Source organism: Pseudophryne corroboree, chromosome 5 (assembly GCF_028390025.1).
Source record: "Pseudophryne corroboree isolate aPseCor3 chromosome 5, aPseCor3.hap2, whole genome shotgun sequence".
Taxonomy (NCBI): Eukaryota; Metazoa; Chordata; class Amphibia; order Anura; family Myobatrachidae; genus Pseudophryne; species Pseudophryne corroboree.
Genome location: NC_086448.1, coordinates 290171746 through 290243834, shown reverse-complemented (window position 1 = coordinate 290243834; position 72089 = coordinate 290171746). Strand labels below are relative to the sequence as shown.

Genomic DNA, 72089 nt, shown 5'->3' with positions numbered 1-72089 from the left:
TACTTGTCCTGTATTGTCGTCAACTGTAAGTTGCTGTTTTCTTGTTTGATTATTTGTTTATGTACTCTGTAATTGGGCGCTGCGGAACCCTTGTGGCGCCATATAAATAAAGGATAATAATAATAATAATAAATTATTATAGAATCTAGATTGCATACTCCTTAACAGAGTTTGTTTTGGGACACAGTGTAGTGTGCACTGCAGACCCTTTATTTGCACTGGTCTGCAAGCTGCAGCACAGACAGAGACAGCAGCTGGGACAGACCTCACATTCCTACAGCTAAAAGAGAACTTCAAAGTTGTGCCCCACAGGGCTGAGACTGCGAGTAGGAAGGATGTGGATCTAGCATATGAGATCTGCAGGGTATATTCCTCCCCCTGTGAGTGAGCAGCCAGGGCGTGGTCACATTACTCACCCAGTTCCTTTCCTCTCAGTTTATTATTGTGCTGGCTGAAACTTCCAGTCAGAGAAACCCTTTCTGTGACGTAACAGTGACTGCAGGGAAGGGTACTGCTCCTATTACAGTGCTTTGATAAGGATATCACAGTTGCAGCTTTGGAATAAACAAATCTTTGGGTGATATTCAATTGTTTGAAAAGTCAGTTGGGTGTGTTTTTTCCTATCTTATAGACAGAAAAAAACAGACACCCAACTGACTTTTCAAACATTTGAATTCCCCCCTATACGTCCGTAAAAGTTGGCTATAAAACTGCAGCTATGTAATTCTAACAGAGACAGGCTGTTATCACAGCTCAGTAGAGCATGATTGTCTCTTATTGCCCTTCAGTACAATAGATTATGATAGATTATCACCCATCCTGCAAATCCATTTTGTCATGATTTGATGGGATGCTAAAGAATTGTGTGCAACATTGCCAGTGTGGGTGAATTGTCAGTCAGAGATACTAGCAGGGTCCTCAAAACGGGAGGCGATCAAGATCCCGCCGGACGGAATCCCGGCGGTCAGAATCCCGACCGGCACAATCCCGACATATTCTCCCTCTGTGGGTGTCCACGATACCCATAGAGGGAGAATATAATAGTGTGCTGAGCGTAGCGAGGCACCGTGCCCGCAGCGTGGCGAGCGAAGCGAGCCTGCAAGGGGCTGCGTTCCGCTCTCCACCCCTGTCGGGATTGTGTGGTCGGGATTCCGGCGTCGGGATTTCGACCGCCGGGATCCCGTCCAGCAGGATTTAGTACTGATCCCCTCAAAACACAGTTTTCAACGTGTGTATATACATTAGTGAAAAAGCATCTACGGAGGTAATTTTAAGATGCACTTTTCACCACATTTTGTTAAAATATATATATATATATAACCCCCACCTTCTCTCTCTCTCTCGCAGGAGGAAGGGGGTAAGATGGCACAGAGAGAGGAGAAAGGCTCTGTGTAACACCTCCCTTACCTCTGCTTGCTGCTGTGGTTTTCTCACGCTACCAAACACACAGTCACACACGTACATACTGTACATATACACCTGTTTCCCTCCACTCCTGCTTAAAGTACCTCACAAGCAGAAGAGTACTTAATTATGTCCCTCACTCTGGCAGCCTGAGAATCTGCACTCAGCCGCTGCACCAGTTCTTCTGTCAAGAAGTCCAGTCAGTCCCATGTAGCTTGGCTCCCCTACTCAGATGCCACACTCCTTCTCCGGGTTAAAAAAGGGCCAGCTTTTCAGATGTTGCGGGATAAGTCAGCCTGCTGTGCCACCCCCCAGAAAGTGGTGCCCGTAGGCACGTGCCTAGTGGGAAATCCGCCACTGTCTATATGTCAGAGGCAGAACTCTGGGAGGCAATGGAGTCAACTGCCGCAGGGCTCCTGCTTTGAAGGGGGCACTTCTCCTCCGGTTTTGTGTGTTCAGCAACATTAATCAATTAAGTTAATTGACAGCAGCCGGTATCTCTTCCGTGGCCAACTTCCCCACTAGTAACTACACCTTACAAATCACACCCTCTTTATTATAGATACACTGGAAGCAGACACCTTACTGATTTAAGCTATTTGCTCCTATAAAGAAAGCATGGGAATTCTATCTATATGAAGTTATTTCTCTGACAATTACACGTAACTTCAATAGTTAGAATTCTCATACTTCCTATGCAAGAGCAAATATCTCCATCAGTAAGGTGCTTGCTTCCAGTGTAGTAGGATGTGGGTTCTAATCCTGGACATGACACTTGCAAATTAATTGTCAGAGAAATAATCAGCATTGTGAGTGACTGAGCAGATCTATGTAGTGTGTGGCTGGACCCCAACAAAGATCTGTCTAGTTGCAACGGTTTTGTAATAGCTTCATATAGTTAGCATCTACAGGCTTGCTATGCAGAAGCAAATAAATATATATATATATATATATATACACACATGATTGACAGGTAGAGGCGATTGCATTTTCTGCGGCCCCCCGCAGAAAGTGCGGGCGCATGTGCAGTATGGGTGCTGAGACCACCGCAAAATTTCCGGTTGGATCGCGATTTGCGATAACTTGGTATCCAGTTAGCTCCAAAAAGTTATCAGCAAAAGTCTCCATAGGGTTTATCACAAATTTCTCTTCGCCATCTCTGAGCAGGTGATAAGTAGATAGGAATATGAATATCCTTACAAAGAACTAAGGTTCAAAAAGGGTTAAGATTACCTAAAGGATAAAAAAGGGGCAGAGTAGATGGGGCAAGTGGTTCTTATCTGCCATCAAATTCTATGTTTCTATGTGCAAAATCCTTATATTAGGGTAAAAATATTGGGATTGTCACGATCCGGACTACTGGACATTATTTTTTACCCTTCAGGTGTCTTCTGAGGCTGGCTCAGTGTTCCGGGCCTTGGTCTCAGTCATGATGTTATGTCCTTACTTCATATTCCCTTCCTGTTAGCTTGCAGGTGCTGTCATAAAGAAACTCTTAAATGGAATGGCATTTCTAGTTCATCGCGGCCTCCGCCGCCATTACTGGACTTTCAGCTTGTGAACTGCTCTGCATTACATACCCTGACAGTTGCGGCCTCCGCCGCCTTTACTGCGCTTCCAGCGTGTGGATGGATCCGTGTGACGTCTCCTGTCAGCCGCGGCCAGTTGCCGCGATTACTATGTTAAAGCACTATGGGGCTGTGCAGCGCCTCTCACCCGCTGTAGCCTCTGTTGCTGGCGCAGGAGGATTGCTGTGCAGTGTTGTCATTCTCTGGGTCCTGTGGCCGCTGCCGTCATTGCTGGGAAAGTTCCACATAGAATAACAAGCCAGGTTTCCCTCCAAGAATCAGTATGCGCGCAGCCATGTTGGTTCTGATCATGTAATACTGTTTCTACCAATCCACAGTCCTGCTGAGCTCAACCTGATTAATGATCCAATCCCTGCACTGCTGAGGGTATAAAGGGACTGATCTCAGACCAGGAAATCGTCAGTGCTTTGGTTGTCATCACTATATGTATCCTGTCTCTGCTCTCTGTGACTCTAACTGCGTTCCAGGTATTCCAGCTCCTGAAGTCTCCAGTTCTACAGAGACCAGCGCCAATCATCATCCTGCGGCGCTTGCCTGACTTCCTTGTATTATCGGTGTTCTCTGTGAGTGGAAGTGATTCGGCGAACACCAGCTTCCAGCATTGGGCTTCCAGAGGTGTTCAGCTACCTACCCTCATTGGTGCTTCATCATCAGTGTTCCTGATATTTCCAGTACCAAGTCATGTGTGTTTCTATTCATTGATCTCTAGTATCATTAGTTTGATTCAGCTTCATTCTCCATTCCATCCAGATTTGCACTCCATTCACAGTTCTTCAGTTTCCGTTTCATCCAGCAAAACCAGCAGTCTACAAATACCAATCTTTCTACAGTACGCTCAGCCTCCGTATTCCATCTGCTGACCAGTTCCAGCTATCATCTATTCTACAGCACCTAGGTGTTGGTAAGGACCAGGGGCGTCAGAACGTTTTTAGGTTGGGGGGGCAAGATATAATCTGAGTTTGGCGCCCCTAGCACAGTGGGTGACATGAAAGGCATATGTGTCGAGGCATCATTATGATTATTAGCATTACCAGTAACATGGTAAGCATGGGATCTGGTTTGGATCCCGGCAGTCGAAATATCTACAGGCCATGGTCCAGAGTAATGTGGTTTGTTAAAAAAAAATCACAATAAAAACACACAATCAGAAGCTGCTCTATTCATTTTCATACACCTCTTGAGGTCCGGTGATATCGAAGTACTTTAGCGTTTCGGATGCCATACATCTGCAGCCGGTATTTGTGGAAGCAGCACCTTTAACACTTACCTTTTTTTTTTTTTGTCCTGAGACTTGCATGGAGAGTTTGTGTTTTTATTGTGACTTTTAATAAAACCACATTACTCTGGACCATGGCCTGTTTAATCTGCTTACCTTAAATTTGACCAAAAGCAGGAGAAAGATACCTTTATGAGAACTCGTGACAGAATATTAGAGATGTGCACCGGAAATTTTTCGGGTTTTGGTTTTGGATTCGGTTCCGCGGCCGTGTTCTGGATTCGGACGCATTTTGGCAAAACCTCCCTGAAAATTTTTTGTCGGATTCGGGTGTGTTTTGGATTCGGGTGTTTTTTTTCCAAAAACCCCTCAAAAACAGCTTAAATCATAGAATTAGAGGGTCATTTTGATCCTATAGTATTATTAACCTCAGTAACCACAATTTCCACTCATTTCCAGTCTATTCTGAACACCTCACACCTCACAATACTATTTTTAGTCCTAAAATTTGCACCGAGGTCGCTGGATGACTAAGCAAAGCGACCCAAGAGGGCGGCACAAACACCTGTCCCATCTAGGAGTCGCACTGCAGTGTCAGACAGGATGGCACTTCAAAAAATTGGCCCCAAACAGCACATGATGCAAAGAAAAGAGAAAAAGAGGTGCACTGTGGTCGCTGGACGGCAAAGCTAAGCGACACAAACACCTCAATATCACAGGAATTATTCGTTCTAATTAGAGATGAGCGGATTCAGTTTTACTCGGTTCTCAAAACGGCATCTAATTGGCTCACGGATGTCACGTGTTTTGGATAGCCAATAAGGTTCTGTTTTGAGAACCGAGTAAAACCGAGTAAAACCGAATCCGCTCATCTCTAGTTCTAATCAATGGTATTATTGGTCCAAATCACTGGAAGAAAATGACAAAATCACTGGAATTATTTGTTCTAATCAATGGTATTATTGGTCCAAATCACTGGAAGAAAATGACAAAATCACTGGAATTATTCGTTCTAATCAATAGTATTATTGGTCCAAATCACTGGAAGAAAATGGAATGGATGGATACTTGCAGTGACACAGAGCTGCAAGATACAGCAATGGCCTACTGTACACAACTATATACTGTTGGGTCACCAAAATGCTGCACTGTAATACTATATATACTGCTCACAAAAATGCAGCACAGATATGGAATGGATACTTGCAGTGACACAGAGCTGCAAGATACAGCAATGGCCTACTGTACTGTACTACTATAAGTATAATTATATACTGGTGGTCCCCAGTCCCACAATAAAGCACACTGAGCACAGATATTTGCAGCACACTGAGCACAGATATGGAGCGTTTTCAGGCAGAGAACGTAGATATTTTCAGCACACTGAGCACAGATATTTGCAGCACACTGAGCACAGATTACGGAGCTTTTCAGGGAGAGAACGCAGCCACGTCCTCTCCGTTCAATCTCCAATGCACGAGTGAAAATAGCGGCGTCGCGCGGCTCTTTATATAGAATACGAATCTCGCGAGAATCTGACAGTGGGATGATGACGTTCGGGTTAATCGAGCAAGGTGGGAAGATCCGAGGCTGCCTCGAAACCGTGTAAAAGAGGTGATGTTCGGGGGGGTTCGGATCTCTGAGAACCGAACCCGCTCATCTCTACAGAATATTAATGTAAGTGTCCCATCAAAAGGGTATATATGGCTGAAATATTCACCTGTTAAAAAGATACTTTGATGTGCATGTGGGGCAGAACCAACCTGTTATGGGCCCTACATATTGCGCGATTCGCTGCCGAGTTGCCAGGCGGCGGATACGGCCAACCCGGCAGCGGAGGGGCAGTGATGGGGGGAGTGAAGTTTCTTCACTCCCCCCCGTCATCCGGCTCCATAGCAGTGCAGGCAAATATGGACAAGATTATCCATATTGGCCTGCATGCACAAGCGACGGGGGACCAGCGATGAACGAGCGCGGGGCTGTGCATCGTTCATCGCTGGTGCCTCCACACTGGAAGATATGAACGGTATCTCGTTCATTAATGAACAAGATCGTTCATATCTTTCAGTATTATCTCCCAGTGTGTAGGGCCCATAAGTGTCTGTCTCAAAGTGTTTCCTAGACTGTAGTGGATTCTCTGTTCGGGGGGATTAGGTGACAATGCTGCTGGGCTGTGTAGCATGCAGGACATTCTGCACGAGAGCTGTAACTAGACATTTTGGTGCCCTTTGGCAGAAAGTGAATTGGAGCTCCACCTCCCAGACTCTAAACTGTAGGCGGTGCACGCCGTACGCGTGTCACAAAAATTTAGGGGCATGGCTTCATGGCGAAGGGGCGTGACCACATAATAGTGCCAATTCACATTACACCACACTGTAGTGCCGCTTATACACATTGCACCAGGTAGAACCTCCAATACACATTGCGCCAGGTAGAGCACGTTATACACACTGCGCCAGGTAGAGCACGTTATACACACTGCGCCAGGTAGAGCACGTTATACACACTGCGCCAGGTAGAGCACGTAATTCACACTGCGCCAGGTAGAGCACGTTACACACTGCGCCAGGTAGAGCACGTTATACACACTGTGCCAGGTAGAGCACGTTATACACACTGCACCAGGTAGAGCACGTTATACACACTGCACCAGGTAGAGCACGTTATACACACTGCACCAGGTAAAGCACGTTATACACACTGCGCCAGGTAGAGCACGTTATACACACTGTGCCAGGTAGAGCACGTTATACACACTGCGCCAGGTAGAGCATGTTATACACACTGCGCCACGTAGAGCACGTTATACACATTGCACCAGGTAGAGCATGTTATACACACTGCGCCAGGTAGAGCACGTTATACACATTGCACCAGTTAGAGCACGCTGTTCTACACATTGCACCAGGTAGGGCACGCCGTTATACACATTGCACCAGGTAGGGCACGCCGTTATACACATTGCACCAGGTAGAGCATGTTATACACACTGCGCCACGTAGAGCACGTTATACACATTGCACCAGGTAGAGCATGTTATACACACTGCGCCAGGTAGAGCACGTTATACACATTGCACCAGGTAGAGCACGCTGTTCTACACATTGCACCAGGTAGGGCACGCCGTTATACACATTGCACCAGGTAGGGCACGCCGTTATACACATTGCACCAGGTAGGGCACGCCGTTATACACATTGCACCAGGTAGGGCACGTTATACACAATGCGCCAGGTAGAGCACCTTATACACACTGCGCCAGGTAGAGCACGTTATACACATTGCACCAGGTAGAGCACGCTGTTCTACACATTGCACCAGGTAGGGCACGCCGTTATACACATTGCACCAGGTAGGGCACGCCGTTATACACATTGCACCAGGTAGAGCACGTTATACACAATGCGCCAGGTAGAGCACACCGTTCTACACACTGCACCAGGTAGAGCACGTTATACACACTGCGCCAGGTAGAGCACGCCGTTATACACATTGCACCAGGTAGAGCACGCCGTTATACGCATTGCACCAGGTAGAGCACGCCGTTATACACATTGCACCAGGTAGAGTACGCCGTTATACACATTGCACCAGGTAGAGCACGCCGTTATACACATTGCACCAGGTAGAGCACGCCGTTATACACATTGCACCAGGTAGGGCACGCCGTTATACACATTGCACCAGGTAGAGCACGTTATACACAATGCGCCAGGTAGAGCACCTTATACACACTGCGCCAGGTAGAGCACGTTATACACATTGCACCAGGTAGAGCACGCTGTTCTACACATTGCACCAGGTAGGGCACGCCGTTATACACATTGCACCAGGTAGGGCACGCCGTTATACACATTGCACCAGGTAGAGCACGTTATACACAATGCGCCAGGTAGAGCACACCGTTCTACACACTGCACCAGGTAGAGCACGTTATACACACTGCGCCAGGTAGAGCACGCCGTTATACACATTGCACCAGGTAGAGCACGCCGTTATACGCATTGCACCAGGTAGAGCACGCCGTTATACACATTGCACCAGGTAGAGCACGCCGTTATACACATTGCACCAGGTAGAGCACGCCGTTATACACATTGCACCAGGTAGAGCACGCCGTTATACACATTGCACCAGGTAGAGCACGCCGCAGCACAGTAAAGAAGACCATATACCTGAATGCTATATATACTAAAGACTCTGTACATGGGGCACACTTACTACAAAGCTACTGTAGAGAGTACAGATTACTCCAGGTGATCAACTCAGTGACATACCCATGGACATGGAAGCTAGGACTCTGTGCCGCTACCATGCATGCACCTTACTCCCTCTCTGCCGCCTGCTATATGGGAACACACCTTCCGCACCAGGCGCTGTGCTGTCACCGCTGCTTCCATCAGGTAAAAGAAGTGAGAAGAAGTTTGAGTGGGGGGGGGGGGTACCCATTGCGGCCTGTCACAGGCCCGCTTACTGGGCGCCCCTAGCAGCCGGGACACCTGATGGTAATGGTGCAGCCCGCTCTTCTCCACGACACCAGCTGGAGGTGAGGTTCCTGGCCGGTCACTGCCGATCTCCTTCACACAGATCGCGGAGAGCACACTGGAGGCAGCCGAGAGGGAGGCAGATATCGGGTTGGGAGGGAGCTGCAGTTCACGGTCTTGGTGAGTCACCTCCCGCCCGCAGCACAGCGTACAGCAGCCGAAGAGCCATCTTCTCTCTCTACCCGGCCCCCGTGTGAGGCCGCTGCACGTGACCAGGAGGGGGAGGGCGCACCGCCAGACTGGCAGTGGTAAGGCTCCACCTCCGCTCTTTACAGGCAGGAAATGCCATCAGTTTACAACAAGGAGTTGGCTGCAGCGGAGCGATTCCCCGGGGACCCTCACATTTTTTTAAAGTGAGTCCCTGCCCTCAGATCCGGGTAAAATACGCGCTATAGCGAACACTGGTGTAGAGTAGTAATCCAAATTATCTATACCAACTCTACACTGGGAGCGAGCTTGTATGAGCCTATATATATATATATATATATATAGATATATATATATAGATATATATATAGATATATATATAGATAGATAGATAGTATGGCACTGCAGTAAGTATAAATAGTACAATCCTATATATAAAAAATATATATATATATATATCGCTAATTGACGGCTCTCCACTCAAAGAAATAGTAGGTGCAGTACCTGGTGCCCTCCAAGGCTCTATAATAAATGGCAGTGTAACGGGTGACACACCAAGGCGGTTATTCAAATAGTTGAATACCCCCTAAGAGTTTGCCATAGAAACGCTTACCTTTTTATATGCAAACATCAAGCAATCCCGGACGGCTCACTGGGGAGGGAGGGGGGGTGATGCTGCAATTGGTTGGGGGGCTTATAATGGAGGTGAGAGACTGTCACTGAAAATGATAGCGGAGCATGAGCTGAGGGATGAGCATGGGAAACAGGAATGTGGTAGGATGTCAGACTAGCTAAGGACTGTGCTAGTCAAAAGGGAGGAGTGGTGGGCGTAATAAGTAGCCAGTCGGATGCGGAGCAGGGCGCAAGGGGAACTGGGAAGCACAGCAGGCACTGGAGTCACACAGTGCGTGTGTATGACTCCGTAGGCTCAGTAACTGCAGAAGGGGAGGGGCCGGCAGCAGTGTGTCAGCGGAGGAGGTCGGAGGGGATGGAAGGAAACGGAAACCACCAGACTGCCTCCTTCCTCTTTGGGTCCCTGTGCAGTAGTTCCGCCGCTGCGCGGCGGGTGTTCACCAGCAGCGCTCCCGGCGCCAGCGTGACGGGGGCAGAGGCGCTAGTACACAGGCGCATCAGCGGTGTTTCACCGCCGCTCCTCTGCCCCAGTGTTGGCGCCTCTCTCATGTTTGGGGGGAGCGAAATGCCCCCTTACCCCCCCCCCCATTCCGACGCCCCTGGTAAGGACTGACCATCTCCTTAAACTCCCAAGCTAGTCTTGTGCGGATACCACACCTAAGGAAACATTGCCGCTGTTATTGTTCACGGAACTATGTACTGTTTTTAATCATCATTTATCTCATCTTGTGCAAACTGCCAGTGTACCACCAGAACTGTGTTTAATAAACCAACATTTATTTTATCTTTGTTGTTGTGGTCACATCTTCGGGCATTGGTGGTCGAAGTTCTCTATGTCCAGGAGTCCTATTCAGCCACCTAGATTCACCTATACACCAGCTCCTACAACTGAGGTAGCCTCACACCAACACCAGCCCTCAGTTGTGACAGGGATTTGGTTCAGAAACCTGGGACACTCCCTTGATTGACTAATTGGGCACTTAGAAGTTTTTAATTATTTTTAATTAGCCAATAAAGATGTGCACTTTTTGGAGTCAAAAAATGCAAAGTGATGGAAGTTGAGGTATGGATAGGTATATTGGGGTGCTTTATGAATGGGGCAAGTGTTTTTAGACTTGCCGGTGGGAGTAATCTGTCTGTTTCCACTTTTTTTTTTTTTTTACTTTTTTTTTTTTTGAGTCCACTAAAATTACCTAAGTATATATAGTTATACCAATGTTTATGTACCCCAAATTTAATGAGAGCAATTATTTTGTTGAAAAAAATACTTTCTATCATTTTTTCACATTTTTAAACAAAGGCATATAACAGCAATTTGACCCATTTTAATTACAGCAAATACATTTATTATGGCCACTAATAGGCTTCTATAATGTTCTCCTATATTAGTCTGTTTTTTGGGGTGGCACAGGCAGATTTCCTCATTTTCTCCTACACTTATGTCTGGTTTTGCCAGCTAGAATTATTGCATAAATCCCTTTATCGCCATTTTAGAATAGGATAGGTGCAAAAACCGGGAGCGCGTAGTCTGCGATAAGTTGATTCTTTTGGGGATAGGTCCGTGATCATGAAAATGTCTACAGAAATATTTCCCTGCAGCAAATAGTTAGCTTGGTTCAACTAAGAGGGATTTACAGTAATTGATTTGCCACTTGGTATTATAGGAAAAAGTGCCTCCTTTAGGAAGGGACAGCCAGCAATCAGCAACTATAATGTGTTACAAGTTCATTAAATAACATTTTAACTTAATTTAGTGATAATTATGCTTAACCGTGTCATTTAGAATTGATAAAAAGACCAATATGTTTCTATTCTGTGAATTATATTCTGTGTAAATAATTAATAAAGCAGTATGCTTTATGATTGTTTGAGCTGCATTTATATTTTAGAGGATCTCTTCGATGGAAGCACAACAGTGATTTGATTCTGTTTGTTTTTAAGAAAAATAAATACTCCCTGCATTGGTTGTGTTTGAAAACACTCTTTCTGTGTTGTGGGGTATGTTTCTTTAAACAAAGTCAGGAATAGGCTATTGTAGAGAGAAAGGAAGTTGTCAGTTCTGGCACAAAGTACTGCCCTCGTTTCCATTAATATGTTGAACTGAGAGCGAAATCAGTCTCTTCTCCTTCCTGTGTATAACAACATAGCAGGAAGTGGCTGCAGCCAGATGTCTACAGTGACACAGTGCTGGCGTAGAATAATAGAGAGAGATTTCTGTCATGTTGAACGCATATGTACATGCACAATCGTGCCCTTAAAATTAATTAATTATTGTCCTCTAACCAGAGCCTTAATGGCAGCTGCTGCATGATCCTGTCATTAGCATTATTACATTTTTATTGATAAGGTGCCACAAGTGGTCCACAGTTCACGTTGCAGTTTACACAGCAGGTTAATGATGTGACTACTGGTGTTAGTTTAACGTATTATAAATAACAGACAAAAAATGGGTTTTCCTCAGTGTCTTTGTTACATATGTATCCAAGAAACTCTGGAGAGCTGGGTATTTATCAAAGCTTGGAGAGAGGTTAAATTGTGAGAAAGTACCAGCCAATCAGCTTCTATCTTACAATTTACAGGCTGTTTGAAAAATGTGGCAGGAGCTGACTGGTTGGTAGTTTATCTCTCTCCAAGCTTTGGACCCTGAGACGCACAGCGTCTATTCCTGGGATGCAGAGGGACCCTGTGAGCTGCTGGCTGTGCCCCCACTGTGACTAAAATGGGAGGCATGGCCCGCAATTGCGGCATCCCCACAAAGCCATGCCCCCTTTCTCGCAGGCAACACCCCCTTTTCTTCACCGTGCAGATTGTCCCTCTTTACCTCCTTTAAATGTTGGGAAGTATGTAATAAGTGTGCATTGTGTTATTTATTTTACGCTGACTTGCTTACTTGGTGGTATTGTGCTGTGGCCTATTCATTTATATTCAGCATACTGGTAAATATGACATTCCGTGCTTTTATTAGTAAATGCAAATATGCACAAAGCGTACTTGTGGCTTTCTTTGCCTCTTCATAAATTGATGCTCTATATAATAAATCTAGTACCATATAATAGTGTATTTTGTTTGTAGAATTGTCAAGCTCTAATGGCATCTTATTAGATAAGTGTAGGGTCTGCTCTGCTATGATATAGCATGGGATGCAGTTAAAATGGTGGCTGTCGGGATCCCGGTGTTCAGGATACCTACGCCGGAATCCTGACAGCCGGCATTTTACCACCACCAAACGAGTGGGAATAGAATCTGTGGCGAGCTTTGGACCAAAGCGCAGCAAGCACGCAAGGGATTCCGGCTGACAGGATGCCACTGTCGTTATACTGACAGCGGGCATCCTGTCATACAGGATCCAATAGCATTGCTTCACAAAGCCTGAAATAGGGGATTTTATGCTCATTTAAGGCACTGCAAACCACTCCTTTATGTATACCCTTTCACCAACTGTATACATCCAAAACTGCTGTCTAATAGCGCTGTGCTGAGCAGAGGGGAGAGATGTGTGCTGTGCGGTCACTGATAGATCGCTCAGCACACATCTCTTTAGTGTGTACCCCCCTATACAGCCAGAAAGGTCAAGCTAAATATTGGACTGATCTAAGCCTTCCATGTGCCCAGTTTTCCTAAACAGTTCTTTTTCTCTTGTTGAAAAACTCCAATTCACACTCCAGATTCGCCCTGGTTTACAGAATAGGACTAGTTTCCTATAGCTGCACACCTCCCAACATCTGGAGGCTGAAGATCAGGACTCTCTGTGCGGCGTAGCCGCACGGTGCCGAGAAAGGGGCATGGCCTAATGGAAAGGGGCGTGGCTTTTTGTGAACGATGTAACCGCGAGCCACGCCTCCCATTTCTGTCACAGTGGGGGCATGGCCAGCACTCTGTGAGCTGCTGGCCATGCCCCCAGTTCCTCTCCTAGTACAATCACAAAATAAATGATATGGCAAATGTATAGCTTTAATATTGTGCTGGCTATTGAGGTTTTTACAATGTATACTAGAGCAGGTCACAGTCACACAAGTAAACTATTTCATGTTAACACTGCTCTGTTTTGACTTTAAAAACATGGCAATAGATAAATAGAGGTCTATGTCTCAAGATTTTTTTTTTCTTAAAATTTTGTAGAAACTGAAGTTTCTGCATAATTTTATGGTTTGAGACTATGTACTAATAGCATAATGCAGATTTCACAGAAATCTCCTGCAGAATGTTAATTAGCACTACAGATTGCATTCCCCATTATACTCAATGGGGAATACAATCTGACCCTATGTACTAAATCCTGTAAAGCAGGGGTGGGGAACCTTTTTTCTACCAAGGGCCATTTGGATATTTATAAAATCCTTCGGGGGCCATACAAAAATTATCAACTTAAAAATAAGCCTGACCCCAGTCAGTTGTTATGCCCCAGTAGATATACCCCCAGTCACTTGTCATACCCCATTAGATATGCCCTCGGTCAGTTGTTATGCCCCAGCAGATATATCCCCAGTCACTTGTTATACCCCATTAGATATGCCCCCAGTCAGTTCTTATGCCCCCTAGTAGCGCAGCTTACACACACACACACACATTAAAAAAAACACAATACTCACCATCCCCGCTCCTGTTTCCGGACCGCTGCCCTCCGCCTGGCCACCCGGTCCTCAGAACTATGGGGGTAATTCCAAATTGATCGCAGCAGGATTTTTTTTTTAGCAATTGGGCAAAACCATGTTCACTGCAGGGGAGGCAGATATAACATGTGCAGAAAGAGTTAGATTTGGGTGCGTTATTTTGTTTCTGTGCATGGTAAATACTGGCTGCTTTATTTTTACACTGCAAATTAGATTGCAGATTGAACACACCCCACCCAAATCTAACTCTCTCTGCACATGTTAAATCTGCCTCTCCTGCAGTGCACATGGTTTTGCCCAATTGCTAACAAAAATCCTGCTGCGATCAACTTGGAATTACCCCCTATGGGAGACACATAATGACATCTCTCCCACAGCCCCGCACAGCCACACATGTACACTGCCTGAGCTGGAAGCCGGAGTTCAGGAGTGAGCTCCTGCCTCCGGCTGCTGCTGAGAAGGAGCCAGGCGCCCACTGGTAACAAAATATCAATGGGCGTCCGGCATCAAGTGAGCCGGACGCTCGGTTAGGTGAGCCTGGCCGGGCCTGATCAAGTGGCTTTGCTGGCCTTATACGGCCCAAGGGCCTGAGGTTTCCCACCCCTGCTGTAAAGCAAAGCTTTTCAGAGTTTGGTCACATTAGTTTACACCATCTTCAGATGATGTAAACTGCTTTAAGCCTGTGGAGGCATGATAGTAGGAGAGAGATCTTTCAATCTCCCTCCTGCAGCCTCCATCAGTGACAGATTCCACCTGAGTTTTTCACCTAAAACTCTTCCAAAATGCCAGGGAAGTCACGGTCATTAGGTCGACATGGAAAAAGTCGACATGAGGGTTTTTTTGTATTTTTTTTGGGTGCCGTTTTCTTAGTAAACTGACTGGGAACCCCAATTAGTGGACCGTGTCCCCTCGCATCACATCGCTCCGCTCCGAGCCGCTGCACTCTGCACAGGTTACTATTCCCAATCATTGTCCACGTGGATCATTAAGTATGAAAGTTCAATTTAAAAACAAAACAAAACTCATGTCGACCATTCCATGTGTTGACATTTGCCATGTCGACATGGTGACCATGTTGAACCTAATAACCATGTTGACCTAAGTGCTGTCGACTTAAAGACCGGATACCGTGTATAATGGCCATGTGAACCCTTTGGCTCATATATTGTGCGTAAAGGGGGCTACACACGGAGCGATGGTCAGCTAATTTCTAAGAAATCTGACTAGATTGCTTAGAAAGTAGCTGAACATCGCTCCGTGTGTAGGGATGCTGGCGACAGCGATGCGCGGTCCAGCGCATCGCAACCGCCGGTGCTAGATTGGCCTGCATGCAGGCACAATCTAGCAGGTCGCTCATTTCACCACTGGGTGAAATGAGAGACCCCCATTACCCCCCCCCCTGCACCTCGCTCAGCACATTGCGCTGTGCTGAGTGGGGGGAGAGATGTGTGCTGAGCGGTCTGTGCTAGACTGCTCAGCACACTTCTCTGGGGAAATCTCCCCGTCAGTACGGCCCGTTAACCTGGCTCTGGTACTAGTCAGTGCCTCCTGAGTCATTTACCTCACCGCACATCCCTGTCCCTATGTACATAATGGGGATATTTCCATTAAAAATGAAAATATCCGCCACGATACATTGTTAATAATCCCGTCACTTTTGTGATTTAATATATACGCCCCATAGAGTCAGATTTGCATTAAGTAAAGTGTACCATACATATCCACACACACATATGTAGAGTGATGCATTTTACCCAGTACATTTCAGTGACTCATTTGCAATTGTATGAGCCCATGCTGATGTTACCAGCCTGAAAGTGAGCTGCTAGTTATGGCCTTTTGGTCAGACAAATGTGCACAGAGACAGAAAAAGAAAAACACAGATTGTGAAACTGAAAACCGCAATGTATAAGTCACTAGCACTAAGCAGGAAGAGTCACTGATTACAGCTCACATGATTTAGTCTGCCTTGTAGGAGAGAATAAACAGTGTTCATTACAAATGTATCATTTCTGGCCTGTAGACATGTCAGAGATGTGGATCTTTAGAGGAAGTTATATTTAAACAAAGATGCAAGTTACCATCTGTAAAGTCAGATGTAATGGTGTGTAGTTTAGCATCAGTCCCAAAATAGTACATAGTATTAAATAGTTGTAGCAAGCAAAACGTCCCTACATTTGCATTATCAATATATACGTGTGTGTGCACCCTTGAGGCACAAGGGGGGGGGGGGGGGGGGGGGTCATTCCGAGTTGATCGCTCGCTATAAACTTTTTGCTGTGCTGCGATCAGATAGTTGCCGCCTATGGGGGAGTGTTTTTCGCTTTGCAAGTGTGCGAACGCTTTTGCAGCCGACGGCACAAAAACGTTTTTTTTACAGTTTCTGAGTAGTTCTGGACCTACTCAGCCGCTGCAATCACTTCAGTCTTTTTAGTCCCGGAATTGACGCCAGACACCCGCCCTGCAAACGCTTGGACACGCCTGCGTTTTTCCAAACACTCCCAGAAAACGGTCAGTTGACACCCACAAACGCCTTCTTCCGTGAATCTTTTTACGATCGGCTGTGCGAATGGATTCTTCATTAAATCCATCGCCCAGCACCGATCCTCTTTGTACCCGTACGACGCGCCTGCGCATTGCGGTGCATACGCATGCGCAGTTTTGTCGAGATTTAACCTGATCGCAGTGCTGCAAAAAGTTGCTAGCGAGCGACCAACTCGGAGTGACCCCCAATGTACCCTGTGCTATTAAGTTACTACTGCGCTAAAGCGTATGTGGGTGCTATACACCGATCTGCACTGAGAGAGAATGTTGCAGTAAAAAGCATAGCATTACTAAACGTGCTTCTTTCCTTACTGTATGCCTGTGTGCTAGTGTACCATATAATATTGTAAGAATGTCTTTCCCTACCTCCATGTTAGTACAATATAATAGTGTATGATGCCTGAGTTCAACTTAAAATACCTGGATTTTAAGGACGTGAAAAGTAGTAGGTAGAGAAAAAGTTTGCCCGGTAAGTGACGGGTTAATGCTCTCCCCACCCCCTCCTGCTTTGTCTCTGGCTCTGCCTTCCTCTATCTAGCTCCACATTCCAACCCCGGGGAAAAGGTGCGTGGGCCGCATCACAAGTCTAGGATCACTCCGCGGTACCCAGTCTCAAACCACTTTGCACAATGAGGCTGCAGCCTCCTCATCCGCCCCTTACCTGGTGGGAGCGCAGGCAGCAGCAGCAGCTGGGGAACACGGGGTATATCATGCTAGCTGCTGCGTGGTGCGCTTAGCCGCAGCCGTCTTATCAGCCGCCTTAATGCCTGTGTACTATTTGCAACGAACGATGTACGTGTGTGACTGTGAAACTGTCTTATTTGCTGCATTAACGTATTCTTTCCCTGGTCTCCTGGTTACAGCGCTGAGCTGTCGCACTCACAACTAAGGCTGCATGTAGACTGTGCTTACTGAGAGGGAAGGGCAGAGCCTGCCAGCTCGGAGCTGCTGTATAATGAGCATTCTCTGCCCTTCCTTCATCACCACCAGTGTGAGTGTGCATAGCTCCCCGCCGTGTCGTACAGCAGCAGAGAAGGATAGGCGGGACTATTTTTGTACCACTCCGCCCACCTTCCCCTGTGTTATGTCTCTCCCCCTCCCGATGCGCGCAGTGGATGGCGGAAGGATACACCACGGCCAGGAGAAGAGTCCTACTATAAAACCACAGTGTGCGGCGCCATTTTAAGCCTGTGTGTCGCCGCGCTGTGTGGAGGGTGAGGTGGAGCAGTGGCCGAGGACGGACAAACAAACACTGGGATTAACCAAAAAACACAAACTAAACCGTGATTACCTGCCCGGCACCGCACCGCCCGTGGCGTGACTCCGGAAGGCGGGACGGGGATTACGGATAACGGGGGTTGGTGGAGGAGGAGGAGGCCAACACCGTACGGCATTGTGACCCGGGCACGCCGCCTCGCACACGGTACGTATCGCCCGGTCTGTGCCGTACCCCCGGCATGCTATAGGGTGTGGGTGGCGTCGCGTTTCTGGCATGTAATGGCGGGGCTCCTGTCCCAGAGACCCACACCAGGGGGCACGGTGGTGGGTATTGGGTCACCGTGCCTGGCACTCGGGCTGGCATTGCTGTAGAGCAGACACCCCATGTGCCAGCTGTCCCCAGTATGCCCGGCACAGTGTAATACCGCTGCCTGCATGCACTACCGCTTGCCGACTATTAGATGCTACGGTGCTGTTGTGCCCTCTCCCTCCCTGCCCAGTAGCCCTCTCTGCCGTGCTATGTGTGTGTTCTGGGGTAGTGCTGTGTGTCTGTTGGGGCAGTGCAGCCTCTGCTGGACAGAGCTATGCAGGGGCACTACAGATGTCTCTGCCCCTCATACAGGGCATGGCAGCTACTGTAACTACCCTGCCTGAGACTGACTGCTCCTGCCTATTGTCTGCTGAAGTACATTGGAAACCTGATCTTGATCCCTCATGAAACTCCTGTAGTTCTCTTGTAAAATGGCTTTATCTAGGGCGGAGGTGCAGACAAGTCGGGATTTCCCCTCCCCCTTCCCTTATACAGAGTCCCCTCTCCCTCTGCTACAGAGGTAGATACACAAGTTTGTTTCTGAAAACCTGCATGTATCATCCCTGATCTATCCACAACCATCGGGTTCGGTAGGTGAGAAATTGTTTATGTAGACTACAGCCTTAACATAAAGTAGACCTGGTGTAGTATGCTGGCTCTGTACCATGTATGTCTAACCAGCGGTTCCAGCCATACAGAAGTATCTCATCGTATTATCTAGAGTGATTTATTTGTTGTGGGGTAAAAGTTGTATCAGTGGTACACCATTACTAAATTCATGTAGCTAAAACTTTTTCCTTGTTTCTAAATTAGGTTAATGTTTTGTTGGTTACTTCTAGGAATAGTAATACATTTTTCGTGTTCTGGTCAGGTTTACAGATGCACAATAAACTGTCGTCGTTCCCAGTTAAGAAGAACTGCTAGGTCTACTGCAGATGCGTAACACTTAACATAAAACCTAGTACAGTGTAACCTTTAAATAAAAACTGTAGCTGTTGAATATGAAGGGTGGTCTTGCTTGCATTCATTTTCCTCTCCCTCCCAGAAGTATGTAGGCGCTGATTGGGTAAATACTGAGCTGGAATGTGACAGTCACAGGGAGGAAATGGGGTTTGCGCTGAAGGAACAGTAGGCTTGTGTATCTCTTGCATATGTTCAGCCAGTTTTTCAGTAACCTATAATAAACATAAGCGTCTGGCAGGGAAACCAGAACCTAGCATTTTACTGCTGACCCCACCCCCAAGTAATATAGCAGCAGGACTCATGGAGCTGACTGTGTTACTTATGCTTTCCAAGTTTCTTAATAAAGTGGTTGTTTTGTTCAGACCTTTCAATTTACTGATGCATAGTTCATACACTGTCTTGTTTGATGGAATGTAACTTGTTGCCCAAAGACTTGGCCACATGCTTCGAAGTAGGTCTCTTGTTTGAACAGTTATTGTTCAAACTGTGAGTGCTCCTAGCAATGCAGATACCATGTTTATTTTGATGGAATTAACTTGCAAGCGTTAATCGCTTGATGGGGTTTGAGACTCAAATACAATCTACATTCATGTTACCTTCTGCACTGTTCAAAAAGTGCTTGGGTTTCTGTATTCTAACTGCTAGTTGTAGATTAGATTCTGTCAGCATGCACAGGTCTTGGCAGACATTACTTGCGTATTGTGGTTTTCATATATATGGATCTTGCCAAATCCTTAAACTTGGTAAACATAAATGTGCATACACACGGTGAGATTTTGTCTCTTCAATTTTGACTATGCGATATGGACTATATGATTTTTAACTACTTTAGTACTAGACTGTCAAAATAGACTTACCTGCACAGTATCTAACCTTACGATACCGAGCCTGCGGGACTGTGCGTCAGTATCGCAAGGTGGCTAACAACACCTTGCGATTTTGCACTAACTTTACTTGCGATTTTGACTATAGTCAAAATCACAAGGTAATATCGCACTATGTACACACCTTAAGGTATGGTATTTACAGCATGTTAAAGTAATGTAAACAAACACTGTACCTTAAATGAACGTCACTTAACCTGCCTTTTATTTACTACATTGGCTACTGCTGGGTGCTGGAAATAATGTAATTTGAGGACTTTTTTTATACTATATATTGTTTGACCAGTTTAAAGAATCATGATACTGGGGCAAAAACTCCCTAATTTTTAGTTGATATTTAGACGCTATGTGCCAGCATATTTCAGAGCTTTACCAAATGTGGTCCTTAAGGCACCCCAACGGTCCAGGTTTTAAGTTTATCATGCTTGGCCATAGGTGCCTTAATTAGCACTTCAGTCCTATTTGATTTAACCATCCGTGCTGAGCCATGGATATACCTAAAACCGGAACCGTTGGGGTGCTTTGAGGACCGTGTTTGAGAACCTCTGCTGTAACTAATCAAGACTGGGTATATTACCTGACAGAGGTAGATGCCCCTGCTTGCATGCTTATCTGCTCATATATTTAGAGTTTCTTGACTTAAGATTCAGCATTCATAATTTGGTTTATGCAACTTACATAACCAGACCTTAATTAGTAACATTTTTACACGTCTTCTGGTTTTCATTAATCGTGTAGTATCTTCTGGGGGAGAGTTTATAGCTGGCTGCAGTTAAGTTAAACAGTCAAACATTTTTACTTGGTTTGCCATGTCTGTTAAATGACCTTTTTAGTGGTGTTTGATGCTCTTGTGCTCTTGTTCTTAAACATAGCCATTTTAAATGGGTATCATTGGTCTTGAGGACTAGTGTAAGATTTAATCTATTAGTGCTGTGGGTGTCGGTGTTGTGAGGCTCATGAGATAGATGTTCACGCCTGCTGGCACTGTGCCTGATGGTTAAATCCACAGCAATTTTGGAACTTTACATCCATTGTAAGGTTACTTGTACAGCTGTTTGGATAAGCAGCAGTGCATTCAGGCCAGTTAACATCTATTGCCTTTTTGTTTGTTGACAGGAGTAGATTGGTCTTGGCCTTGAAACCCTCATAGTTCCATTAGTTGCCAGGGTATTAACCTTTTTTGATTGCATTTCTTAACTACTATCTCTTATGTAGGGAAGGAAAAGTATGTATTGCATGGACTTGAATATCCTGAAAGTGGTTTTAGAAGCTTTGCTTTTGAACAGACCTTGGTGATGGGCTGGTACTTTTAAAAATAAAGTCATGATCAGTTGTTAAATGATACTTAAGCAATGTTTTTGGTAATGAGCTTTGGTTTGAGTATTTTCAGGGCTGTGTGAAGCTGTAAATCTTAAAATAAGGTGTAGATAATGTACTTCGTCGGGTGATGTCATCTCTGCATAACCAGCTGCCAAAGTTCTCAGAAATCCTCTTCTAAAACTATTAGGTAAATGTATGAAGCAGTGATGAAAGTGGAGAAGTTGCCCATGGCAACCAATCAGCATTGAAGTAACATCTATAACTTGCATACTATAAATTATACAGAGCAGCTGACTGGTTGCCATGTGCAACTTCTCCACTGGCTCACTTCTTCTCCACTCTTATCACTGCTTCATACTGTAGATTCACCCCTATAGTTTTGATTTCACCCTGGTGTGTGAGCTTGGGGTTAGTAACTACACTGAATTTATTATATGGGGAGTTTCATAAATGTCATACATTTAGAACATTATTACATCAGATATTAAATTCTCACAAAATAGTACAATAAGTGAAGGTAAAATATGAACAAACTCCTGGCAATAAGTGGTCAGATGATCAATAGAGTAACTCACTGGTGGTTCAACACGGAAGGGGTTGTGTTTCATCTATTTGTTTACACCAAAAAGACCTTCACTATCAAAAGGTGTTCTATATGGGTATTATTCAAGCAAAACTTTACCAAGATGCTTGTTGATTGCTGTACAATGTTAAAAACACTGGGGCTTGTGCACATGACCCACCCTCAACTTTGTCAAAGATTTACTGCTTAGCCCCTGTACAAGGATGAAGATCTGTACTTTTTCCATGTTGTAGCCTATATTCAGATTGGGGAGTTTGGTAGATCAGAGCTTATACCCCTTGGCTTTTTTTGTAGTTGGAATTAATGCACTTTATATGGTACTAGAACATTATAGAAAGCTTGGATAGTGCATTAACTTTTAAACTGTATTATGTAGTATTGAAACTGTCTTGTACCACAAAAAGTAATGTGGTAAATATTTAGTAATTGTTATGATTGAAGTATATAAACACTTTTTTATTTTTTATTTAGGGAGAGATTAATTTCACTGCAATATTTGGCTGTGTATCGCTGTAGCATATGGTAGTCCAACATCTATAATATTCTTACTTGCTTCTAGGTGGTGCAAGGGGAATATTTGTTATTCCACCCAACTGTTCTGGAGGCTCTCTGTGGCCATTGTGCTGAATTGAATTAACCCCTAAAGGTTCCACCTTCCACTGTGAACCAATATTCACAAGAATAAAATCTGAATTTGTACTACATAAAGAGCTTCAGTATAGTCTCTGGTGTCCAGTAAATCTATATAATGTGTTTTGAGTATTGATTTAAGCCTACAGAATGGTTACCTACACTATTTGGAAGGTGGTCTTTATTCCTGTAGTGACTAATCTTGGTGGACTGAAATGCGGCTGTGCTTGATTAGCGGTTTGTACTGTATTTGTGCACATTTTGTAATGACTTAGACTCCTCCTATTAGAATAGGCAATCAGATGCCTGGCATATGACTTTCTTGGGTGTACATTTTAAAGGGTACTACACTTGAAAGCTACAATATGCTTCCACTATACGAAAACATAGCAAGGAAATAACCTACTTTAAAGTAGCATCCCACTGCTTTGGTCACCTCTTGTAACTGTGTATGTCCTATAATTAAGGAGGCAATTCAAATATAGTGTACATTCAATTGATACTTTTTATGCACTTCATGGGCCGGTTTCAGATGTTGTTGCGGGTCCTGACACCTGTTGGTGCCTGCCGTCAGCTCTTCAAATGCTACCAACTGGCGTGAAGTTAATTTCAGCTCACTACCCCTGGAGGTAGCGAGCTGAAATGCGCGTAAAGAGATTTACGCTTGCGCCTATTTTAGTCTTTGTTTAGGTGCCTGAAAATGTGGCAAAAGTAACGACTGTGAGGGTACCATATATGGTTGGGGTATACACAGTCTACATCGGTGTTTGGTTTATGATGCTGAATTGATTTGAGCATCAACACTTCAGTGTCGTTTAGGCTGGGGAAACGGCAAACTATATTTACATACTACATTCTCATTGAGTCGGAGCGTTTATTTAAAATGAACATTTGTTAAACACATGTAGTTCTGTCACATCCCTAGCCAACAAGTTTTTTTATTTTGAACCATTTAAGTGGTTCATAAGTAAATCATTTTAACAGTATAAAATATTTGTGTAATGTGTAGCCACAACCTCAATGGAATAACTTGCTCATCTGCTATTTAAGTATGGCTAGCAGCTATTGAAAAAGCATTCCTTTAGTAGATTTGTGAAGTTATTGGCTGGTGTAAGATTCAGTGGGGGGGATTAAATTGTTCTTAAATCTGCAATAATGAGTGCCCATTGTTGCAATTCAGATGTTTTGTGGGCTCTAATTATCGCGCCCAATTGGACGAAATGAATGAGCGTCACAGGGAGAGTGCCATTTTAAAAAAGTCTGTTTGCAGCACACTTCAGCTTGCCATCCCTTGGAACTGCAAGTTGAAATGTGTCTGCAGTAGCTAATCCTTGACTTGATCGGTGTAACAATTGAATTACTCCGATAGATGACCACTAAAACAGTTTAATTTCCTCAAGAGTTGAATAGCTCCTGAGGGGTGTGAGCAGAAATCTGATAAGTGAAAGCGCAGTGCTGAAAGTTGGAGAATGCCGGTTCTCCTGACAAATCACCCTGTTTAGTCCGGGAGAACAGGCATTCTCCGTCTTGCCACTGCGCTGTATTGTTAGCGGCAGGAGCTAATTCCTGGCCCTGTTCAACTCTCTTCGAATTGAATTGTGCCCATTGTACAGCAGTGTCATGGGATTGATTTCCACTAGGGCGCTGCATGTGTATACGTTCTCCCTACTTTTTGCATGGGTTTTCTCACACTGTCCAGATGCTTACTTAAGATTATTGGCTTCTGAGTGAATTAACTGTAGTTTTTATGTATGTGGCTGTGGTATGAAATGGCTCATAAGCTGAATTTCGGCAGTCGCTGAGTGATTATATATTCCCTGTAAAGTGCTGCATAATAAATGTTCTTAAATAAAAGTGTACCAATAACAAATATTTCCTTGTGAGCTGGTGGTTTCTCTGCCTAGTCTGGGTATTAATGACTAGTTTCCCTCCATGCATGCTGGCTCTTTCTCTTCAAAGTGGGAGTGTATTGCAAATGGCCATCGAAAGGTGCACAAAGATTCTTCCCTTTAACAAAAACTTAAGTTTATTCATGTTGTATGTAAATATTGTGTTTTTACCCAGATTAAATTTGGATTACTACTGGTCCGGCTTCATGGCATGTATTCCTTGGTTGTATTTTTCCACTATACTACAAAATGTTTATTCTTGTCTGTTTTTTTTTTTTTTTTTATAGTCTATGTTATCTCAAACTATAGATATATCATTTTTATTTTTACATAAATGAGCAATTTTTTTATTTTTTTACCGAGACCTATATAAAGTTGTTCTCTTCAGATTGTGGGGCAGATGTGTTCAACCTGGAGAAGGCATAAGGAGATTATTATAAACCAGTGATAAGTACAAGGTGATAAATGCACCAGCCAATTTAGCTCCAATATGTAAATTAAGTTAGGAGCTGATTGGCTGGTGTTTGTCACCTTCCACTTATCATTGGTTTATCACTTCCTTATGCTGTCTCCAGGCTTAATACATCAGCCCCTATGTGTTAAACCTACATACTGTATTCACATTGGTCTCTGCCCAAGTGTTTCTTATAATGTATAGCCCCACCCCCCCAAGACCAGCTGACATGCATGCATGCATGCATGCATGCATGCATGCATGTTCATGGCTTGTCTTTTGTCCTGGTGCTCTGGTTTCTATCTGTATGTTATCAAATGTGAATTGCATACATACCAACTGTACACAGTGCATTAACGGTCTTCACTAATAACTGATGTTTACTGCTTGGCTGCTTAAGTTTGGGCTTCAGAGAGGACATAGCTGCAAGTGAAATAAATATCATAGTAATCGGAGACTAATGTAACACATTGGCTCAGGTTACCACTAGAAAATGTTTACTTCACTTGTCACTGCTATCCAATTGACTACATAGGGTACAGCATAAAAAATTAATCTCCCTACGCTATTGTTACCTCGTGTGCATTACCTTTGCTTTATTTCTGACTAGATTTTTTTTTTTTTTTGTGTATTTATTTGGATTTTTATTTCTTGTAGACTTGTAAAGCACAGACTATTTCTTGGAAGACAAACATGGCAACTCAAGGTAAGCAAACGTTTATAAAACGGTTGTCCATACCTGTATAACATAGCCTTCAGTTTATAAAATCTTCAGGTAGGTTACTACTTCCTAGGCTTATGAACAGGACAACATGTTAACTTCAGCAGGTATGCAATACTTCACTTTGTTTTAAGACGGTCTGTGCTCTTCAACTCTACTGCGTGGACATTTTAATAACTAATAAATGAAATGGCTACATTACTTGCATTGGTAGTATATGCCAGGAATTCATTCATTAACATTGTAATGAGAACTTTTCAGTGTCTTAATAATAGAATCTTGTGCAATATTCTTCCTCCGGTATGTCCTACAGCTTTTCATTGTTTCTTACAGCGGATTTAATGGAGCTGGACATGGCTATGGAACCAGACCGGAAAGCGGCAGTCAGCCACTGGCAGCAACAGTCTTACCTGGATTCTGGTATTCATTCTGGAGCCACCACAACTGCCCCATCTTTGAGTGGCAAAGGAAATCCAGATGACGAAGACGTGGATACATCGCAAGTATTGTATGAATGGGAGCAAGGCTTCTCTCAGCCTTTCACTCAAGATCAAGTAGCAGGTACAGAGCCATCGGAGTAGCATGCACTTTCAAACCTAATTTTACTATGGGTTAGCGATTCTAACGGACATATTTTTTATTTATTTTTTTGTAGACATTGATGGGCAATTTGCAATGACCAGAGCACAGAGAGTGCGTGCGGCCATGTTTCCTGAAACGCTAGACGAAGGCATGCAAATCCCATCAACACAGTTTGACTCTGCTCATCCCACAAATGTGCAGCGCTTGGCTGAACCGTCTCAGATGCTAAAACATGCTGTGGTCAACTTGATAAATTACCAAGATGATGCTGAACTGGCTACTCGGGCTATCCCTGAGCTGACCAAGCTACTCAATGATGAGGACCAGGTATGTTGCAACCTCCTATAAAGGCGTTTAGTCCCTTATAAATTAGGAGCTTATTAATGGTATATTAGCTTTGCGCTGTAATATCTAGTAAGCCTAAATTCTATATGCTCTGGTTGGTGGAAATAGTTTCAGACGTTCTTAGGAACAATTTTAATCAAGCTTTTTTACTGGAGTTTGCTATTTTAAGTAGTGCTCTTGATTTAAAATTTTTCGTTCTAGGTTGTGGTCAACAAAGCTGCCGTCATGGTTCATCAGCTGTCTAAGAAGGAAGCATCCCGCCATGCCATCATGCGTTCTCCACAGATGGTGTCTGCAATTGTTCGCACAATGCAGAACACAAATGATGTTGAAACTGCACGTTGCACTGCTGGAACTCTTCACAACCTCTCACACCACCGTGAGGGCTTACTGGCTATCTTTAAATCTGGAGGCATTCCTGCTTTGGTTAAAATGCTCGGGTAAGTGTTCCTTTATTTGTCAGGCTCCTCACCATGAGTGACCTTCAGAAAGCAACTGAAAGAAATGGATGTGTAGCAGAATCTAGTATGCGTCTTTATGAATGTACAGATGTGTTCGGTTTCCTGCTTAACACACTTCGATTTTCGCGTTGAGGGGCAAGCACTATTTGAATACTCTATTGATTAGTGTGCAGTAGACATCTCATGCTTGCAGATCAGTGATGTCATTTGTGTCCGTTCTCAACTATTGAACGTCTCTCCCCGGTCCAATACTAATACACTGTTTCAAGAGCATTTCATTGCAACAGATTTGGATGTGGGTACTTTTGGCACATTCGCTGTTAATCATATTTTCTTTCAGGTCGCCTGTGGACTCTGTGCTGTTTTATGCAATCACAACACTACACAATCTTCTCTTGCATCAAGAAGGAGCAAAAATGGCTGTTCGATTGGCTGGTGGTTTGCAGAAAATGGTGGCCTTGTTGAATAAAACGAATGTCAAATTTCTAGCTATCACTACTGACTGTCTCCAAATATTGGCCTATGGAAACCAAGAAAGCAAGGTATTAAGCCTCACTATCTTGTAAGCATATCATAAGATTGTAGGCAAAACTTTAACAGATTATCGAGTTGTGAGAAATGGAGAAGTTGCCCATAGCAACCAGTCAGCATTTACTTATAAATAAAATGTACTTGATGCCGATTGGCTGCAGTGCGCAACTTCTCCCCACTTTTTTTTTTTTTTGGTCACTGCTTGATAGCTCAACCTCATAGTTTGTGCAGGCAAAGCCAGTCAAAATGTTGTAATCTGCATAACACTATATACACTCCCCTTTTTAGATGTGAAAGCCAAAAATTATTAATCCACGAATTAAAAAAATAAATAAAAATTATTTACCACTTCATTGCACGGTGTCTGACATTGCTGGTTTTGTAGACCTGCAGTGAATTAAAGTGTTTGTTACATTTTGGCTTTATTTCTCTGGAGATTTGCACAGGTATTGTCCCATGACTGATGGTGGAGATTAAGGACGGTATCCTACTGGCCCAGATGCCTCGTAGGTCGTATATTGCAATGTATGACCAATGGTCACTGTTGTGGTACCCAATTAGAGGCCATTTTGATCAGCTGAAATTGTTCCTGCAAACACATGGGATTGAGAAGTCCCCTGATCCCATGTGTTACCATGGCTACGGCACCCTTTCATCGTGAATTATGCTTCGGGTGCCGGAGTCATCTGAAGCATAATCTCTGGTAAATGCTGGCATCAGGGCTAATAGGACCACTGCTAATAGACCGTCCTAAGAATGGTCATTGTGTTTCAGGTGGCGTGAAAATAAAAATTGCCCCTTACATTGTAAGGTTTCCTGTAATTACAAATGTCCCCCCCCCCCCCCCCCCCCTTCATTATTATGCTTTTTTTAAATTTAATTTGCTGTGCACCTATGTGCCTCACATGTGTAGAACTGTACAGATTTTGATGTTTGTCCAAGATAATCTGAGCTCATACACACAGGGGTGAGACGTTTAAGTTTGGTTCTCAGCAGGTGATTATATTTTTTTATTTTTCCTCCTGCTCTTAGTTGATTATCCTTGCAAGTGGTGGACCTCAGGCATTGGTGACCATAATGAGGACTTATAGTTATGAGAAACTTCTGTGGACAACAAGCCGTGTGCTGAAGGTGCTGTCAGTCTGTTCCAGTAATAAGCCTGCTATTGTCGAAGCTGGTAAGTTTGTGTGTGTGGAACGTGTGCACAACCCTATGATGGATAGGTATATTTAAAGGTACATAATTGACAGCCTAATTAGAGGTTTTATTAGACTAATATGTACACACTAACAAGTTTGGTGTGTTCCAAAGTATGCACCACTCTGTCTACCTAGAGAAATAAACATAATGTACAATACTGTTGCGATAAAGTTGGTGTTTTTGTTTCAACTGTTAAATTGATCATGGTCCCTCTAACGTCGGTGTTTTGCAAATAGAATGTTGCGTTGACTAGATTTAAACTGAACTGTGCTTTTATACTTGCTCTATGGGCCTACATTTTGTTATGTACGGTCACAATGTGGCAACTGCCAGGGATGCTGTACACTACTTTTATCTTCCTACCCTCAACTATAGGGAAGTCTTTCCATACACACTTAAGCTACTTTACTTGAGCCCTTTTTAAAATACATTCAACAGATGTGTTAAGAGTTTCTCTTGATGGTCATGAAATAGTTATTAAAACTTTTTTTTAATCTCTAGGTGGAATGCAAGCTCTGGGGTTGCATCTCACTGACCAGAGCCAGCGTCTGGTTCAGAATTGTCTCTGGACTTTAAGGAATCTTTCAGATGCTGCAACAAAGCAGGTAAACTAGTTTAAGTTTATGGCGTGGAGTTAGTAATTTTCCATTGCTTTGTACTATATTTTTATTTGTTACTTTACAGGAGGGAATGGAGGGTCTTCTGGGAACCCTGGTTCAGCTTCTTGGCTCAGATGATATTAATGTGGTAACTTGTGCCGCTGGTATACTGTCCAATCTCACATGCAACAACTACAAAAACAAGATGATGGTGTGTCAGGTTGGTGGTATTGAGGCGCTGGTGCGCACGGTTCTACGTGCTGGTGATAGAGAGGACATCACTGAGCCCGCTATATGTGCACTTCGTCACCTTACCAGCAGGCACCAGGAAGCAGAGATGGCCCAGAATGCAGTGCGACTCCACTATGGGCTACCTGTGGTGGTGAAGCTGTTGCACCCACCATCTCATTGGCCACTTATTAAGGTACGTATGGTGCCTGAATATTTGTTTGAAAGGGTAGAACACTGTCCTGTGATGCTGGTGGGAGGGTGCTTGCGTTGGACTGTTACAATGTGTTATCAAAGGTGTCTTGCATGGTAAAGCCATATTTGTTACCCCAATCTTGCACTTCATAGTGTGAAATGTACTGCATTTTTAAACTTAAACAACCTATTTTTATTTCAGGCAACTGTGGGTTTGATTCGTAATCTTGCTTTATGTCCAGCCAATCATGCACCATTGCGTGAGCAGGGTGCTATTCCAAGGCTTGTTCAACTTCTGGTTCGTGCACACCAAGATACACAGCGGCGCACATCCATGGGGGGAACACAGCAGCAGTTTGTGGTATGTAATACTTTGTGGCTGTTAATATTGGTTGCTCGCTTAACACCAACAAGATGGAAGCTACCAGTTTGTTTAAACTTTTAGTATTGCTTTAGTTGAAGACTTAATTATTGCTGTTCAAGCTACTGCATCACCATTTACACTTGGGGGTGATTCAGTTGTTTGCGACGCTCCTCACTGGCCTTCTAAAGTAATGTGTACCGATGGAGCAACTCAGTTGTTGATCCGTTCAGGTGCCCATTAACTGCGCAAGACATTTCTTCTTGTAGCCTTAGCAGGTGCGTGAAGAAATGTGTCCGAAGTCTGGTTTGGGCGACCTATGCATTGTTGGCAGCTTTGCATGGCTAAACCCGATGCATTTGGGCACGTCAATACTAATGAGCATTCGAACGGCATAACAGTTGAATTGCTCTGGGTGCCTTTTTTTAGATGCCCTGCAGGGGGTGGGCAAAACAACTGATTTTCCCCCTCATAGCTTGTATGGGAGAAAACTTCACTTCTACATTACAGTAAGACAAAATTTTGTTTGCTGTGGCTTTGTCTTCAGGAAGGTGTACGTATGGAAGAAATCGTTGAAGGCTGCACAGGAGCCTTGCACATTCTGGCTCGTGATGTTCACAACAGGATCGTTATACGGGGTCTAAATACCATTCCACTTTTTGTACAGGTAAGTGTTGGGCCATTAGTTTGAGCCTTTGACTATTCCAATCGTTCCCAAACTCTGTTCTGTTGCACCCTGGGGTGCCTCTGGGCATTTGCAGGGGTTCCTTGCATTGGTGGTCCAGGGCCAATTCATATTAGTTATGGTTAGTGTAACAGGCAAAACCAGTGCTTGTGGCTGCCAATCGCAAAATGTGGTCCATGACGAGCAAGTTTTGTCCAACATCTAAGTGAACCTATGGACGACATGTAAACACAAATAACTTATTTTAATTTTTTTTTCCCCTAAATCTCAACATTTGGCCTAGGGTTGCCATGAAAAAAAAAATTCTGATGCTTCAGAGCACCCTAATTCAAAAGTTTAACTGCCAGACTATTCTAATTCTGGGTACACACTAGACTTGTGCCTTGCAATGGCGGTGACGTGACCTCTGGGGTGTTGACGTTGGCAAATACACACTTGGTAATGAGGCGAGATGCTGGGCCTTGCTGCGTTGGGCAGCATTGCTTGCGACAACCAGATTGAGCTGCATGTAAAGCCAACTGGCAATGGTATAAGCAACCCACGGGAGCATGCTTCGATGACCATATACTGGGTACACAATAGACGATATCATGAATGATGTGTCTGAATCAGGCACACCATCCACTATATAGTTTAGTGCAGTGCTTCTCAAACTGTGCCGTGGCACTTTGGGGTGCCTCATAGCACTTGCAGGGGTGCTCTGGATTGGCAGTCCAGGACCAATTCAAATTTATGTTAAATGTAATGGACAAAACCAGTGCTGGTGGCTGCCAATCCTAAAATATGTGGACAAACAGAAATCTATACCCTCACCACACATAATTGAACCTCAGGATGGAGAAAGATATATATTCATTCATATTTAATATAGTGTTTTTTTCTTAATTTCTCTAAAACGTTTGGCCTAATAGCATGAACATTTTTTAATACTCTAGTGTGCCATGATTCAAAAAGTTTGGGAACCACTAGTCTAGTTTGTACCCAGCTGTAGGGTTTCATCCAGTGACCACAATGCTCATAAGAACTCCGTTGCAAGAACAAATTACATTTTGCACAAACTGTAGTCAATGTTGTAGAGTTTTTGCAGGAATAGAGCTCTCCCCTCTGCAAGTTTCTGGCTAAGGGGTATAGGGGTATATGCAATAGCGGGCGAATTCGCGGCAATTATCGCCGTTTTTTCAATTCGACCAAATTCGCCAGGTGAATTCCGGAAGGTGGCTTCCGGAATTCACCATATGCAATGAAAAACGGATTCGCCAGAGTCGCGGGCGAAAATCGGCCGATTTGGCGGATTTTGCCGCGATTTTAAAAAACGGGGAAAAACCCGAAAAAAAAATGGCGTGGGGTCCCCCCTCCAAAGCATAACCAGCCTCGGGCTCATCGAGCTGGTCCTGGTTCTAAAAATGCAGGGGAAAAATCGGCCAGGGATCCCCCGTATTTTTAAAACCAGCACCGGGCTCTGCGCCTGATGCTGGTGCCAAAAATACGGGGGACAAAAAGAGTAGGGGTCCCCCGTATTTTTAACACCAGCATCGGGCTCCACTAGCTGGACAGATAATGCCACAGCCGGGGGTCACTTTTATGCCGTGCCCTGCGGCCGTGGCATCAAATATCCAACTAGTCACCCCTGGCCGGGGTACCCTGGGGGAGTGGGGACCCCTTCAATCAAGGGGTCCCCCCCAGCCACCCAAGGGCCAGGGGTGAAGCCCGAGGCTGTGTCCCCCCCCATCCAATGGGCTGCGGATGGGGGGGCTGATAGCCTTTGTGATAAAAAAAAAGATATTGTTTTTTCCATTAGTACTACAAGTCCCAGCAAGCCTCCCCCGCAAGCTGGTACTTGGAGAACCACAAGTACCAGCATGCGGGAGAAAAACGGGCCCGCTGGTACCTGTAGTACTACTGGGAAAAAAATACCCAAATAAAAACAGGACACACACACCTTGATAGTAAAACTTTATTTCATACGCCGACACACATACTTACCTGTGTTGACACGCCGACTGCAACGATCTCCGACGATCCGAGGGTACCTGTCAAAAAATTATACTCACCTTCCAGCGTCCAGAGGTCCAGGTCCAGAGGTAAATCCACGTACTTTGTAAAAAAACAAACCGAACACGATCCACCGGACTAATGAAAGGGGTCCAATGTTTTCACATTAGACTCTTTTCCCCGAATGCCGGGACATCACGTGACTCCTGTCACTGATGTCCCTTCAGCCAATCAGGAAGCGCTACTGCCGTGGCGCTCACCTGATTGGCTGGACGCCGTCTGTACTCTGACAGCGCCTCGCAAAGCCGCTCCATTACTTTCAATGGTGGGAACTTAGCGGCTAGCGGTGGGGTCACCCGCCGGTCAGCCGCTGACCGGCGGGTGACCTCACCGCTAGCCGCTAAGTTCCCACCATTGAATATAATGGAGGGAGCTGTGCGATGCGCTGTCACAGCGATCAGCCAATCAGGTGAGCGCAACGAAGTTGCGCTTCCTGATTGGCTTAGAGACCTGTCACTGACAGGTCTCAATCGTGGAAAGGTGTCCCATGTGTCAGCATGGGTCCCCTTTCAGTCCGTTCTGGAGCGGGTATTTGCGTTTTCTTTTTTTGACAAGTACGTGGATTTATCTCTGGACCCTGAGGTGAGTATATTGAACTTTGCTTTTCAGGTATCCGTGGATTCTACATGGAGAAGAGGACCGATGTCGGCGTGTGAACATAGGTAAGTATGTGTGTGTCGGTAGTGTGAAATAAAGTTTTACTGTCGACGGTGTGTGTGTCCTGTTTTTATTTGGGTATTTTTTTCCCAGTAGTACTACAGGTACCAGCGGGCCTGTTTTTCTCCCGCATGCTGGTACTTGTGGTTCTCCAAGTACCAGCTTGCGGGGGAGGCTTGCTGGGACTTGTAGTACTAATGGAAAAAACAATATCTTTTTTTTTTTATCACAAAGGCTATCAGCCCCCCCATCCGCAGCCCATTGGATGGGGGGGGACAGCCTCGGGCTTCACCCCTGGCCCTTGGGTGGCTGGGGGGGGGGGGACCCCTTGATTGAAGGGGTCCCCACTCCCCCAGGGTACCCCGGCCAGGGGTGACTAGTTGGATATTTGATGCCACGGCCGCAGGGCACGGCATAAAAGTGACCCCCGGCTGTGGCATTATCTGTCCAGCTAGTGGAGCCCGATGCTGGTGTTAAAAATACGGGGGACCCCTACTCTTTTTGCCCCCCGTATTTTTGGCACCAGCACCAGGCGCAGAGCCCGGTGCTGGTTTTAAAAATACGGGGGATCCCCTGTCAATTTTTTCCCCGCATTTTTAGAACCAGGACCAGCTCAATGAGCCCGAGGCTGGTTATGCTTTGGAGGGGGGACCCCACGCCATTTTTTTTTCTGATTTTACCGTTCCAGCAATTAAAATAATTAAAAAAAAAAAAAAAAAAAAATAATATTTTAAAAAATATATAAATAATATTTGTGCCTCCCCCCCAAAAAAAAAAAGTACCTAATCCCTTCTAATATAAATAGATCTGCTATTCCCAAAAAAAAAAAACACAAAAAAAAACATGTTTAAAATTTTTTTATTTGTTTTCACCCTCCAAAGTGTGGCGGATTGAAAATCGCGAATTTGCTGTCTAAAAGCACTGCAGGCGAATTTCCAAACTTGAATTGAATATGCTGGAGGCGAATTGCAGCATCTGTACCATTGCCGAAAAGGCGAATGCGGAAAAAGGCGAATTGAGAAAAGGCGAATTTTGACGGTCCGTTTTTTTGCGAAAAAGTACTGCACTGCATAGGCGAATTGATTTTTTGAGGCGAAAACGTTCCGGAATTCGCCTTTTTTTGAAATTCGCCCGCTATTGCATATACCCCATAATGTGTATATAAATAAAGTTTACCATGATCGGTGATTGAACCATAATTCCGAATGATATATAGATGGGAGTTATTTATTTGTGTTCCTTCCTCTTAGCTGTTATACTCTCCAATTGAGAATATCCAAAGAGTAGCAGCAGGTGTGCTCTGTGAACTGGCCCAAGACAAGGAGGCTGCTGAAGCTATTGAGGCTGAAGGTGCTACTGCTCCTCTCACGGAATTGCTTCACTCACGGAATGAGGGAGTTGGTAAGGAACCAATTTGAAATTACTTAAAGGATAGTAATGTATTTGAAAAAGGCTTGTTGGTTGTGATTGTTCACTATCTGGAATGCTCATGGCCAACACTGGAGAACTTGGGTTGTCTCAAATCTTGGCTGGGAGTATAGGTTCCCTGAGATGGGGCTGCTATTGGGGAGCAGAGTAAATTTGGATATAATTTTTTTTTTTTTTTTTTTTTTTTTCTTTATCCCACAGCAACATATGCTGCAGCTGTCCTATTCCGTATGTCTGAAGATAAGCCTCAGGACTATAAGAAACGTTTGTCTGTTGAACTTACCAGCTCGCTTTTCAGAAGTGAACCAATGCCTTGGAATGAGGTAAACAACATTCCTTATCTGTAAGCATAAACAGTCTCCACTTTGAACAAAATAAAAACTAACTATTACTACCCTCTTTCAGGCTGGGGATCTTGGTGTTGACATTTGTGCCCAAGGAGAACCACTTGGTTACAGACAGGATGGTGAGTCTGGTATTTTTTGCTCTCTTGGTACTGAATACTAATGGCTAGGAACTTCTGTTACTGTTTAGAAAGAAATGGCTTTCATGTTCAGACCGGTTATGTGATATACTGATAACCTAGCTCAGTTTCGTAAACTGCACTTCCTGGACTGTGGTAACGGCACCCTGTAAAAAGGGATTCTTGTCTGTAGTGCACTTGTGTTTCCTAGTATTGGTATTGTGTTCATTTCCCATTCCAGCAGTGTAACACAAATTCTTTTTCTAGATCCCAGCTACCGCTCTTTCCATGCTGGAGGTTATGGGCAGGATGCAATGGGATTGGACCCTATGATGGATCATGACATGGGAGGGCATCATCCTGGAGCAGAATATCCAGTTGATGGACTTCCAGATTTAGGCCACGCTCAGGATCTTATGGATGGACTACCACCTGGTGACAGCAATCAGTTGGCCTGGTTTGACACTGACCTTTAAATGTGTGTATATATTTTCGGTAAGTATCTGAGAAACTTCTTTGTAACCGGTTCCATAATTTTTCAATTGCAAAGGTTAAGATAACAGGTTTTGTGGAAATGTAGAACTAATGTAAGTTTGTGCAATTTTAAGGAGTTTAGAACAAAAACAATTCTATGGGTGTTATTAAAATGATATATTGCACCTAATCTCCTCCTTTCTAAAGTGATGCCAATTATCGCGCATATTGCACCCATAGTAATCCGGTCCAACTGTGTAAAGAGTTGGATGCCCTTGCTACCACGTGGGTAGCGAGCTGAAATGATTATACCACACCTGTCGGCAGAAACAGAACGGGTGTGGAAGTGGGTAAAAAGAATTGAATACCGCCCTATGTGTGCAGATACAGTGAGACTTTGGGGGTATCCAGTTACAGGCAAAGATCAGGTCTGAAAGATGTAGGTGTTCCAATTTGGTCGCCTGCAAGTCATCCAAAAACAAACATTCAGTGAAAACCTGGTAGAAACAGACCTGTTTTGGGGTGAAAACGGCTGTTTCTGGGAATTTGGTTTCGCCTGCCTGATTCAGGTAAAATACAAAATCCCCGATAAGCAGTTTTGTGCCAGTTATCAGGGATAACCCCTTGCGAGACCATTTTCCTGCGGTAATGGTCGCTAATGGGATACCCACTATGTATTCGAGGAAACAGTAGGGCAGAGACTCAATTATACTGTGGCACTAGTATATGAAGTACAGTGTAGTATTGTAAAGTGAACACTGGCATCTTAATGGTTTTTCTTTTTTCCTTTACAGTTATCGTCAGACTGAATTTGCATTGTGATTGGCCTGTAGAGTTGCTGAGAGGTCTCGATGGGTGGGCTGGTTATCTCAGAAAGTGCCTGACACACTAACCAAGCTGAGTTTCCTATGGGAACAATGGAAGCTAACTTTATGTTCTGGTATAAAGAATTTTTTTTATTTTTTTTATTTTTTTCTGGTTGGAGGAACAATACCAATGGATTTTGGAAGTGACTCGTACATCAAGAATGCACAAGAATAGTTCACAAGCTGGAACTTATCAAAACACTAGCCTTGCTTGTTTAAATGACTTCTCATTTTATTTTTTATCTCTGTAATGGTACTGACCTAGCTTGCTTTTTCTTAGTAATTTTTTTAGATTTATTCTTTTTTTTTTTTTCTTTTTTCTTTTTTTTTTTCTGCGTTAATATTTTAAGTCTCTGTAGTGTTCATTTAGTGCATATTGCTAAAGCCGTTTCTAATTTTTAAGGATCAAGTAAGTGTAGAACACTAATCATAATCACTCTAATTGTATCCTGAATAAAGTGGAACATTGTGTAGCCTTTTTGTATAAAACATAGAAAAATAGAAATGGTCCAAATAGTTTTCTTTTAATATGCTTAAAATAAGCAAGTGGATCGATTTTTGATCAAAGCTTTTATCTGGGATATGTCTGGGTAGGGGCCAGTAAGAACTTATTTGGAACCTGTATTGGACAGTTTACCAGTTGCCTTTTATCCCAAAGTTATGTACTGAGGCCACAGATGCTTAATGAAAAATCAGATCATGAAATGGCTCAGAAGAATTAAAGTGGACTTTTAATGCATTCTGCTGTGTCAAGTTATTTTAAGCAAGTCCATGTGCAATGGGTTTCTGTGGTCTTAAGGAACGAAACTAAATGTTTGTAAATGGAATGAACAAAGTAAAGTTATTTTTTAAATTCAGATGTGTGCATTTTGAACAAGTGTCATTTTGTCTGGAAAATACTTCAGTGTCTGCATTTTAATGAGCACTTCATTTTGTGGTTAAATGGAAATGCATATTTAGACTTGTTTGTCCTATGGTATGACCTTTGCAAGGTCTTCATTGTGTCCACTTGTCTCCAATAGTCAATGTTTTACACTGCAACGGTCTCTGGCCCACTATGTACTTGGACACTTGAAAATGAAGCTCCAGGTGATATATGTATATATTTTTTTAAAATAATGACACATATAAAATAAATTTAGGAGTTAGAATTTGATAAACTTTGCCTGAATGATAAAGGAAATTGCCATGAGTATTCTAAGAAATAATTACTTTTTTATATAATTCATTTTATTTTTAAAGATGGGTTTCTCAATCTCTTTGCATGTGTGTATCCCCTAGCTGCCTGTTTACGAATGTTGGGGTTCCATATAATGCAAACTATATAACTTATTGGTTATAATGTTCATGCTCTACTATATAAAAAGTAGAAATGTGCTATAAAAAATATAAAATAGTATCAGTTGTTTTACATTACAATGTAAGGGAAATTTAAGTGAAAATAAAACTAGTATAATACGCTAAAAGAAATAAGGCATATGGTTTGTTTTAACAATTAAAGTATACCAGATCTATAACTTTTCAAGTTTTCATGTTATTGGTTTAAATAAACTGGAAAAACCTTAGCCTGCAATATCATAGGTGTATTATGGTCACAAATTCTAACTGGTATCAGATCTTAATCTCACTAAATCCAGGTGCTACTCTTATGCAGGTAACACCAATGTATTTTCCTGGTGGTTATAAGGGCCCTACTATAATGTGTATGGGGCTGGATATCCCTAGGCCAGTACTTTCCCAGTGTAGCCAGTAGGGCAACTTCTCAACCTATAAGGCCAAGAACACCCATATTATTGAACGTGACCAGTTACTGATGTAATTTGAAGGCAAAGAAACTAAGAATTTCAATAACTCCCAAGAGAAGAGGTGGGCAGGAGCTGAGCCTCTGAAACGGGGAGGAAGAGGTGGGAACGGTCTACTATACTAGTGAGAAGGTGGTGGGCTTTGGCTCGCTGAAGCAAGAAGGCACATCTGCCCTAAACAGCCATTGCTGTAGTTGTTTAATCTTCTCCAAGAACCAGAGGTTGAGAACTTGCGCAAATTTTAATTCTTTAATTCTTGCTTTCTTACAGCATTTTGTAAAGTCTCTGTATCTAATAAAATTAGATGGAATTAATGTGTATTTAAGCCTGTTAACACTTGTCTTGAGGTTCAGGTGTAGCAATGCTCCTCTTACTGCGATGCGGCATGTTTGTTTGGTATCCGGTCTTTAGGTCAACCACTATTAGTCGGCATGAGTGGGTGGTTGTTTTTTTTTGGGGGGGGGTTCTTTCTTTTATGATCCATGTGGACTGTGATTGGGAATAGTAACCGGTGTCGAGCGCAGTAAGGCACCTTGCCTGAAGTGAATGTCATGCGATGGACACTGCACTAAGTGAGGTTCCTGCTTTCTTTATGAAGAAAACTACAAAAAAAACTCATGTTGAATTTTTTTTTTCATTTTTTTTTTTTCCATGTTGACCTATTACAGGTGTCGACCAATAGTGCTCAACTTAATAACTGTCGCCCTAGTTAGGGTTGACCCAACAATCCACCCCTGTTTGGTGTGCTAGGCTGTGACTATTTGCAGCCGGTACTCGCTCAAATAATTCCATTATCACCGGCTGCAAATAGTCGCAGCGCAGCATGTCCTGCAACAAACTGTTGCAGCATGCTGCATTGCTGCAAAGATGAGCATGGCTACATCAAGTGTGTAACACGCACACACTCACTCTTACTTATTGGTTATTTTAGGAATTGATGGGTAAATTCTACCCTATAACATTAAATGAATAATGTCCTATAACCAAAGTACCTGCAGCAGGACAAGAATTTTGAAGGTATGTAGCGGCAAGTTGTATTGTATCTGCTGATTATCTCAAATGAATACTATGATTGCATAGTTCTACGTACATTAAAGTGTTGTGTTTTTGTTCCCTTTGTAAAGATTCAGTTGTCTGCTTTGTTGGTATGTAATGGTCGTTTGTCTATGCTAATTTATTGCCTTAGCTTTAAAGTGGGGTTGTACTAGGAGGAGTTTGCAGTCATTGTATTCACATGGCAAATTTTCGTCTTTAAAGTCTAGTATAAGGCTGGTAGTGCTTCCATATGAGTATTATTATAAAATTTAGCGTTATACAGGTTGAGTATCCCATATCCAAATATTCCGAAATACAGACTTTTTTGAGTGAGATAGTGAAACTTGTTTATTGATGGCTCAATGTACACAAACTTTGTTTAATACACAGTTATTAAAAATATTGTATTAAATGACCAGGCTGTGTGTGTGTGTGTGTGTATATGAAACATAAATTAATTGTTTGAATGTACACACACTTTGTTTAATAACTTTGTGCATTAAACATATTGGCTAAAATTACCTTCAGGCTGTGTATATGTAACATAAATGCATTCTGTGTTTAGATTTAGGTCCCGTCAACATGATCTCTCATTATGGTATGCAATTATTCAAAAATATGGAAAAATCCGATATCCAAAATACCTCTGGTCCCAAGCATTTTGGATAAGGGATACTCAACCTGTACCTGTGTTAAACCGAAGGGAAACATCAACACGCCAACACTTCCACATATGGACTGCCTTAATGCCTCCATAAATATTTAATTTGTCTTGTGCATATTATCTGTGTCTTTAAACTATGTAAAGACATCCCCAATCTGCTTATTACAGTTCTCTCTCGAGCAAACTCGTGGTGTTTTTTTTTTTATTTTTTTTATTTAATGATTTGCTTGTAATTGGCATTGCATGTGTGGGGAAGTTGCTCAGTGAAACAGTTTATTATTGCATGCTGTCTGGTGTTAACCTCTTTTGATCATTTTGGCCATTTGTGGTCAGATGTACTATCTTTACACCACAACTACACCTCACTAGATATAAAGCACAGAGTGTGATTCCTGATTCGTAAAAGAAACAAATGCCAAACACTGAGCAACATCACCAAACAGGTAATTTCAACTTTAAACTTGTCCTTTATTTTGTGTGCTAATACCTGATGCACAGACAATTCTTAAAGCTATGTGTGCAAATGCTAGGACCTTAGGAGACACAATTCTAGAGCTAATTGTCATTGCCACAATATCCTGGTTATCCCTTGTCATTATCACAGTCATGGTGCAATGAGAATCATGACTGGGACATAGCTATACCAGGATACAATTTATTTAGGAAGGACAGAATGGGAAAAATAGGAGGAGGGGTAGCAATGTATGTGAAAAAGCATAAATGCTACTTTAATACAAAATATTGATACTGAGGCCCTTTGGGACACCACCAAAACTGGGGAGAAGGACATCATTTGCATTGGGGTGATCTATAGACCGCCAGGCCAGGGTTTGGACAGGAACCTATTGTTGGACATCACTAAAATGGCTTTAAAGGGTGAAGTCTTAATCATGGGAGACTAAGTTACCCCTTCCAATTTACATAAGGTATTTTGCAAGTTCAGCTACAATTATCAAATTTCTAAATTCTTCACAGGTAGCATCTCTCAAGCGATTGGTGAGGAGTCCACTACCAAAGACTCGGTATTAGATTTAATTCTTACAAATGGTGACAGGATATTGGACATATATGTGGGTGAGCATCTGAGATCCAGTGATCATCAAGCAGTATGGTTTAGTATAAAGACAGGATCCAACTCCTGTCACACACAACCAAAGGTGTTGGAGTTTAGAAATGCCGACTTTGCAAAAAAGGGGGAGATGTTTAAGTGTTTCATTGGCAGACTGGAGGAATGGGGAAGGAGTGCTGGGAAAAACTCAAAAGTGCAATACTAAGTGCAACAGACCTTTTGTAGCAAAAGGGTTAGGAAAAGGAAGCCAGTGTGGTTTACGAAAAGTATCAACTAGTGTGAAGGTGAAAAAGATGGCTTTTAGGAAATACAAACAGACTCAAAATAATAATGACAGAGATATGTCTTGACAGATGGAAGGATGCTGAGAAGGTGATCCAGACGTGCAAAGGCAGAAATTGAGGAGAAAATGGCCCAGTCAGTGGATAAAGGGGGCAAAACTTTATTTATTTTTAAAGTAAATCAAATGGAGGAATAAGACTTAAGACAGAGTGAGAATTTGGTGGAGGGAGACAAGGCAATAGCAGATCACCTAAAGAATTATTTTCTGAAGCGGGGTACACTGAGCTCCACAAGTCTGGACAATGGGGTGTAGAGTAGGATCTTGATCTGAGGCACCAACAGACTCAAAGCTTTGACTATTCCCAGAATGCACAGCACCGCCTTCTATATCACCCTGCCTCCCAGCACAGGAGCTCAGTTTGTCAGTTGGTGCTGCAGTAAGCAGGCACTTAACAGAGGGGCTGCTCCAAGCAGCCCTGAGAGAAGCTTTTTATGAGGTAAAAAGTGAAGACTTCAAGGGCAGCAGCGGTGGTAAATGTTTTGTGACATTCACTGCTGCAGCTGCAGCTCCAGTTCTCCCCAGCGGCGCTGTACACTCCCGAGCCCTGTTTCCCGGGTACCTACAGCGGAGGTTCCGCTTTTCTTCAGGTTAGACACACACGGCTGGGGCTCTCCAGGATCGCGTGGGCGCGCTTCGGGAGGTGGTAAGTGTGTCCCGCTTGCGGGACCTGGTCTTTATCGCTATCTGGCGCAGTCAGTGGGAGGTGGGCCGCACGCGGTGGACACTGTGGCAGTACAGGCGATCCCACTAGATCACCAGGGCATGGGCGTAGGTTGGGTTTTCTCTCTAAACCACTTCTTATTTCTCCTTCATCCACTAGGGGCCACTGGAGCGTAGTTACAATGGGGAAATAGTAGGCAGTAATTGGGAGCTGGCACTTTAAAATTCTCACTCTGTGGCTAGCTCCTCCCCTACTATCTCCCCTCCAAGTCAGTCTTAGTTAGTGCCCGAGGTGAGCTGGTTCACTTGGGTTTAGCTGAAGAAAATTTTTATTTTTTCTTTTATTTTTCTTACTTACACACACAGATTGGCAGCTCTGCCACTGCCAGTCTGCACTGCGGGAGCTGCCAGCGGGGTCCCATCGCAGCTGCGTGCGGCTCGGGATGGGCCCTGGCTGAGGGAGACACTGAGCTCTCCTGAGTTGGCCGGACACCGCTGCGTGCGGCGCGTGTCGGGGCCGCTCCACCAGCAGAAGATTCCGGCAGCATGGCAGCGGTGAGTATCAGGAGCCGGACACCGCTGCGTGCGGCGCGTGTCGGGGCCGCTCTGTCAAGCATTGTAAACACTGCTGAGTGCGGCGTGTGTCGGGAAGGACAGCGGTGAGTACAATTTCCCCCCTCCCCTCCTTCCAGACTGATTTATTATTTTACACTGTCAGTATTAAGAGACATGTGGTGCTTGGACCCCTTTACTCCCCAGTAGGCTGGAGCGTATGAAGGGCGCACTTTGTATTTTAAACATTAGGGGGAGCTTCAGCCTGCTCTGTAAGCGGGCTCAGCGCTCTCCACTCCCCGGCCACAATATACATGCAGCCGGTTGATACATGCTCCCCGCTCCGTACGGCGGGATCAGCGCTCTCCGCTCCCCGGCCGCAGCATACAGGCGGCCGGGGAGATACAAGGCGCTTCCCGCTTCAAGTTCAACAGCGGGTTTCATTTTTGAACTTGGCGCCAGAGTGGGGGGCGGAGCTAACTCCCGCTCTGTACGGCGGGCTCAGTGCTCCCCGGCCGCAGCATACAGGCGGCCGGGGAGATACACGCTTCCCGCCGCTTCAGTTACAGCAGCGGGTTTTCATTTTTGAAAAATGGGGGGGCGGAGCTAACTCTCGCTCCGTACGGCGGGATCAACACTTGGCTCCCCGACTGCAGCATACAGGCAGCCGGGGAGATACAGGGCACTTCCCGCTTCAAGTTCAACAGCGGGTTTTCATTTTTGAACTTGGCGCCAGAGCGGGGGGGGCGGAGCTAACTCCTGCTCTGTACGGCGGGCTCTCTGCTCCCTGGCCGCTACAGCACGGCTTACAAGTCCTCCGCTCCCCGGCTGCATACAGCACCGCTTACAAGTTCCGCTCCCCGGGGCCGCTGCAATGAAGTTAGTTTACAGATAACAGGTGGGAGAAAGCTTATTCCTGCTTGACTCAGCAGGCTCCCGGCGGCGGCTCGCAGCGCTCATTGTCAGAGCTGGCGCTCAGCTCATTAATCATTTAAATCTAGTGTGCAATATTTATTTACTCTACAGTATTTCAATATTTATCTACCCTGTTGGGTTCATTGTGGGTGTGTGTGTGTGTATATATATATATATATATATATATATATATATATATATATATATATATATGTATGTAGGTGTGCGGGTGTATGTATAGATGTATGTGTATATATATATTTCTCTATCGTCCTAGTGGATGCTGGGGTTCCTGAAAGGACCATGGGGAATAGCGGCTCCGCAGGAGACAGGGCACAAAAAGTAAAGCTTTACGATCAGGTGGTGTGTACTGGCTCCTCCCCCTATGACCCTCCTCCAAGCCTCTGTTAGATTTTTGTGCCCGGCCGAGAAGGGTGCAATCTAGGTGGCTCTCCTAAAGAGCTGCTTAGAAAAGTTTAGCTTAGGTTTTTTATTTTACAGTGAGTCCTGCTGGCAACAGGATCACTGCAACGAGGGACTTAGGGGAGAAGAAGTGAACTCACCTGCGTGCAGGATGGATTGGCTTCTTTGGCTACTGGACATTAGCTCCAGAGGGACGATCACAGGTACAGCCTGGATGGTCACCGGAGCCTCGCCGCCGGCCCCCTTGCAGATGCTGAAACGAGAAGAAGGTCCAGAATCGGCGGCAGAAGACTCCTCAGTCTTCTTAAGGTAGCGCACAGCATTGCAGCTGTGCGCCATTTCCTCTCAGCACACTTCACACGGCAGTCACTGAGGGTGCAGGGCGCTGGGAGGGGGGCGCCCTGGGAGGCAATGTAAACCTATTTTTTAGCAAAAAATACCTCACATATAGCCTCCGGGGGCTATATGGAGAGATTTAACCCCTGCCAGAATCCGTTAAAGAGCGGGAGACGAGCCCGCCGAAAAAGGGGCGGGGCCTATTTCCTCAGCACACAGCGCCATTTTCCTCACACAGCTCCGCTGGTCAGGAAGGCTCCCAGGCTCTCCCCTGCACTGCACTGCACTACAGAAACAGGGTAAAACAAGAGAGGGGGGGCAAAATTGTGGCAAAAATATATATATTAAAGCAGCTATACAGGGAGCACTTATTATAAGGCTATCCCTGTCATATATAGCGCTTTTGGTGTGTGCTGGCAAACTCTCCCTCTGTCTCCCCAAAGGGCTAGTGGGGTCCTGTCTTCTTTAAGAGCATTCCCTGTGTGTCTGCTGTGTGTCGGTACGTGTGTGTCGACATGTATGAGGACGATATTGGTGTGGAGGCGGAGCAATTGCCAAATATGGGGATGTCACCCCCTAGGGAGTCGACACCAGAATGGATGGCTTTATTTATGGAATTACGGGATAGTGTCAACACGCTAAAGCAGTCGTTTGACGACATGAGACGGCCGGACAATCAATTAGCACCTGTCCAGGCGCCTCAAACACCGTCAGGGGCTGTAAAACGCCCGTTACCTCAGTCGGTCGACACGGACCCAGACACAGGCACTGATTCCAGTGGCGACGGTGACGAATCAACCGTATTTTCCAGTAGGGCCACACGTTATATGATTTTGGCAATGAAGGAGGCGTTACATATTGCTGATACTACAGGTACCACAAAACAGGGTATTATGTGGGGTGTGAAAAAAACTACCTATAGTTTTTCCTGAATCAGATGAATTAAATGAGGTGTGTGATGAAGCGTGGGTTGCCCCCGATAAAAAACTGCTAATTTCAAAGAAGTTATTGGCTTTATACCCTTTCCCGCCAGAGGTTAGGGCGCGCTGGGAAACACCTCCTAGGGTGGACAAGGCGCTCACACGCTTATCAAAACAAGTGGCGTTACCCTCTCCTGAGACGGCCGCACTTAAAGATCCAGCAGATAGGAGGATGGAAAATATCCAAAAAAGTATATACACACATACAGGTGTTATACTACGACCAGCTATAGCGACAGCCTGGATGTGCAGTGCTGGGGTAGCTTGGTCAGAGTCCCTGATTGAAAATATTGATACCCTGGATAGGGACAATGTTTTACTGTCTTTAGAGCAAATAAAGGATGCATTTCTTTATATGCGTGATGCACAGAGGGATATTTGCACACTGGCATCACGGGTAAGTGCTATGTCCATTTCGGCCAGAAGAAGTTTATGGACGCGACAGTGGTCAGGTGATGCGGACTCAAAACGGCATATGGAAGTTTTGCCGTATAAAGGGGAGGAGTTATTTGGTGTTGGTCTATCGGATTTGGTGGCCACGGCTACAGCCGGGAAATCCACCTTTTTACCTCAAGTCACTCCCCAACAGAAAAAGACACCGACTTTTCAACCGCAGCCCTTTCGTTCCTTTAAAAACAAGAGAGCAAAGGGATATTCATATCTGCCACGAGGCAGAGGAAGGGGGAAGAGACTGCAACAGGCAGCTCCTTCCCAGGAACAGAAGCCCTCCCCCGCTTCTACAAAAGCCTCAGCATGACGCTGGGGCTTCTCAAGCGGACTCGGGGGCGGTGGGCGGTCGTCTCAAGAATTTCAGCGCGCAGTGGGCTCACTCGCAGGTAGATCCCTGGATCCTGCAGATAATATCTCAGGGGTACAGGTTGGAACTAGAGACGGATCCACCTCGCCGTTTCCTGAAGTCTGCTTTACCAACGTCCCCCTCCAACAGGGTGACGGTCTTGGAAGCCATTCACAAGCTGTACTCTCAGCAGGTGATTGTCAAGGTACCTCTTTTACAACAAGGAAAGGGGTATTATTCCACTCTATTTGTGGTACCGAAGCCGGATGGCTCGGTAAGACCTATTCTAAATCTGAAATCCTTGAACCTGTACATAAAAAAGTTCAAGTTCAAGATGGAGTCACTCAGAGCAGTGATAGCGAACCTGGAAGAAGGGGACTTTATGGTATCCTTGGACATCAAGGATGCGTATCTCCACGTTCCAATTTACCCCTCACACCAGGGGTACCTCAGGTTCGTCGTACAGAACTGTCACTATCAGTTTCAGACGCTGCCGTTTGGATTGTCCACGGCACCTCGGGTCTTTACCAAGGTAATGGCCGAGATGATGATTCTTCTTCGAAGAAAAGGCGTATTAATTATCCCATACTTGGACGATCTCCTAATAAGGGCAAGGTCCAGAGAACAGCTAGAGATGGGATTAGCACTGTCTCAAGAAGTGCTAAAGCAGCACGGGTGGATTCTGAATATTCCAAAATCCCAGTTAATTCCGACAACACGTCTGCTGTTCCTAGGGATGATTCTGGACACGGTTCAGAAAAAGGTTTTTCTCCCGGAGGAAAAAGCCAAGGAGTTATCCGAACTTGTCAGGAACCTCCTAAAACCAGGAAAGGTGTCTGTACATCAATGCACAAGAGTCCTGGGAAAAATGGTGGCTTCTTACGAAGCAATTCCATTCGGCAGATTCCACGCAAGAATTTTCCAGAGGGATCTGCTGGACAAATGGTCAGGGTCGCATCTTCAGATGCACCAGCGGATAACCCTGTCTCCAAGGACAAGGGTATCTCTTCTGTGGTGGTTGCAGAGTGCTCATCTATTGGAGGGCCGCAGATTCGGCATACAGGATTGGATCCTGGTGACCACGGACGCCAGCCTGAGAGGCTGGGGAGCAGTCACACAAGGAAGAAACTTCCAGGGCGTGTGGTCGAGCCTGGAAACGTCTCTTCACATAAACATTCTGGAACTAAGAGCAATCTACAATGCTCTAAGCCAGGCAGAACCTCTGCTTCAAGGAAAACCGGTGTTGATCCAGTCGGACAACATCACGGCAGTCGCCCATGTAAACAGACAGGGCGGCACAAGAAGCAGGAGTGCAATGGCAGAAGCTGCAAGGATTCTTCGCTGGGCAGAGAATCATGTGATAGCACTGTCAGCAGTGTTCATCCCGGGAGTGGACAACTGGGAAGCAGACTTCCTCAGCAGACACGACCTTCACCCGGGAGAGTGGGGACTTCATCCAGAAGTTTTCCACATGCTTGTAACCCGTTGGGAAAGACCAATGGTGGACATGATGGCGTATCTCCTCAACAAAAAACTGGACAGGTATTGCGCCAGGTCAAGAGACCCGCAGGCAATAGCTGTGGACGCGCTGGTAACGCCTTGGGTGTACCAGTCGGTGTATGTGTTTCCTCCTCTGCCTCTCATACCAAAAGTATTGAGAATTATACGGGAAAGAGGCGTAAGAACGATACTAGTGGTTCCGGATTGGCCAAGAAGGACTTGGTACCCGGAACTTCAAGAGATGATCACGGAGGATCCGTGGCCTCTACCTCTGAGAAGGGACTTGCTTCAGCAGGGTCCCTGTCTGTTTCAAGACTTACCGCGGCTGCGTTTGACGGCATGGCGGTTGAACGCCGGATCCTAAAGGAAAAAGGCATGCCGGAAGAAGTCATTCCTACCTTGATTAAAGCAAGGAAGGAAGTAACCGCGCAACATTATCACCGCATTTGGCGAAAATATGTTGCGTGGTGCGAGGATCGGAGTGCTCCGACGGAGGAATTTCAACTGGGTCGATTCCTACATTTCCTGCAATCAGGATTGTCTATGGGTCTCAAATTGGGATCTATTAAGGTTCAAATTTCGGCCCTGTCGATTTTCTTCCAGAAAGAATTGGCTTCAGTTCCTGAAGTCCAGACCTTTGTTAAGGGAGTACTGCATATACAGCCCCCTGTGGTGCCTCCAGTGGCACCGTGGGATCTCAATGTTGTTTTGGACTTTCTCAAATCTCATTGGTTTGAACCACTAAAAAATGTGGATTTGAAATATCTCACATGGAAAGTGACCATGCTACTAGCCCTGGCTTCGGCCAGGAGAGTGTCAGAACTGGCAGCTTTATCTTACAAAAGCCCATATCTGATTTTCCATTCGGACAGGGCAGAACTGCGGACTCGTCCACATTTTCTCCCTAAGGTGGTGTCAGCATTTCATCTGAACCAGCCTATTGTAGTGCCTGCGGCTACAAGCGACTTGGAGGACTCCAAGTTGTTGGACGTTGTCAGAGCTTTAAAAATATACATTTCAAGGACAGCTGGAGTCAGGAAATCTGACTCACTGTTTATACTATATGCTCCCAACAAGTTGGGCGCTCCTGCGTCTAAGCAGACTATTGCTCGCTGGATTTGTAGTACGATTCAGCTTGCACATTCTGTGGCAGGCCTGCCACAGCCAAAATCGGTAAAAGCCCACTCCACAAGGAAGGTGGGTTCTTCTTGGGCGGCTGCCCGAGGGGTCTCGGCATTACAACTCTGCCGAGCGGCTACGTGGTCGGGGGAGAACACGTTTGTAAAATTCTACAAATTTGATACCCTGGCTAAGGAGGACCTGGAGTTCTCTCATTCGGTGCTGCAGAGTCATCCGCACTCTCCCGCCCGTTTGGGAGCTTTGGTATAATCCCCATGGTCCTTTCAGGAACCCCAGCATCCACTAGGACGATAGAGAAAATAAGAATTTACTTACCGATAATTCTATTTCTCGGAGTCCGTAGTGGATGCTGGGCGCCCATCCCAAGTGCGGATTATCTGCAATAATTGTACATAGTTATTGTTACCTAAATCGGGTTATTGTTGTAGGGAGCCATCTTTCAGAGGCTCCTCTGTTATCATACTGTTAACTGGGTTTAGATCACAGGTTGTACGGTGTGATTGGTGTGGCTGGTATGAGTCTTACCCGGGATTCATAAATCCTTCCTTATTGTGTACGCTCGTCCGGGCACAGTATCCTAACTGAGGCTTGGAGGAGGGTCATAGGGGGAGGAGCCAGTACACACCACCTGATCGTAAAGCTTTACTTTTTGTGCCCTGTCTCCTGCGGAGCCGCTATTCCCCATGGTCCTTTCAGGAACCCCAGCATCCACTACGGACTCCGAGAAATAGAATTATCGGTAAGTAAATTCTTATTATTTATACATATGCATACAATACCATATATAGGGGGTAAAACAAACCACTTCCGCAATGTTTTATAATAACAAAATGCCCCGCCTTGCCACAAGCGGGACCTCCGAAAACATCTGGGGCCCCTAAATTAGCGGTACACTACATACAGGACGGGGTGTTGCCTTCCCTTTATTATTCCTTGGTGTCACTGGGTACTAATACTATTGGTATTTTGGGGAATGTGTATATATGAAACAGTGTGGCTCAGCACACTAATCCCCTAAACACCCAACCACAGAGGCCTGGGTTCAAGTACCACAACAGATACTTTAAGGCATCAGACAAATAGCGCTGCGGCTCAGTACGCTAGTAGCGGGTATCTGAACAGGAGGATCAGGGTTTGAACAGCGCAGTGTTACTGGTTCACCAGAAAGCTTATTTCAATCGTATCGGTCACTACACGTTATAGTGCAGACCTTACATACCGCTGTGTTTATTTAACCCACCTTTTCTCCTTTCGTTTGTCTCACCTGGGGATAGTCAAAGAATTCCCTCTTAGGTGTGAAGTATACGGTGGAGCCATCTGCATAGCCCTCCACGCACCTGCAGGCCACTCCTGTTTGAACAGCTCAGATTATGCAGGTAATGTCACTGTTAACCAGAGACCTTGTATGTCATTTTACCTCTCCAGGTTTCTAAAAGAACCTTGCTAACCTCCCATGTTACACGACTTGGCAGTGGAAAGGCCTCTCTGGGAGGAGGCGACAGATGTCCAGGATACGGAGGATGTCGGTTTTCGGTGCAGTCTCAACCAGTGTCTCAGAATATCCAGGTGCATTATACAGCAGTTCGTCTGATACTGCAGGTAAAGGAGGCGGTCACGTCCGGTCCATCGGGGTTCGACGCTGATGACTAAATGGTCCAGTTTCGGATGAGCTGGGCAGACTCCGGTAGGCGGCTTGCAGACACCCGCATACACAATTTCAGGTATAAAACAATGTTTGTTTTCCTATCCTTTCCCCGCAGACGGAAGGAAATGGTATCGGAATCTCTCCAGGGGATACCCCTCAAGGTATCACCGGTCCAACAAGCTGCCGTTTTCCTGAGCCAACATTGCTCAGGTATCCATCGAAGACGCATATACGGTAGCGGGATTCTACCTTGTCCGGAGAAGGTAGGTGGTGGAACGATTGTCCTCTAGGTTACACTCAATTGATACTTTGGGACAGATCAGAATCACGATTCTGCTTTAGGCTCTTTTGAGGTCTCCACGTCTGCAGACTCGGAATCTGCATTTTCGCTTGGGCTGTCTTAACCCGACGACCTCCGAGCCTGCGACAGTGACAGGTGAACATGAAATCCTACGGGGCAGATGGTTCAGGGGAAGGAACTTTCTGCAGGATTTCTTGAACCATTGGAGGTAAGTCTACTTTTCTTTCTCCTACTGCTGCCCCAGCTTCAAGACAGACCTTTACCGGTCTTTCCTTTAGATCTTTCCGACCTTTTCAAGCTTTCGACTCCACAAGGGCGATATCTCCGTCGCCAGGGGATCTCAGGGTAACAGGCTGAAGCAGAGGTTCAGCATCCTCGGTCCAGTCTGACTTTAGGTCATCCTATACACCCACTGCAGGTCAGACTTTCCTACCACCTGGAGGGTCCCAGGGTAGGCACATGTCGGTGGTCCTATGGGGAGTACTGAGAAGGCTTGGGCGGTTACAGACTGGATTTTGGAGTACAACCGTCTCAGGAGTCAAGAGAGTCATACTACAGGCGGCGCTCCATATGCTTCTAACCGCAAAGGATGTTGATCCCTGTTTTTCAGATATTATTTGAATCTGGACAGTTCTCAGACCTTTGTTTCTTTTCACGTTCCGAAGCCAGTTGGCTCGGCCAGGCCTATTCTGGCCTTAGAATCCTTTCAGTCTGTGATTGCTAGTTTTGAACAAGATAGGGAGTTTTACGTGTCCCTTGTCTTCATGGAGGCCTGTTTACTGATTTCCTTTGGGTTTCCTCATCGGACTTTTCTCAGATTCGCATTACAGGATACTCATTTTCACTGTCAATCCTTTCCATTCGGTCTCTCTTCCGCTCCCACAGGGTTCAGGAAGATCACAGAATAACTCTTTTTCAAGGGCAGGAAGTACGTTGGTTCCTTAATGGGACAATCTACTGCTACTATCCCACTCTTTACAGTAGGTGGCTTCTGAATATCCGAAGGATCCAGGAGCTTCTGGTTCGACACTGATCTCTCAACACAGTCCGTCTGAGGATTTTTTCCTTCCTCGGCACCAGGTACTCTATTTCTTCAGTCAAGCTGCGACGCAATGAGTGGTTGCCTACATTCCCCTCTGAGCGGAGGACAACCATCTTCTTTCCAGGTCAAGCAGCCAGGTCAGACTCCCGGGTGAGGGGACATTCCCTGGAGTTTTGTCAACTAGTCCGCTTTTGGCAGAGATTTCGGATCGACCTCAGGGCGTTCCGACTGACTCTTTAACCCTTTACTGCTCTCGGACGTGAGCTCTGGCGGTAGTAGCCGAGGATGCCCTCAGGGCTCCTGGGAGTTTTCTGGTTATTCTATCCTGCCTCCTTTTTCTATTTCACTTTCGGTAACACAGGAGGGGAATATGCGTGCTAGTCCTCTCGGTGGCTCCGGTTGGGCCACGCATGACTTGAAGATACAGCTACACCTGTTGTCAGTAGAGGAGCCTGGGCTCCTACCTCGACTGGACTGTCTACTTCAACAGGGTCCTTTTCTTTGTTCAATCTTACACTGGTCTCATTTAACCGTGTGACTGTTCTCGAGGCCTCAGAAGGGAAGAGTTCCCTAGTTCGGTTAGGCCTACTGGGCCCCGATTTCAGAAGTCTGTTACCTCTTCTCGCTTTTGCCACTTTTGGAAAACTTTATGGGACATAAGAAGGATAAAAGTTTTTCCCTTTCTTTCAGTTACCATTCAGCCATCATCTTTGGTTTCTCTGGGAGGTTTTTTGCTCCGCTGCACTTCAAACCACATTGACCTGAACTTTAGGTCTCTGCCTTCTTCGGTTTTCTTCCAAAAGAGATTTGCCTGGCAGCCGTAAGTTCGGGCTCTCTTTCAGAGAGTACTCTATTGGCAACTCCCCGGCTGAGCTTCGGCCTCAGCGGTCGTTTCTTCCAAAGGGGATGTTCGTTTTTCATATAAATCTGACACTAGTGTTTTTCAGTCCTCTTTTGACTGTTGTCGGGGCTCGTCGACTCTCTCTACAGAGGTCTTAGGCTATTGGGCGAAGTGTTTTTCTTCTTTGTTCTGTACGATGCTCCCGTACTAAATAGCCGGGGTCCCAGCATATGCTGGGCTATTGGATACATCTGACCTTCAGACAGTTTCTTGGCGGTTGCTCGGGAGCCTCTGTTTTCTGTTTCAGCGCACTTTACGCGCGTTGTGGGACCTTCGTGGGCAGCTGCCCGTGGGGTCTCCATGAATACTTTGTCGGGCGGCTACTTGGTCGGACCGACATTCGTTTTGTCAAATTCTACAAGTTTGATACTTTTGCGGCCTCTGCAGCACAGTTTGGCCGAGCGGTTTACAGGACTCTCAGCGCTCTCCCACCCGTTTTGGGAGCTCTGGGACGTCCCCATTGTAACTACGCTCCAGTGGCCCCTAGTGGATGAAGGAGAAATCAGGATTTTGGTACTTACCGATAAATCCCTTTCTCCGATGCCACTGGACGCCCGCCCAGCGCTGTTCCTCCTGGTTTTTTGCTTAACGGTTTGCAGATCACCATGTGACTGCTTGTTGAATTCAGGCTAGCCGGTTGTTTCTTGGGTTCTGCTCCAGGTTTGGTTTGTGTTATCCTGGTTTACAGGGCTTCATTAACCTCCTCTACCTTACGGTTTGTTTATTCCAGCTCTCCTCGGGCACAGTTTTACGTAGACTGACTTGGAGGGGAGATAGTAGGGGAGGAGCTAGCCACAGTGAGAATTTTAAAGTGCCAGCTCCCAATTACTGCCTACTATTTCCCCATTGTAACTACGCTCCAGTGCCCCCTGTGGAATCGGAGAAAGGGATTTATCGGTAAGTACCAAAATCCTGATATCGCCCACAGTACCCGGTGGTTTTGCCAGCAAGGGGGATAAGGCTTAGACCTGAAGCCCCTCCCCCAGGGTGCCATTTCCCGCAAATGTTCCCTCCATGGAGCTGCATATCTGTCTTTCTCTGACGTCCTAGTGGATGCTGGGAACTCTGTAAGGACCATGGGGAATAGATGGGCTCCGCAGGAGACTGGGCACTCCAAAAGAAAGATTAGGTACTATCTGGTGTGCACTGGCTCCAACCTCTATGCCCCTCCTCCAGACCTCGGTTAGAATCTGTGCCCGGCCAGAGCTGGATGCACCTAGTGGGCTCTCCTGAGCTTGCTAGAAAAGAAAGTATTTGTTAGGTTTCTCTGACGTCCTAAGTGGACGCTGGGACTCCGTAAGGACCATGGGGAATAGCGGCTCCGCAGGAGACTGGGCACAACTATAGAAAGCTTTAGGACTACCTGGTGTGCACTGGCTCCTCCCACTATGACCCTCCTCCAGACCTCAGTTAGAATCTTGTGCCCGGCTGAGCTGGATGCCCACTAGGGGCTCTCCTGAGCTCCTTGAAAGAAAGTATATTTAGGTTTTTTATTTTACAGTGAGATCTGCTGGCAACAGACTCACTGCAGCGAGGGACTAAGGGGAGAAGAAGCGAACCTACCTAACAGGTGGTAGTTTGGGCTTCTTAGGCTACTGGACACCATTAGCTCCAGAGGGGTCGACCGCAGGACCCGACCTTGGTGTTCGTTCCCGGAGCCGCGCCGTCGGCCCCCTTACAGAGCCAGAAGCAAGAAGTGTTCCGGAAAATCGGCGGCAGAAGACTTCTGTCTTCAACAAGGTAGCGCACAGCACTGCAGCTGTGCGCCATTGCTCCTCATGCACACCTCACACTCCGGTCACTGATGGGTGCAGGGCGCTGGGGGGGGGCGCTCTGAGGGAATATAAGACACCTTGGCTGGCAAATCATCACAATATATAGTCCCAGGGCTATATATGTGATAAATTACCCCTGCCAGAAACCATAAAAAAGCGGGAGAAAAGTCTGCCGAAAAAGGGGCGGGGTTATCTCCCTCAGCACACTGGCGCCATTTTCTCTTCACAGTGCAGCTGGAAGACAGCTCCCCAGGCTCTCCCCTGTAGTTTTCAGGCTCAAAGGGTTAAAAAGAGAGGGGGGGCACTAAATTTAGGCGCAATATATGTATACAAGCCGCTATTGGGGGAAAAATCACTCAGTTATAGTGTTAATCCCTGCATTATATAGCGCTCTGGTGTGTGCTGGCATACTCTCTGTCTCCCCAAAGGACTTTGTGGGGTCCTGTCCTCAGTCAGAGCATTCCCTGTGTGTGTGTGTCAGTACGGCTGTGTCGACATGTTGGATGATGGTTACGTGGAGGCGGAGCAGAGGCCGATAAATGGGATGTCGCCCCCTGTGGGGCCGACACCAGAGTGGATGGATAGGTGGAAGGTATTAACCGACAATGTCAACTCCTTACATAAAGGCTGGATGACGTAACAGCTGTGGGACAGCCGGCTTCTCAGCCCGCGCCTGCCCAGGCGTCTCAAAGGCCATCAGGGGCTCAAAAAACGCCCGTTACCTCAGATGGCAGACATAGATGTCGACACGGAGTCTGACTCCAGTGTCTACGAGGTTGAGATATATACACAATCCATTAGGAATGATACATGATCTCGGCAATGAAAAATGTGTTACACATTTCTGACATGAACCCAAGTACCACATAAAAGGGGTTTTATTTTTGGGGAGAAAAAGCAGCCAGTGTTTTGTTCCCCCATCAGATGAATGAATGAAGTGTGTAAAGAAGCGTGGGTTCCCCCCATAAGAAACTGGTAATTTCTAAAAAGTTACTGATGGCGTACCCTTTCCCGCCAGAGGATAGGTCACGTTGGGAGATATCCCCTAGGGTGGATAAGGCGCTCACACGTTTGTCAAAAAAGGTGGCATTGCCGTCTTAGGATACGGCCACCTTGAAGGAGCCTGCTGATAAAAAGCAGGAGGCTATCCTGAAGTCTGTATATACACACTCAGGTTCTTTACTGAGACCTGCAATTGCCTCAGCATAAATAGTGCTGCTGCAGCGTGGTCTGATACCCTGTCAGATAATATTAATACCCTAGACAGGGATAATATTTTGCTAACATAGAGCATATTAAAGACGTCGTCTTATTTATGAAGGATGCACAGAGGGATATTTGCCGGCTGGCATCCAGAATTAATGCAATGTCCATTCTGCCAGGAGGGTATTAGAAACCCGGCAGTGGACAGGTGATGCTGCCTTTAAAAGGCACATGGAGATTCTGCCTTATAAGGGTGAGGAATTGTTTGGGGAGGGTCTCTGGGACCTCGATTCCACAGCAACAGCTGGGAAGACAACATTTTTACCTCAGGTTTCCTCACAGCCTAAGAAAGCACCATATTTTCAGATACAGTCCTTTCGGCTTCAGAAAAGCAAGCGGGTCAAAGGCGCTTCCTTTCTGCACAGAGGCAAGGGAAGAAGGAAAAAGCTGTACCAGACAGCCAGTTCCCAGGATAAAAAATCTTCCCCCGCTTCCTCTTGAGTCCACCGCATGACGCTGGGGCTCCACAGGTGGAGACAGGTGCGGTGGGGTCGCGTCTCGGGAACTTCAGGGACCAGTGGGCTTGCCCACAGGTGGATCCCTAGGTTCTGCAAGTAGTATCACAGGGATACAGGCTGGAGTTCGAGGCGACTCCCCCTCGCCGTTACCTCACATCAGCCTTGCCTGCTGCCCTCGGAAGGTAGTACTGGCGGCAATTCACAAGCTGTACTTCCAGCAGGTGAAATCAAGGTACCCCTCCTTCAACAAGGCCGGGGTTACTATTCCAAAATGTTGTGGTACCGAAACCAGACGGTTCGGTGAGACCCATTCTAAAATTGAAATCCTTGAACACTTATATACGAAGGTTCAAGTTCAAAATAGAATCGCTCAGGGCGATTATTGCAAGCCTGGAGAATTTCATGGTATCACTGGACATCAAGGATGCTTACCTGCATGTCCCTATTTACCCTCTTCACCAGGAGTACTTCAAAATTGTGGTACAGGATTGTCATTACCATTTCCAGACGTTGCCGTTGGTCTGTCCCTGGCACCGAGGTATTTACCAAGGTATTGGCCGAAATAATTATCCCGTACTTGGACGATCTCCTTATAAAGGCGAGGTCCAGGGAGCAGTTGTTCGTCGGAGTAGCACTATCTCGGGAAGTGCTACAACAGCACGGCTGGTTTCTGAATATTCCAAAGTCGCAGCTGGTTCCTACGACGCGTCTACTGTTCCGGGGTATGGTTCTGGACACAGAACAGGATAAAAAGGGTTTCTCCCGGAGGAGAAGTCCAAGGAGTTGTCGTCTCTAGACAGAGACCTCCTAATACAAATACAGGTGTCGGTGCATCAATGCACGCGAGCCCTGGTAAAGATGGTAGCTTCTTACGAAGAAATTCCATTCGCCAGGTCCCATGCAAGGATCTTCCAGTGGGATCTGTGGGACAAGTGGTCCGGGTCGCATCTTCAGATGCATCGGCGGATAACCCTGTCTCCAAGGGCCAGGGTGTCGCTGTTGTGGTGGATGCAGAGTGCTCATCTTCTAGGGGGCCGCAGATTCGGCATACAAGACTGGGTCCTGGTGTCCACGGATGCCAGCCTTCGAGGCTGGGGGGGCAGTCACACAGGGAAGAAACTTCCACGGCTATGGAAAAGTCAGGAGACTTCCCTACACATAAATATTCTAGACCCTGCTTCAACACTGGCCGGTGCTGATCCAGTCAGACAACATCACGGCGGTCGCTCATGTAAACCGACAGGGCGACACAAGAAGCAGGATGGCGATGGCAGAAGCCACAAGGATTCTCCGATGGGCGGAAAATCATGTGTTAGCACTGTCAGCAGTGTTCATTCCTGGAGTGGACAACTGAGAAGCAGACTTTCTCAGAAGACACGACCTCCACCCGGGAGAGTGGGGACTTCATCCAGAAGTCTTCCAAGTGATTGTATACTGTTGGGAAAGGCCACAGGTGGACATAATGGCGTCCCGCCTCAACAAACAGCTACAAAGATATTGCGCCAGGTCAAGGGACCCTCAGGCGATAGCTGTGGACGCTCTGGTAACACCGTGGGTGTACCAGTCGGTGTATGTGTTCCCTTCTCCGCCTCTCTTACCCAGGGTAATGAGAATAATAAGAAGGAGAGGAGTAAGAACTATACTCATTGTTCCAGGTTGGCCAAGAAGGGCTTGTTACCCAGAACTCCAAGAAATGATCTCAGAGGACCCATGGCCTCTGCCGCTCAGACAGGACCTGCTGCAGCAGGGGGCCTGTCTGTTCCAAGACGGCGGTTGAACGCCGGATCCTGAAGGAAAAGGGCATTCCGGAGGAAGTTATCCCTACGCTATTTAAAGCTAGGTCAGAAGTGAACGCAAACCATTATCACCGCATATGGCGGAAATATGTTGCGTGCTGTGAGGCCAGGAAGGCCCCAAAGGAGAAATTTCAGCTAGGTCGATTTCTGCACTTCCTACAGTCAGAGGTGACTATGGGCCTAAAATTGGGTTCCATTAAGGTCCAGATTTCGGGTCTATCGATTTTTTTCCAAAATAGAACTGGCTTCACTGCCTGAAGTTCAGACTTTTGTTAAGGGAGTGCTGCATAGTCAGCCCCCGTTTGTGCCTCAAGTGGCACCGTGGGATCTCAACGTGGGTTGGATTTCCTGAAGTCGCATTGGGTTGAGCCACTTAAATCCGTGGAGCTACAATACCTCACGTGGAAAGTGGTCATGCTGTGGGCCTTGGCCAGGCGTGTATCAGAATTGGCGGCTTTGTCATACAAAAGACCTTATCTGTATTTTATATGGATAAGGCGGAATTGAGGACTCGTTCCCAATTCCTTCCTAAGGTGGTATCAGTTTTTCATGTGAACCAACCTATTGTGGTGCCTGCGGCTACTTGGGACTTGGAGGATTCCAAGTTACTGGACGTAGTCAGGGCCCTGGAAAGTATATGTTTCCAGGACGGCTGGAGTCAGGAAAACTGACTCGCTATTTATCCTGTATGCACCCAACAAGCTGGGTGCTCCTGCTTCTAAGCAGACTATTGCTTGCTGGATCTGTAGCACGATTCAACTTGCACATGCTGCGCCTGGACTGCCGCACCCTAAATCAGTAAAAGCCCATTCCACGAGGAAAGTGGGCTCTTCTTGGGCGGCTGCCCGAGGGGTCTCGGCTTTACAACTTTGCTGAGCTGTTACTTGGTCGGGTTCAAACATTTTTGCAAGAGGCTACAAGTTTGATACCCTGGCTGAGGAGGACTTAGAGTTTGCTCATTCGGTGCTGCAGAGTCATCCGCACTCTCCCGCCCGTTTGGGAGCTTTGGTATAATCCCCATGGTCCTTACGGAGTCCCAGCATCCAATTAGGACGTCAGAGAAAATAAGATTTTACTCACCGGTAAATCTATTTCTCGTAGTCCGTAGTGGATGCTGGGCACCCATCCCAAGTGCGGATTGTCTGCAATACTTGTTTATAGTTATTGCTTAACTAAAGGGTTATTGTTGAGCCATCTTTTGAGAGGCTCAGTTATATTTCATACTGTTAACTGGGTATAGTATCACGAGTTATACGGTGTGATTGGTGTGGCTGGTATGAGTCTTTCCCGGGATTCAAAATCCTTCCTTATTGTGTCAGCTCTTCCGGGCACGGTATCCTAACTGAGGTCTGGAGGAGGGTCATAGTGGGAGGAGCCAGTGCCCACCATGTAGTCCTAAAGCTTTCTTTAGTTGTGCCCAGTCTCCTGCGGAGCCGCTATTCCCCATGGTCCTTACGGAGTCCCAGCATCCACTACGGACTACGAGAAATCGATTTACCGGTGAGTAAAATCTTATTTTTTTTTATTTTCAGTGAGATCTGCTGGCAACAGACTCACTGCTACGTGGAACTGAGGGGAGAGAAGCAAACCTACCTGCTTGCAGCTAGCTTGTGCTTCTTAGGTTACTGGACACCATTAGCTCCAGAGGGTTCGAACACAGGGCCTGACCTCGATCGTCCGTTCCCGGAGCCGCGCCGCCGTCCCCCTTGCAAAGACAGAAGAGAACGACGAAAACGGCGGCTGAACACTCCTGTCTTCATTAAGGTAGCGCACAGCACTGCAGCTATGCGCCATTGCTCCCACAGCACACCACACACTCTGGTCACTAGGGGGTTGGGGGGGTGCCCTGGGCAGAAATTATAATACCTTTTGGCACAAATTATACACATAATACAGTCTGGCACTGTATATGTGTGCAAACCCCCGCCATTAAGTCACACAAAACGTGGGACAGAAGCCCGCCGCTGAGGGGGCGGGGCCTTCTTCCTCAGCACACCAGCGCCATTTTCCCTTCACAGCTCCGCTGGAAGCAGCTCCCCAGGCTCTCCCCTGCAGTATCTGGATACAAGAAGGGTAAAAAAGAGAGGGGGGGCACTTAAATTTAGGCGAAAATAAGATAAGTAAGCAGCTATTGGGAAAAATCACTTATTATAGTGTACATCCCTGTGTTCTATAGCGCTGTGGTGTGTGCTGGCATACTCTCTGTCTCCCCAAAGGACTTTGTGGGGTCCTGTCCTCAGTCAGAGCATTCCCTGTGTGTGTGTGTGTGTGTGTGTGTGTGTGTGTGTGTGTGCGTGCGCGCGCGCGCACGCACGCGCGCGGTGTGTCGGTACGGCTGTGTCGACATGTTTGATGAGGGTTATGTGGAGGCGGAGCAGGGGCAGATTAGTGTGTCGCCCCCGACTGGGCCGACACCTGATTGGATGGATATGTGAAAGGTCTTAACCGACAGTGTCAACTCCTTACATAAAAGGTTCGATGACGCAGCAGCCTTGGGACAGCCGGGGTCTCAGCCCGCGCCTGCCCAGGCGACTCAGAGGCCGCCAGGGGCTCATAAACGCCCTCTGGCTCAGATGGTAGACACAGATGTCGACACGGAGTCTGACTCCAGTGTAGATGAGGATGAGACAAATGTACAGTCTAAAAAGGCCATCCGATGCATGATTACTGCAATGAAAGATGTATTGCACATTTCTGACGTTAACCCGGTTATCACCAAGAGGGGTATTATGTTTGGGGAGAAAAAGCAGCCAGTGACTTTTCCCCCATCTGATGAATTAAATGATTTGTGTGAAGAAGCGTGGAGTTCCCCTGATAAGAAACTAGTGATTTCTAAGAGGTTACTGATAGAGTACCCTTTCCTGCCAACGAATAGGTTATGTTGGGAAACATCCCCTAGGGTGGACAAGGCGCTCACACGCTTATCTAAAAGGGTGGCACTGCCGTCTCAGGATACGGCCGCCCTAAAGGAGCCTGCGGATAGAAAGCAGGAAGCTATCCTGAAGTCTGTGTATACACACTCTGGTACTCTACTGAGACCTGCTATTGCTTCAGCCTGGATGTGTAGTGCTGCAGCAGCATGGACAGATACCCTGTCAGACAACATTGATTCCCTCGACAGGGATACTATTTTGCTAACCATGGAACATATAAAAGACGTCTTATATATGCGGGATGCCCAGAGGGACATTTGCCTGCTGGCATCTAGAGATAATGCAATGTCCGTTTCTGCCAGGAGAGTATTATGGACTCGGCAGTGGACAGGTGATGCTGATTCTAAAAAACACATGGAGGTTTTGCCTTATAAGGGTGAGGAATTGTTTGGGGACGGTCTCTCGGACCTCATATCCACAGCAACAGCTGGGAAGTCGACTTTTTTACCTCAGGTTCCCTCACAGCCTAAGAAAGCACCGTATTATCAAATGCAGTCCTTTCGGCCTCAGAAAGGCAAGCGGGTCAGAGGCACATCCTTTCTGGCCAGAGGCAGGGGTAGAGGAAAGAAGCTGCACCAGGCAGCCAATTCCCAGGAACAAAAATCCTCCCCTGCTTCCACTAAGTCCACCGCGTGACGTTGGGACTCCACTGGCGGAGCCAGGTGCGGTGGGGGCGCGTCTCCAAAACTTCAGCAACCAGTGGGTTCGCTCACAAGTGGATCTCTGGGCTGTACAAATTGTATCTCAGGGATACAAGCTGGAGTTCGAGGCGACTCCCCCTCACCGTTACCTCAAATCAGCCTTCCAGCTCCTCCCAGGGAAAGGGAGATAGTACTGGCGGCAATTCACAAGCTGTACCTCCAGCAGGTGATAATCAAGGTCCCCCTCCTTCAACAGGGAAGGGGTTACTATTCCACAATGTTTGTGGTACCGAAACCGGACGGTTCGGTGAGACCCATTCTAAATTTAAAATCCTTGAACACTTATATAAAGAAGTTCAAGTTCAAAATGGAATCGCTCAGGGCGGTTATTGCAAGCCTGGAAGAGGGGGATTTTATGGTGTCGCTGGACATCAAGGATGCTTACTTACATGTCCCCATTTACCCACCTCACCAGGAGTACCTCAGGTTTGTGGTACAGAACTGTCATTACCAATTCCAGACGTTGCCGTTTGGTCTCTCCACGGCTCCGAGAATATTTACCAAGGTAATGGCCGAAATGATGATACTCCTTCGAAGAAAGGGAGTTATAATTATCCCGTACTTGGACGATCTCCTCATAAAGGCGAGGTCCAAAGAGCAGTTGTTGGTCAGCATAGCACTCTCTCAGGAAGTGTTGCAACAGCACGGCTGGATTCTGAATATCCCAAAGTCGCAGCTGATTCCTACGACGCGTCTGCTTTTCCTGGGAATGATTCTGGACACAGAACAGAAGAAGGTGTTTCTCCCGGAGGAGAAGGCCCAGGAATTGTCATCTCTGGTCAGGGACCTCCTGAAACCAAAACAGGTGTCGGTGCATCACTGCACGCGAGTCCTGGGAAAGATGGTGGCTTCTTACGAAGCAATTCCCTTCGGCAGGTTCCATGCAAGGATCTTTCAGTGGGATCTGTTGGACAAATGGTCCGGATCGCATCTTCAGATGCATCGGTTGATCACCCTGTCCCCAAGGGCCAGGGTGTCTCTGCTGTGGTGGCTGCAGAGTGCTCATCTTCTCGAGGGACGCAGGTTCGGCATACAGGACTGGGTCCTGGTGACCACGGATGCAAGCCTCCGAGGATGGAGGGCAGTCACTCAGGGAAGAAACTTCCAAGGACAGTGGTCAAGTCTGGAGACTCCTCTACACATAAATATACTGGAACTAAGGGCCATCTACAACGCCCTGATTCAAGCAGAGCCCCTGCTTCAAAACCAATCAGTACTGATTCAGTCAGACAACATCGCGGCGGTCGCCCATGTAAACCGACAGGGCGGCACAAGAAGCAGGATGGCAATGGCAGAAGCCACAAGGATTCTTCGATGGGCAGAGAATCACGTGCTAGCACTGTCAGCAGTGTTCATTCCGGGAGTGGACAACTGGGAAGCAGACTTCCTCAGCAGGCACGACCTCCACCCGGGAGAGTGGGGACTTCATCAAGAAGTCTTCACACAGATTGTAAATCGTTGGGAACTGCCACAGGTGGACATGATGGCGTCCCGCCTCAACAAAAAGCTAAAAAAATATTGCGCCAGGTCACGGGACCCTCAGGCGATAGCTGTGGACGCACTAGTGACACCGTGGGTGTACCAGTCGGTTTATGTGTTCCCTCCTCTTACTATCCTCAGTACCTTGGGTATGAGAGGAAGAAAGAGAGGAGTAAGAACTATACTCATCGTGCCGGATTGGCCAAGTGGAACTTGGTACCCAGAACTACAAGAAATGATCTCAGAGGACCCATGGCCTCTGCCTCTCAGACAGGACCTGTTACAGCAGGGGCCCTGTCTGTTCCAAGACTTGCTGCGTTTGACGGCATGGCGGTTGAACGCCGGATCCTAACGGAAAAGGGCATTCCGGATGAAGTGATTCCTACGCTGATAATGCTTTGCTGTCACATCCTTCCTAGCTTTTATCACCGCATATGGCGGAAATATGTTGCTTGGTGTGAGGCCAGGAAGGACCCAACAGAGGAGTTCCAGCTGGGTCGATTTCTTCACTTCCTACAGTCAGGGGTGACTATGGGTCTAAAATTGGGGTCCATAAAGGTCCAGATTTCGGCCCTATCTATTTTCTTTAAAAAAGAACTGGCTTCACTGCCTGAAGTTCAGACGTTTGTTAAGGGAGTGCTGCATATTCAGCCCCCTTTTGTGCCTCCAGTGGCACCTTGGGATCTTAACGTTGTGTTGGATTTCCTGAAATCACACTGGTTTGAGCCACTTAAGACCGTGGAGCTAAAGTATCTCACATGGAAGGTGGTCATGCTGTTGGCCTTAGCTTCAGCTAGGCGTGTGTCAGAATTGGCGGCTCTGTCATGTAAAAGCCCATATCTGATCTTTCATATGGACAGGGCAGAGTTGAGGACTCGTCCCCAATTTCTCCCTAAGGTGGTATCAGCGTTTCATTTGAACCAGCCTATTGTGGTGCCTGCGGCTACTCGGGACTTGGAGGACTCCAGGTTACTTGATGTAGTCAGGGCTTTGAAAATCTATGTAGCCAGGACGGCTGGTGTCAGGAAAACTGACTCGCTGTTTATCCTGCATGCACCCAACAAACTGGGTGCTCCGGCTTCAAAGCAAACTATTGTGCACTGGATCTGTAACACGATTCAGCAAGCTCATTCTGCAACAGGGTTACCACATCCTAAATCAGTAAAAGCCCATTCCACAAGGAAGGTGGGCTCTTCTTGGGCGGCTGCCCGAGGGGTCTCGGCTTTACAGCTTTGCCGAGCTGCTACTTGGTCGGGTTCAAACACATTTGCTAAGTTCTACAAGTTTGATACCCTGGCTGAGGAGGACCTTGCCTTTGCTCATTCGGTGCTGCAGAGTCATCCGCACTCTCCCGCCCGTTTGGGGGCTTTGGTATAATCCCCATGGTCCTTACGGAGTTCCCAGCATCCACTAGGACGTCAGAGAAAATAAGAATTTACTCACCGGTAATTCTATTTCTCATAGTCCGTAGTGGATGCTGGGCGCCCGTCCCAAGTGCGGACTCTCTGCAATACATGTATATAGTTATTGCTTAACTAAAGGGTTATTGTTATGAGCCATAACATGAGGCTCAGTTGTTGTTCATACTGTTAACTGGGTATGGTTATCACAAGTTGTACAGTGTGATTGGTGTGGCTGGTATGAGTCTTACCCTGGATTCCAAATCCTTTCCTTGTTGTGTCAGCTCTTCCGGGCACAGTTTCCTTAACTGAGGTCTGGAGGATGGGCATAGAGGGAGGAGCCAGTGCACACCAGATAGTACCTAATCTTTCTTTTGGAGTGCCCAGTCTCCTGCGGAGCCCGTCTATTCCCCATGGTCCTTACGGAGTTCCCAGCATCCACTACGGACTACGAGAAATAGAATTACCGGTGAGTAAATTCTTATTTTTCCTCACTCCCAGTCAGTGTCTGTGGCGCCATTATCCCTCAGTTCGTAAAGCCGCCTGGTTGTCAGCGCTGTGCCTTTACATGACACGTAAATATTCTACCTGCCTTTTTAGACAGTGATAGTTAAGAAAAAGTGCATTTAGTCAGGGTTTTATAGTACAATTACCCTGTGATATACATCCAGTTCTTACTGTGTACTGTTATATCTACTGTTCTATAGCTGTGTAAGCTAGTCCAGTGCAGTATTATTGTCTGTAATAACCTCTACATTGTACAAACTGACCTGCTGTGTGTGCATTTGATAGCTGAGTGTTGTCCATCTCGTGTCTTTCACTCAACTTGCTATCCCTATATTCTATAACCTGAGGGGGCTTGGTGCGTCAGGTGTTATCTAATATAGGATTTTCACAAAGATATACTGTATTACGTATTTCTCTGACGTCCTAAGTGGATGCTGGGGACTCCGTCAGGACCATGGGGAATAGCGGCTCCGCAGGAGACAGGGCACAAAATTAAAAGTTTGACCACTAGGTGGTGTGCACTGGCTCCTCCCCCTATGACCCTCCTCCAAGCCTCAGTTAGGTTTTTGTGCCCGGCCGAGAAGGGTGCAATCTAGGTGGCTCTCCTAAAGAGCTGCTTAGAATAAAAGTTTGTTAGGTTTTTTATTTTCAGTGAGTCCTGCTGGCAACAGGCTCACTGCAACGCGGGACTAAGGGGAGAAGAAGCGAACTCACCTGCGTGCAGGATGGATTGGCTTCTTAGGCTACTGGACACTAGCTCCAGAGGGACGATCACAGGTACAGCCTGGATGGGTCACCGGAGCCGCGCCGCCGGCCCCCTTACAGATGCTGAAGAGAGAAGAGGTCCAGAAATCGGCGGCTGAAGACTTCCCAGTCTTCTTAAGGTAGCGCACAGCACTGCAGCTGTGCGCCATTGCTCTCAGCACACTTCACACCGCGGTCACTGAGGGTGCAGGGCGCTGGGGGGGGGCGCCCTGGGCAGCAATGTAATTACCTTTACTGGCTAAAAATACATCACATATAGCCCCTGGGCTATATGGATGTATTTAACCCCTGCCAGGATTACAAAAAAAACCGGGAGAAGAGCCCGCCGTGAAGGGGGCGGGGCCTATCTCCTCAGCACACAGCGCCATTTTTCCCACACAGATCCGCTGGTGGGAAGGCTCCCAGGCTCTCCCCTGCACTGCACTACAGAAACAGGGTTAAAACAGAGAGGGGGGGCATTTTTTGGCGATATTATTATATATTAAGCTGCTATAAGGGAAAACACTTACTATAAGGTTGTCCCTGTATAATTATAGCGCTTTGGTGTGTGCTGGCAAACTCTCCCTCTGTCTCCCCAAAGGGCTAGTTGGGTCCTGTCCTCTATCAGAGCATTCCCTGTGTGTGTGCTGTGTGTCGGTACGTGTGTGTCGACAGGTATGAGGACGATGTTGGTGTGGAGGCGGAGCAATTGCCTGTAATGGGATGTCACCCCCTAGGGAGTCGACACCGGAATGGATGGCTTTATTTATGGAATTACGTGATAGTGTCAACACGCTACAAGGTCGGTTGACGATATGAGACGGCCGGCAAACCAATTAGTACCTGTCCAGGCGTCTCAAACACCGTCAGGGGCTTTAAAACGCCCATTACCTCAGTCGGTCGACAGACACGGACACTGACTCCAGTGTCGACGGTGAAGAAACAAACGTATTTTCCAGTAGGGCCACACGTTACATAATCACGGCAATGAAGGAGGCGTTACATATTTCTGATACTACAAGTACCACAAAAATGGGTATTATGTGGGGTGTGAAAAAACTACCTGTAGTTTTTCCTGAATCAGATGAATTGATTGAAGTGTGTGATGAAGCGTGGGTTACCCCCGATAGGAAGTTGCTAATTTCAGAGAAGTTATTGGCATTATACCCTTTCCCACCAGAGGTTAGGGCGCGCTGGGAAACACCCTCTAGGGTAGATAAGGCGCTCACACGCTTATCAAAACAAGTGGCGTTACCGTCTCCTGATACGGCCGCCCTCAAAGATCCAGCTGATAGGAGGCTGGAAAATACTCTAAAAAGTATATACACACATACTGATGTTATACTGCGACCAGCAATCGCCCCAGCATGGATGTGCAGTGCTGGGGGGGTTTGGTCGGAATCTCTGACTGGAAATATTGATACCCTGAATAGCGACAATATTTTATTGACTATAGAGCATTTAAACGATGCATTTTCTTTATATGCGAGATGGACAGAGGGATATTTGCACTCTGGCATCAAGGGTAAGTGCGCTGTCCATTTCTGCCAGAAGAAGTTTATGGACGCGACAGTGGTCAGGTGATGCGGATTCCAAGCGGCATATGGAAGTTTGCCGTATAAAGGGGAGGAATTATTTGAGGTCGGTCTATCGGACTTGGTGGCCACGGCAACAGCCGGAAAATCCACCTTTTTTACCTCAGGTCACCTCCCAACAGAAAAAGACACTGTCTTTTCAGCCTCAGTCCTTTCGTTCTCATAAGAACAAGCGGGCAAAAGGCCATTCATATCTGCCTGAGGCAAAGGAAAGGGTAAGAGACTGCAGCAAGCAGCTCTTTCCCAGGAGCAGAAGCACTCCCCCGCTTCTGAAAAGTCTTCAGCATGTCGCTGGGGCCTTACAAGCGGACTCAGGTCCGGTGGGGGGGTCGTCTCAAGAATTTCAGCGCGCAGTGGGCTCACTCGCAAGTCGACCCCTGGATCCTGCAGGTAGTATCACAGGGGTACAGATTGGAATTTGAGACGTCTCTTCCTCGCAGATTCCTGAAGTCTGCTTTACCAACATCTCCCTCCGACAGGGAGACGGTGTTGGAAGCTATTCACAAGCTGTATTCCCAGCAAGTAATAGTCAAGGTACCCCTACTACAACAAGGAAAGGGGTATTATTCCACGCTGTTTGTGGTACCGAAGCCGGACGGCTCGGTGAGACCTATTCTAAGTCTGAAATCTTTTGAACACTTACATACAAAGGTTCAAGTTCAAGATGAAATCACTCAGAGCAGTGATAGCGAATCTGGAAGAAGGGGACTTTATGGTGTCCTTGGACATCAAGGATGCTTACCTCCATGTCCCAATTTGCCCTTCAAACCAAGGGTACCTCAGGTTCGTGGTACAAAACTGTCACTATCAGTTTCAGACGTTGCCGTTTGGATTGTCCACGGCACCCCGGGTCTTTACCAAGGTAATGGCCGAAATGATGATTCTTCTTCGAAGAAAAGGCGTATTAATTATCCCTTACTTGGACGATCTCCTGATAAGGGCAAGATCCAGAGAACAGTTAGAGGCCGGTGTAGCACTAACCCAAGTAGTGCTGCAACAGCACGGGTGGATTCTAAATTTTCCAAAATCCCAGCTGAGCCCGACGACACGTCTGCTGTTCCTAGGGATGATTCTGGACACAGTTCAGAAAAAGGTTTTTCTCCCGGAGGAGAAAGCCAGGGAGTTATCCGAGCTAGTCAGGAACCTCCTAAAACCAGGAAAAGTGTCAGTGCATCAATGCACAAGAGTCCTGGGTAAATGGTGGCTTCTTATGAAGCGATTCCATTCGGCAGATTCCACGCAAGAACCTTTCAGTGGGATCTGCTGGACAAATGGTCCGGATCGCATCTTCAGATGCATCAGCGGATAGCCCCGTCTCCAAGGACAAGGGGGTCTCTTCTGTGGTGGTTGCAGAGTGCTCACCTTTTTGGAGGGCCGCAGATTCGGCATTCAGGACTGGGTCCTGGTGACCACGAATGCCAGCCTGAGAGGCTGGGGAGCAGTCACACAGGGAAGAAATTTCCAGGGAGTGTGGTCAAGCCTGGAGACTTCACTTCACATAAATATACTGGAGCTAAGGGCAATTTACAATGCTCTAAGCCTGGCAAGACCTCTGCTTCAGGGTCAGCCGGTGTTGATCCAGTAGGGCAACACCACGGCAGTCGCCCACGTAAACAGACAGGGCGACACAAGAAGCAGGAGGGCAATGGCAGAAGCTGCAAGGATTTTTCACTGGGCGGAAAATCATGTGATAGCACTGTCAGCAGTGTTCATTCCGGGAGTGGACAACTGGGAAGCAGACTTCCTCAGCAGACACGATCACCACCCGGGAGAGTGGGGACTTCATCCAGAAGTCTTCCACATGATTGTGAACCGTTGGGAAAAACCAAAGGTGGACATGATGGCGTCCCGCCTCAACAAAAAACTGGACAGGTATTGCGCCAGGTCAAGAGACCCTCAGGCAATAGCTGTGGACGCGTTGGTAACACCATGGGTGTACCAGTCAATGTATGTGTTCCCCCCTCTGCCTCTCATACCCAAGGTACTGAGAATTATAAGGCGAAGGGGAGTAAGAACGATACTCGTGGCTCCGGATTTGCCAAGAAAGACTTGGTACCCGGAACTTCAAGAGATGCGCACGGAGGATCCGTGCACTCTACCTCTAGACTTACCGCGGCTGCGTTTGACGGCATGGCGGTTGAACGCCGGATCCTGAAGGAGAGGGCTCCGACGGAGGAATTTCAACTGGGTCGATTCCTACATTTCCTGCAAACAGGATTGTCTATGGGCCTCAAATTGGGGTCCATTAAGGTTCAAATTTCGGCCCTGTCGATTTTCTTCCAGAAAGAATTGGCTTCAGTTCCTGAAGTCCAAGCTTTTGTCAAAGGAGTACTACATATACAGCCCCGGTTGTGCCTCCAGTGGCACTGTGGGATCTCAATGTAGTTTTGGGATTCCTCAAATCCCATTGGTTTGAGCCACTCAAATCGGTGGATTTGAAATATCTTACATGGAAAGTGACCATGCTACTGGCCCTGGCTTCGGCCAGGAGAGTGTCAGAATTGGCGGCTTTTTCGTACAAAAGCCATATCTGATTTTCCATTGGGACAGGGCAGAACTGCGGACGCGTCCTCAGTTTCTCCCTAAGGTGGTATCAGCGTTTCACCTGAACCAACCTATTGTGGTGCCTGCGGCTTCTAGCGACTTGGAGGACTCCAAGTTGTTCGACGTTGTCAGAGCCTTAAAAATATATATATATATTTCAAGGACGGCTGGAGTCAGAAAGTCTGACTCGCTGTTTATACTGTATGCACCCAACAAGCTGGGTGTTCCTGCGTCTAAGCAGACGATTGCTCGTTGGATTTGTAGCACAATTCAACTTGCGCATTCTGTGGCAGGCCTGCCACAGCCAAAATCTGTAAATGCCCACTCCACAAGGAAGGTGGGCTCACCTTGGGCGGCTGCCCGAGGGGTCTCGGCATTACAACGCTGCCGAGCAGCTACGTGGTCAGGGGAGAACACGTTTGTAAAATTCTACAAATTTGATACCCTGGCTAAGGAGGACCTGGAGTTCTCTCATTCGGTGCTGCAGAGTCATCCGCACTCTCCCGCCCGTTTGGGAGCTTTGGTATAATCCCCATGGTCCTGACGGAGTCCCCAGCATCCACTTAGGACGTCAGAGAAAATAAGAATTTACTTACCGATAATTCTATTTCTCGTAGTCCGTAGTGGATGCTGGGCGCCCATCCCAAGTGCGGATTGTCTGCAATACTTGTACATAGTTATTGTTACAAAAATCGGGTTATTATTGTTGGAAGCCATCTTTTCAGAGGCTCCTCTGTTATCATGCTGTTAACTGGGTTCAGATCTCAAGTTGTACAGTGTGATTGGTGTGGCTGGTATGAGTCTTACCCGGGATTCAAAATCCTTCCTTATTGTGTACGCTCGTCCGGGCACAGTATCCTAACTGAGGCTTGGAGGAGGGTCATAGGGGGAGGAGCCAGTGCACACCACCTAGTGGTCAAACTTTTAATTTTGTGCCCTGTCTCCTGCGGAGCCGCTATTCCCCATGGTCCTGACGGAGTCCCCAGCATCCACTACGGACTACGAGAAATAGAATTATCGGTAAGTAAATTCTTATTTTTTCTCTGTGATTTGGTCACCATATCTCTCCTTTATATCTGCTAGTGCTGACTACACTGCGCAGGGGTTTGGGATATTGTGCTGCTGATAATTGTACTGTTACCTCATACTGCAAGTTATATCATGTCTGCTTCTGAGGGTAACGGTTCTGGGGCGGAACACACTGCTGGTGTTGCTGAAGCCACAGGCACATATGAGGAGAATATAGCAGCTGGGGGCTCCTTGCCCCCCAGTGGGACTGTGGCAACGGAGGCACATACTGACCCACCGTGGGCCGCTTTTTCCACGCTTCTGCATACGCTAGTTCATAAACTAACACCCCCAATGCCAGTACAACCGTATGTGGGCCCTGCAGCTAACCCGCCGTGGGCGGACGATTTATCTGCTCAATTGAAGAAGTTGAACCAGTCCTTGACTACTAAAAAGTCTGACCAACGCTCGCCTAGGTCCAAGAGGTCCTCTAAGTGAGCGCTCGTCTCCTCACAATCCACTGCTGTCAATGACACCTTGTCTGATGAGGACGGCACTTACACTGACCCCACAGGTTCTGACTCAGATACGGATGATGGGGAGGGTAGTTCACATGTGGATGTTCCTGACCTTTTGGAGGCTATTAAGTTAATTCTGCAGATTACGGATGATCCCGAGCCATCTGTGCTTCCTAAGAAACCAGATAGGTTCAAGTGTCAGAAGGTGGTTAAACAGGTTTTCTCTGACGTCCTAGTGGATGCTGGGACTCCGTCAGGACCATGGGGATTAGCGGCTCCGCAGGAGACAGGGCACAAAAATAAAAGCTTTAGGACTAGGTGGTGTGCACTGGCTCCTCCCCCTATGACCCTCCTCCAAGCCTCAGTTAGGTTTTTGTGCCCGTCCGAGCAGGGTGCAATCTAGGTGGCTCTCCTAAAGAGCTGCTTAGAAAAAGTTATTAGGTTTTTTATTTTCAGTGAGTCCTGCTGGCAACAGGCT

General features: G+C 46.3%; 1 protein-coding gene across 2 annotated transcripts; it reads left to right on the top strand.

Annotated features, from left to right (window-relative positions):
* Positions 1–17849: 17849 nt before the first annotated feature.
* On the top strand, positions 17850–37643 carry CTNNB1 (catenin beta 1). Of its 2 annotated transcripts, XM_063922405.1 has the most exons (16): positions 17850–18110; positions 25596–25644; positions 25993–26220; positions 26315–26568; positions 26788–27026; positions 27388–27589; positions 28611–28755; positions 29280–29383; positions 29463–29801; positions 30003–30161; positions 30709–30828; positions 34806–34956; positions 35185–35306; positions 35389–35449; positions 35714–35941; positions 36715–37643. In XM_063922405.1, the coding sequence occupies exons 2-15, from the start codon at positions 25632–25634 to the stop codon at positions 35920–35922; spliced, it is 2346 nt and encodes a 781-aa protein (XP_063778475.1). In that variant the 5' UTR covers positions 17850–18110; positions 25596–25631; the 3' UTR covers positions 35923–35941; positions 36715–37643. The 2 variants fall into 2 exon arrangements, with proteins under 2 accessions (XP_063778475.1, XP_063778477.1); XM_063922407.1 differs by lacking the exon at positions 25596–25644.
* Positions 37644–72089: the final 34446 nt, after the last annotated feature.

What these genes read in the sequence shown, in the direction of transcription:
- CTNNB1 (XM_063922405.1), top strand. An exon ending in ATGGAAACCAAGAAAGCAAG is followed by an intron (nt 27,590 to 28,610) that starts GTATTAAGCCTC and finishes TCCTGCTCTTAG; the next exon opens with TTGATTATCCTTGCAAGTGG. An exon ending in ACTTGGTTACAGACAGGATG is followed by an intron (nt 35,450 to 35,713) that starts GTGAGTCTGGTA and finishes TTCTTTTTCTAG; the next exon opens with ATCCCAGCTACCGCTCTTTC.